Genomic DNA, 53,756 nt, shown 5'->3' with positions numbered 1-53,756 from the left:
ACAATAGTAATTTCACTTAAAAATAACAATCCTGCTGCATACCCCCAGTGGGGGTCGCACCCCCAGTGAGGTGTCGCGCCCCCACTGGCCGAAACTTAAAAAAAAAAAAAAAAAAAGAAAACAGTTTTTTTTTTATCCAATTATGCACTGCCACCTCACTGGGGGTCGACCCCCAGTGGGTGTATGAGCCATTTTCCTAAAAATAAAATTATAATAAAAATAATTTTTATTAAGTATGTGTAAAGAGGGGAATGTGGATGTGCAAATAGAAGCTCCTAGGATTGTGCATCATGGTGAGTGTTTGGGAAGTTAATTTTGTTTTATAATTTTTTTAATTGGAGAATATTATTAAAGAATTTTTTTTTTGTGTTTGGGAAGATAGTTAAATTTTTTTATAATTGAATGTGATATTTATAAAAGAAAAAGTGAAATGATTATGGAGTTTGATTTGATATTTTGTTCAGATTTGTTTTTTTTTTTAATTTTGTAACCAATTTGCGAAAAAAAAAAAAAAAAAAACTATGTTCCCAAACAGCGCCATCCTGGTGTTTCCCTGGATAAAACCATTGGGAGAGGAATAGGAAGTCGGACCCAAACACGCACTGCAGATTGGTGGAAGCGGAGCAGCAATGGGGGAGAATGAGAAGGAGAATGAGGGTGAGAGTGAAATCCAAGTCCGAAGCCTGACAGGCGAATCAACCATCCTCTCCATTTCACCCAACAAAACCATTCAACACCTCAAGCTCCTACTCACACAAACCTTCCCTCCCGCTTCAAACTCTCCCAATTTCCATCTCTTCCTCAAGGCAACTTTCTCTTTCTCTCTCTCTCTCTCTCTCTATATATATATATATAATATATATATGATTTCATGTATTCCATAGATTTCTGCAGTTGCAATTGTTACTCGTGTATAATGCGGCACACCCGTTGTATGCTTGGGTAATAGTTGTTTTGGTTGATATAGATTGTTGGGTTCATTTGATCTCATTTAGTAAATTTGAGTGATTTTTTTTTTTTTTTTTTTTTTTTTTTTTGGGATCGAAATTTAAGTAGAATGTTTGATTTGATATGAACTAGTTCAATCCTTTCATCAAAATATTTTTAATTTGATGAAAAAAATGACTCTCCTTTGATTTGATGAGCATTTGATGAAAGAATTGGAGGTGATTTTTAGATATTTTTAATGAAAGAAAATATGAAGGATTGGAGATGCTCTAACGGGTTAAAATTTTGGGATAATTGGTGACTTAACATGGCATTTAAGGAGGTTCTGGTTCATGTCTCTGTTTGCATTTGGTTTCCACTTGCTCTCTCTATGTATGAATGTTTTCGTTGATACGTGGAAGATGGGTTGCACTGAGGGAGGGTGTTAAATAACTTAATATACATTGTTGGGCTTATTTCCTAATCGTTTAAGATGTTTGGACAATTGGTGACTTAACAAGTTTTAGGTAGGAGTAAAGTTTTTCTTGTTGTTTTGTTTTGTTTGTTTTTTTTTTTTATTTTTTCTAGTCTTAATTGCTGGAGCTTTATGTGTTGATTCTGTTGTCTCATTCTGGTTCTCATTTCCTGCTATTTTTGGTGATAGGGTGTAAAATTAGGTTTGCAGAGTCGGATAAAAAGTCATTCAATTGAGTCGGGAGAATTCATTGTTCTGGTTCCATATATGAAGAAGGATCAGCAACAAACCCAGCAGTATAATGATGCCGGAACACGCTTGAAAGACAAAAATGAATGCTCAACCTCAAAAGCTGCTGATTCAGCATGGTCTGATATGATGCAAGACCTTTCTTTTCTACGTGACATATCTAGAAAGGGGAATCAACCTAATGTTGAGTCAAAGAGCATGAATTCCGGAGATAGCAATGATGTGACTGGGGTATCCCCTGTTAATCGATCTTCAGAAACCAAACTTAAGAGAACGTTCAAACAGGAAGGAAATGTAGATGACATCATAACCGGTGTATTGCATTCTGCTGAAAACAGTCAACTTGATGAACAGAATTGCAAAAGACTTATGCAGCTTTTGGAATCAGTGAATTGTTTGACCAATCCACATTCTGGGCACTGCATGTTAAAGGAATTGTATTTACAAGACAGTGACACGAACCCATATGCAAATGAGAATAATGCGTGCCTATGTCCCTCTTGGTTGAAGACACTAATGAAGGCATTTTATTTCTTAAACATTTATTCTGCATATCTTCAGATGCAACGGGAAAAAATCACCTCAACTTATTTGAAGGAAGCACTGGACCAACTAAGTAAATTTGGACTTCAAGTTGGTATAGCTGATTTAGAGCATCTTTCTGTACTTTGTCCCAAGGTAATTGATTGAATTTCGGAATCATTACTAGAGTTTGCAGCCTTTTTTGTTTGACTGTTGTAATGATCTTATAGTTTGACATTTCTACGGGCCTCCTTATTGTTGGTGTCAAATCTGAGTAACAGTCGTTTCATATGAACATAGTATTGTAGATTTACTCCAGGGGTTTGTATAATTGGGAAGTAATTTTACTGTCTTTTCTCTTATGAAATTTTTGAAATGTCCTTCATTTTGTGGATGCAGTGTCCTCTTAGAGTAGTGTACTTTTCTGTGCGTCGTTTTGTTGCAAGATGTCCTCCACCAGGTGTAACATTCAAAGGATGCAAGTGCTTGTGCCGTCTCATAGTGCCTGCACATCATTTGCTAATTTTAATTGCACAACTGCCACTTCTAAGATTCTTTACTATGCTTTTGCATGTTGAAGTCAGGATTTATTCTCACCTGATTGGTTTAAAATTCTCTCTTGGGTCTATGAAAGGTGACAAGAAATATTTTTGTCATGTTGAATACAATCTACATAATTCGCCTCCTCTCTTTCATTTTTTTTTTCTTCCTCCTTCATCAATTTATATGCATTATTAATAATTCACCAAGACCATCATAATAATTCTTCGACTAAACTTTCTATACTATCAAATCTACATTGTTGTACATGACTAATCATGCTAGATAATGATCTTGTGATATTCATTTTTTTCAAGTCTAGATATGTTTTTTTTCCTCTTATTATGTAGTGATCATTTTGTTCAAGCATGTATAATATGTTCTTTCCTTCACAGGTTGTACGTTTTGTTAATGATGAAATAGGCATTTCAAATTCACTTGGCACCCTTGTTATTATCAATTCCTTAGTGGAACAGAGACATCAAGTTGAAAGTACATCTCATACTGGTATAATTGATGATCATTTTTACTTTCCCTCCCACTTTCCAAGTTGATTATGATTGCTAGGTTTCCAAATAGTTAATGCATTGGTTTCACATCCTGTTCAGTAGCTCGAAAACATGTGCCAACATCAAAGATTGTCAATGCTATAAACAAAAGAGAAGGTTCATTCAAAACAAATCTCTGCAATGCTGTTAAATTGTTAATGGTATGTTCACTATTTCTGAACTCTTGAGTTGTTTGAACATTTAACAGGATACACATTTATTCTTGGCATCCTTGACTCTTGGTTTCTAACGCAATGACCTTGGATAGAGTCGAGTAGAGAAGAATGATTCATGTAGCAGACCCCATTTGATGGGACTTAAGGCTTTGGTTTGGTTATCCTTGACTCTTGGTTTGCCAATGTGCATTACTTTGAAATTCAACCAACAAAGCCCTTAAGTTACAAAACTTGTTGAATAGCTTAGGTAGTAAAGTTCTTGATGATTATGCTAGAGACAGGGATTTAATCGATCCCTTCATAAAAAAACAAAATGAGAAAAAAAGAAAGTGAAAGAAAAAGAAAGAAGTTACAAAATTTACTGTAAATTTTGCAATTGTTGCCATCATCTCTCTCTCTCTCTCTCTCTCTCTCATGCACACACGCGCACACACACACACGACTTTCTGTTGTCTTTCATGTATTAGGCAACCACTTGCCGACAAAGCTGAATGTGTTTGGGAATACACCAAACAATATATATCACATCATGCTTTACAAAGTGTGTATATGCTTTGATAATGTTTATATTTTGCTTTCTATCCCAGAAAGTTATGACTATGTATTGGGATATTGATTGAGAGGTGGTGATGAAGTGACTTGTCATCTATTTATTTCTCATGTAAAAAAGGGCATTTGAAGTTCTGAATCCTTTATGTGTTTCTATTCTCATATAAGACACGTTGTAGAAAAAAAAAGAAGAAGAAATTATACTGAAACATCTTAAATACTCAGGTTGTGTTTTGGCATCTCCTTAAATTTGAATTGTTTGTTACCCTTGAGATAATATTAAGGAAAATTGTCACCTAAAACGGGGCTAGAAAGAAAAATAGGGAACTTGACCATAGATCATGGAATGAGATTATCTCTAGGTTTTTTTGTTGTTGATAAAAAAAAGAAGATTATCTTTAGGTTTCCATAAAATGACCAAGTATAAATCGCTAAAGTCATTGATTAAATGTCTGCCATTGATAAGCTATGTGAAATGTTGATGGACTTGTTCAAATTCAAGAGACATCCAACATGCGCTTAGAAGATGAATATAGAACAATATATAATCATTTCCACCAAAATTCAAACATTTAATGATTCCTTTGCTTGAATTAGAGACTACTCAGTCAGACACATAGTGTAAATTTTTTTTAGTTGTCTTGCATTCTATTTTCTTTTCTTTTGTTTATTTTTTATTTTTCCATTTATGTTGAATAGGCTCCATATATTTTAATAGAGATATTATTGCAAAGCTTACAATTCATGCTGTATTATGCTATTTTCAAGGATTGAGGGATAGATTCAATACTTTTATAGAAGGGAATGAATTATGATCACCTTATAATTTGGAAGTATTATTTTTGGGTTTCTTCTTGCCGTAATTAGATTAGGCTTTCATTTTAATTTGACTAACGAAATGGCCTTTGATAGGGCCGCGTGGAGAAGAAGGATTCATGTAGTCGACCCCATTTGATGGGACTTAAGGCTTGGTTTGGTTTGGTTTGGTTTGGGTTTGAGTTATACGGGAATAACCTTAGGCTCAGTTTGTAATGGATTACATGTCCCTATGATTCCGGTGTTTGTAATGGATTGAAATAAAAAATGATTGTTGATTACCTCCTGAAGTAAAAAATCACTTTTCTAAACTGTAGGAATTTGTTTACCCCGCTCCCCCAATGGGAATCTCACATTCCTGGAGGAATGTTGACCATTTGAGAGTTAGAAAACAAAATAAAATTGGGCCCATAATATTTAAAATATTATCATTTTCCCATAGAGAATTCCTATAGAAACTATGCTTAAATAACATTGACACGCATGAATTTTATTATTAGTAATGAGATTTCTAGTGATGAGATTCTCATTCCCCCTTAGGATTCCTGCCATGGTAAAATGGACTTACTTTATTAGAAAAATGTATTTTTGCCATTGATATTTTGTTTTCTAGATTTACAATTTGTCAATGGTATTTGGCCTATCCAATAATAATGGGATATGCTGTGTAGAATAAAAATGGGAATGAGATGGAAAAGTTCCTTCCCTTGGAGGATCTACTCATGTTTATGAAGGAAAGTGGTACCACTGCAAGAGGAAATGAAGCTAAACGAGCAAGGAGAAGCAGTGCAACTTCGAGTTCTCATTCATTCGAAGCACGATGCCATGTAGGTATTTTTTTTATAATGTTTTTTACATTTCTAGTGAGTCAGATCTATGTAGCATAAATATAGATACAGGAAACTGATAACACATGGCATGAACCTGCCGAAATCTTAAAAAGGGACACTATATGACAAGTAACGACAACATATTGCTATATTTGCATACATACATATATATTCATATGTTAGAAGTTTTCCATTGCATACTTTATGTTGGTCAGTGGCCACACATGATGTGTTCATTTTAGAAATGTTTCAAAAATCATATTTGGAGTGCACTACTTGCATTCTGAAGAATGCCAAACATTGTTACTATTAAGAGATTTTCCACGTAGGTTGCATCCATGAAGTTCAAAGAAGTGTCGTTGAAGTGTTTGCAAAATATTTGGAGTGCACAAGTTGCATTTAGAGGAATGCCAAACATTGTTACTATTAAGAGACTCACCATGTAAGTTGCATCCATGAAGTCTAGAGAAGTGTTGCTGAAGTGTTTGCAAAGTGTTTGAAATTATGAAATTTATTTTTAACTTAAGACACATTTCTAAGGGTGTTCAAGGAGTGTCAGTGTCAACACATGTTCTCCTCCCTATTAGTGCCCATGATTCTTAGATTAGGATGTTTCCTATTTTTTGTTCAATTGGTTTGAACGAAAAATACTTTTTCAAAAATTGTTTTTGGTAGAAAACGTTTTCTTATGTTTGGTTGCAACATTGAAATTAATGTGCTAGTAGTTGTGGTAGTAGTAGTGTTGTGGTGGTAGTGATGATGCCGGTAGTGGGATGGCAGCAACGAGGTGGTGACGGCAGTGGTGGTAGTAGTAGTGACGGCGGTGGTAGTGTTGGTAGGGTTATGGCGCTGGTAAGACTCTAGTCTAGAAAACATTTCGTACCTTTCAAAAGTGGAAAATGTTTTCTGCCTATATAAGTTTATTTTTTGTCGAACCCAGAAACTGTTTTCCATTGACTTTGGTTTCCCATCATACCAAACGCCAAAAAATATGGAAAATGTTTTTTGCCAAAGCAAACAGAGTGTTAATGAAAACATAATCAACGTTAAATTTCTCATACGAGACTAGAATTCTTTAGGTTTCACCCCCCAGGGTTTGGGTTGCAGCACATAGATTCTGGAAGCTTAAAAAGCTTCTATCAAATTCTCAGAACTTAACTCAATTGTACTGATTGTATAATATGTATAGGTCTTTTTGAGCTTTTTGATACATGTGGAGGAGTATAGGTCTTTTTTTTTTTTGTGTAATTTTTTTTCCAGCGGTATATGAATGGCATTCCCGTTTAGCCATCTTTAATGAATTTATTATTACTAATTGAAAAAATTGATTGCGTGAAATTTTACTTCGCTATGTGTTGGGTGTTTATGGAATAATATAATAAATATAACAGAGGTTTGGCTGTAAATAGTCAAATTCTTTTGTTCTTTTTAAAAAGTGAAAAATAAAAAGCATTCTGATGTTTCTCTTTATTTGTTAGGAGCTTTTTAGAGTAGTATAGATTAGCTTGTCATAGACTCATATATACTTGGAGCTGATACTAGATCCTTGAGTAGCCCTTATTTATGCTCATCAGTTGATACTATCAATATCTTTTAGTCTTTAGTCAAAGATAATGTGTCTAAAAGCCATTGTAATAACCATTGACTTCGCAGGATACGAATCCATTGCTACCTGTGAAAATGGTCGAACATCTCAGAAAGGGCATTGGAGCTTGGGGACAGGTTTCTTCTTTTGTCTCTTCCTTTGTAGTTATTTTCTCGTTTTCTTTCATCCTATCTGGGGAGGGGGTTGGGACTGGAGGTTAGGAATAGCTAACTGAAAAACATTAAACTCAGAAGACCTCTTTGGCCTGGGGACCTTCGATGTGGATATAAAAACCACCTTCTATTTAAATCTTATGTGGAATGTTGTGCTGAGCGCTAGACTATTCTGATGCAGATGGTGCATGTTGAAAAAATTAGTGCCAGGGTTGCCTGCCATGTTGAAATCCCAAATGAACTGTCAGAGAAAATGAAATCTGCTCTGAAATGTATTGGAATTACTAGGTTGTATAGCCACCAGGTATGGATGTTATCTTGAACTGCAATCCTTTTCTGAGCCAAAATTTTGAATGAACTTTAATTCTTCTGGTATCTGCAGGCAGAGTCTGTTCGGGCTTCCCTTGCTGGCAAGCATGTAGTTGTGGCAACAATGACATCCAGTGGGAAATCTCTTTGCTACAATCTGCCAGTACTAGAAGTATTGTCCCAGAATTTGTTAGCGTGTGCTCTGTACCTCTTTCCGACAAAGGTTCACAGGAATAGATCTCATGCGTTAATTTTATTGTATTATTCTTGGTGATGTGCCTTGTTTCTACTGAATAAAATTGAATTACAAAATGCATTGTATTTTAATATGGTGGAGAATGGCTTTTTTGTTATCTGTTTTTGGCTTTTTATTCAGTATTTATACTTCAAATTGTTCATTGGTGCAGGCTTTAGCACAAGATCAACTTAGAGCTTTGTTAGCTATGACAAAAGAGTTTGATACTAGCTTAGATATTGGTATCTATGATGGTGACACTTCTCAGGAAGACAGGATTTGGCTGCGTGATAATGCTAGACTGGTATTTTAGTAAGTTTTGGTTGTCTCAGACAGTCAGTTTTCCTTAAGCTGGCTGCCTTATGTTGTCATACTGAAATTTGTTAATTCATGTGCAGTTGATCACAAATCCAGATATGTTACACATGTCCATCTTGCCATTCCATGGGCAGTTCAGGCGGATTTTATCAAATCTTAGGTAATGTTTGTTTTACAGTGATCTCTAGTTTTGCTTTGGAAGTGATTGAGATAATTCCTATATAAGAAATAGATGTATTATTGATTGATATATTTTTTTATTACAATGATTCATGATTCCTATATATAGAAGAGTGTGAGTGTGTAGTAGGTAAGGAGTAGATGAAGTGGAGGTGGTAGTGGTGTAGTGGGTTAGGTTTAGTGGAGTAGGTGAGGTGGTAGTGGTGTAGTGGGTTAGGTTTAGTGGAGTAGGTTTAAGTGGGTGAAGTAGGTGGAGAGTAGGTGGATTTTAACAGCCCCCCGCAAACTCAAGGGGGATAGGAACTAACCAACTTGAGTTTGGAGAGAGTAACAAAACAAAAAAATACATAAAGAGGATAAGAGACACTGTATGGTCGTGTCAGACCATTGGTGAAGACACTGGATGGTGGTGTCATAACGTTGTAGAGGACACTGTATGGGGGTGTCATAACCATGTAGAGGACACTGTATGGTGGTGTCATAACGGTGTAGAGGACACTGGATGGCGGTGTCAGACCGATGTAGAAGACAGCTTATGGGGTCATGTCGGACCGTTGTAGCAGACACTGTGTGGTCGTGTCAGACCGATGTAGAAGACAGTTTATGGGGTCATGTCGGACCGTTGTAGCAGATAATGTTGTGACAGTTGTTGTGACAGTTTACAGAGTCTTGCTGGACCCTTGTAGAAACTAACCGGAATCAATGTCGGGACAGTTTACAGAGTCTTGTCGGACCCATAAAGGAGCTAACCGGAATCAATGTCGGGACAGTTTATAGAGTCTTGTCGGACCCGTGTAGAAACTAACCGGAATCAATGTCGGGACAGTTTACAGAGTCTTGTCGGACCCTTGTAGAAACTAACCGGAATCAATGTCGGGACAGTTTACAGAGTCTTGTCGGACCCCTAAAAAGTCGCACCCTCAAAAGGTGTGCCCAATCTGTCAAAAAAGGCGTGCCATCAAAAGGCGAGCCCAAGTCATAAAAAGGTGTGCCGGACATGATGGCGAGGCACGTGAGTGCCTTGGCTGGCGCGCCCGTTTGTCGTCTGGTGTCAAGTGGTGCGCGAGACGCGTGGCTGCCTCGGCTATTTAACCAAGGTTGATGCTGAGGCTGAGGCAGACAAAAAACTTCTGAAAATCCTCTGGAAAAAACTCTTCCTTTGCTGAGAGAGAAACTCTGTAATACTCTGTAACCAATCCGTCTCTGAAACACTCAGCAACATGGCCTCTTCTTCCCGTCCAGCGACCCAGAACATGGCCTCCTCTTCCCGTGGTCTGCTCATGCTCTTTCCAGAATTGAACGAGTCCACAAGAGAAATAACTGGTGCGGTGGCCAGTGAACCTCAACCAAACACCTCTGGTTTTGCTCCGTTGAACTTTCCGATGCGGTCGGTGGAGCAAAAAATGGCGGTGCAAACTGATATTGAGGCCAATCAGTATACTCTGAAGTCATGTGTGGAAACCATGACTGCGGTCACAAACCTGTCGCACCGGCTGCAGAGCAGGACAAATGAGGTGCAACAGTTAAACTCCTAGCTGGCTCTGCTCCAACGTATGTATAAGGATGCGCGAGCAGAGATAAGTGTGCTAAAGACAGAAAACAAGGAGCTGAAGCGGAAGGCCACCGTGATGTTCCGATTTGGAGGTCCGCCATATTCTGTAGTGGAGGAGCAGGGAGGAGTGATCATGCCCAGTGGAGTGGGAAACACGGAGGCAGCACCGTCAAGGGTCGCCCAGGATGGAGGCAAAAAGAAAAGACCGGCGGCAGAGTAGAGAAGAAGGGAGGTCGATGTGTGGCCGCTGCAGAAAAGAAAACAAAGCTGCTGTTGTTGTTTGTTTTGTTTTTTTTTTTTTTTTTGGTGTAGAAATGTGATGGGGGTTAATTCCCTGTCATGAATAAAACGATGTGCGGTGTGTTTTGGTTTATGATTTGTGTTTTTTTTTTTTTAAATAGATATGTGATAAAATAAATGAAATTATAAAATCAATGGGGAACAGGTTGGCAGAAGAAAAGTTTAAAAGAAATGATGGGAAATATTAAAAGAAATGTGGGAGAAATGATGAGTGTAATGTGATGATGATAAAAGAAAATAAAAATCATGAAGAGACATGCCACGTGAGTTGAAGAATAAAAAATAAAAAAAAGGAAAAGGTTGAAAGATTAAAAAACCAGAGGTGGAGGTAATAAAGTAAAAACATAACATAAATTAAAAATGAAAAGGAGTAAGGGGGAACCGAGTGGGGGTGTGGTGAGAGTGGTGGAATAAATATATATATAAAAAAAGAAAAATGATGGGAACATTGGCATGTGTTTTCAAACTGTCAAAAGGAAGAGAGAGGTTTGGTGTTAAAGGAAAAGGAATCATGGATATAATTAAAAAGGGGTCTAGTGGAGAGAAAGGGACCAAACCACCAACTCTTCTCTGCTGCATAACTGGCAACCACAATTTCAAAAAAAAAATCAAGCCACGTGAGAAAGTTGTTCCTGTCTTCCCCATATATCAACCAGCTAGCAGACTACAGATAGACTTGGGAGAAAAGCTGCACCAATAAAAACTCACCATGCACAACGCAGCTTAACATGCGCTGGCAGTGGAGAGGATGTTGATTTGTAACCAGAGATTCAAAAGTGTCCCTGACCAAACTTTGAACAGTTGAAGAGACTCTTGAATTTTTCTCAGCAGGGACAACAGCAAAGACAACCTTTGTTTTGTTCGATCCATCCAAAGGTTGCAGATCTGTAATCTCTACTTTAATGGTGGGAGCTACTATTTCATCAAGAATGTCACCTGAGCATCCAGATCTAGATCCTGGGCAGAGAGCAACACAGCCACGCCAAGTAACAGTGGAATCAACAGTGGAAGAGACAGACTGGTCTTCGACCTTTCCCATTGGGAATGTGGGTTGCTTTTGCTAGTCTCCATGGCAGCTCTGGATCGATGAATTTGGTGAGAGAAGAGCCATGGCTGTTGTGGGTTGTAGAGAGAGAAATTGGAGTGTGAAAATTTGGGTTTGTCCGGCGGACGGCCAAGGCGAGGCTGCCGCCCGCCGGTGAAGCGGAATCACTAAATTCTTAACCTTGCTCTGATACCATATAAGAAATAGATGTATTATTGATTGATATATTTTTTTATTACAATGATTCATGATTCCTATATATAGAAGAGTGTGAGTGTGTAGTAGGTAAGGAGTAGGTGAAGTGGAGGTGGTAGTGGTGTAGTGGGTTAGGTTTAGTGGAGTAGGTGAGGTGGTAGTGGTGTAGTGGGTTAGGTTTAGTGGAGTAGGTTTAAGTGGGTGAAGTAGGTGGAGAGTAGGTGGATTTTAACATCCTATTTGTAAACTTGTATTTTTCCTCAAAATGCTTTTCATTTATAGAGAATATCATTGTATTATTTCTCGATCACAATGTTACATACTTGTACTTTGTTATTTATTTGGTTTCCTTTCCCCTCTATTCTTATTAAATCAGGTTTGTTGTCATTGATGAAGCCCATACGTATAAAGGAGCATTTGGATGTCATACTGCTCTTATATTGAGGAGACTTCGGCGGCTCTGTTCTCATGGTACTTTTTCCCTATATGGTTTGGAAAATATATGGGTTTTTCCTTCCACTTAATTCTTCCTTTTTTATTTCTTGGAAAGCTCTTATTTTCTCAGCCTGCTTATTTGTGCAGTGTATGGTAGTGATCCTTCTTTTGTCTTTTGTACTGCAACTTCTGCAAACCCCCGTGAACATGCTATGGTAAAATTTTGATTTATTTATTTATTTATTTTTTTTTTTTTGGGGGGGGGGAGGGGGCGATGTCCATAATTTATTGTAGTTATTTGTAGGATGTAAGAAATAATGTATAGAGAAAGAGAGAGAATAAATTGTATGTATTATTATGTATAGAGAAAGAGAGAGAATAAATTGTATGTATTATTATTGATTGATATATTGATATCTATTACAATGATTCATGATTCCTATATATAGAAGAGGGTGAGTGTGTAGTAGGTAAGGAGTAGGTGAAGTGGAGGTGGTAGTGGTGTAGTGAGTTAGGTTTAGTGGAGTAGGTGAGGTGGTAGTGGTGTAGTGGGTTAGGTTTAGTGGAGTAGGTGAGGTGGTAGTGGTGTAGTGGGTTAGGTTTAGTGGAGTAGGTTTAAGTGGGTGAAATAGGTGGAGAGTAGGTGGATTTTAACAGCCCCCCGCAAACTCAAGGGGGGATAGGAACTAACCAACTTGAGTTTGGAGAGAGTAACAAAACAAGAAAATACATAAAAATAAAAGAGGATAAGAGACACTATATGGTCGTGTCAGACCATTGGTGAAGACACTGGATGGTGGTGTCATAACGTTGTAGAGGACACTGTATGGGGGTGTCATAACCATGTAGAGGACACTGTATGGTGGTGTCATAACGGTGTAGAAGACAGTTTATGGGGTCATGTCGGACCGTTGTAGCAGACAATGTTGTGACAGTTGTGGTGACAGTTTACGGAGTCTTGCTGGACCCTTGTAGAAACTAACCGGAATCAATGTCGGGACAGTTTACAGAGTCTTGTCGGACCCTTAAAAAGTCGCACCCTCAAAAGGTGTGCCCAATCTTTCAAAAGGCGTGCCCACTGCATCAAAAGACGAGCCATCAAAAGGCGCGCCAGACACGCGGCGATGCACGTGATCGACAGTGCGCGTGTCGGCCTCTTCGTCATGGTCTTTATAAACCGAAGCGGAGGCTGAGGCAGAAAACCTGCTAAAATCTTCTGAAAAACTATTCCTTGACTGAGAGAGAAACTCTGTAATACTCTATAACCAACCCGTCTCTGAAACACTCAGCAACATGGCCTCTTCTTCCCGTCCAGCTACCCAAAACAGGGCCTCCTCTTCCCGTGGTCTGCTCACGCTCTTTCCAGAACTGAACGAGCCCACAAGAGAAATAACTGGTGCGGTGGCCAGTGAACCTCAACCAAACACCTCTGGTTTTGCTCCGTTGAACTTTCCGATGCGGTCGGTGGAGCAAAAAATGGCGGTGCAGTCGGATGTGGAGGCCAATCAGTATACCTTGAAGTCATGTGTGGAAACCATGACTGCGGTTACAAATTTGTCGAACCGGCTGCAGAGTAGGACAAATGAGGTGCAGCAGTTAAACGCCCAACTGGCTCTGCTCCAACGCATGTATAAGGATGCGCGAGCAGAGATAAGTGTGCTAAAGGCGGAAAACAAGGAGCTGAAGCGGAAGGCCAGTTTTATGTTCCGATTTGGAGGGCCGCCATATGCTGCAGTGGAGGAGCAGGGAGTAGTGATCATGCCCAGTGGAGTGGGAAACACGGAGGCAACACCGGCAAGGGCCGCCCAAGACGGTGGCAAGAAGAAAAGACCGGCGGAATAGGCGAGAAGAAAAATCCCACTGTTCCGATTTGTGTTGGTTGTGTTTTGTTTTGTTTTGTGTTTTTTTATTTTTATTTTATTTTATTTTATTTTTTTTATGGTGTAAAATGCTGATCGGGGTTGATCCCCGGCATGAAGAAATGACAAGTTTGTAAAATGTTGTTTTTTTTTTTTTTTTTTGTTTTTTTTTTTGGGAGTGTTTTGTTGAAAAAATAAAAATAAAATGAAAGAAAACAAGGGAGAAAGAAAATAGATAAAAAATATTTATAGATGGATTATATGAAAAACATCAGTGCGATTGTTTCAAAATAAAGTGGGGTATTTAAAAAAGAGGAAAAGTGACTTGGAAAAAATAAATAAAAATAAGTGATTTTTGAAATCAAATGGAGGAGAGAGAGGGACAAACCCATGTGATAAAGTGGAGAGAGAGTCGGTGAGTGGGGTGCAAAAGGTGAAGGAGAAATGATGGATTGAAAATGGTTTGGGTCAAAAGTGGACACTGTTAGTGGGGAACATGAGTGCATTGATTATTTGATATAATAATAATAGTAATAAAAATAAAAAGTTAGAACAGTTGGAGAGAATGAGTGGAGTATGGTAAGGGTTTCATCCAAAGCCAAAAATCCTGCAGCGAATCACTTCGCAAATCCTAGCATGAGCTTTTTCTCTTTCCAGGCTTATTCATGAATTTCCTGGTGATTTCAAGAGCCTCTGGTGGCATTGTGGCAGAGAACACCCCAACCTGGATTTTGGGTGGCAGCAACTGAGAACACCCCAACCTGGATTTTGGGTGGCAGCAACTGGAAAATATCATAGATCTGATTTTTAAAAACCTCGTGACAGCATTTCATCAGCTTCATCCAAGACAAACATTTTGATGTAAACAGGGCGAAGTGATTGTCTCCGCAACATGTCAAACACACGACCAGGAGTACCAACAACAACATGAACCCCACTGGAGAGAATGCGCTGATCTTCGCGCACACTAGTCCCTCCAACACAAGCATGAACCTTCACACTTTGCTGGGCAAGTTCAAGAGTGGGTGGAAGAACCAAAGCTTGGCACTCAACCAAGCTATAATCTAGCTGCTGCAGAATTCCAGAGCAGAATGTTGCAGTGTTTCCAGTTCCAGACTGTCTCGTCATATGAGGTGAAGAATTCTTCTCCATCAGCCTCACACATGACTACAGTTGCACAAATCTTTGTTGATTTTATCAGCGGAATAGGTTGAGGTCCGGCGGGCGGCTAAGGTGAGGTTGCCGCCCGCCGGGGAAGCGAAAATACTAGGTTTTAAACCAGCTCTGATACCATGTAAGAAATAATGTATAGAGAAAGAGAGAGAATAAATTGTATGTATTATTATTGATTGATATATTGATATCTATTACAATGATTCATGATTCCTATATATAGAAGAGGGTGAGTGTGTAGTAGGTAAGGAGTAGGTGAAGTGGAGGTGGTAGTGGTGTAGTGAGTTAGGTTTAGTGGAGTAGGTGAGGTGGTAGTGGTGTAGTGGGTTAGGTTTAGTGGAGTAGGTGAGGTGGTAGTGGTGTAGTGGGTTAGGTTTAGTGGAGTAGGTTTAAGTGGGTGAAATAGGTGGAGAGTAGGTGGATTTTAACATAGGATATCTTTTTTATGTGGTCATGGTCAACTTCAATGCCCATTCATGAATCCTGGTCTTTTGAGTAATTATTTACCATTTCTGCTTTCATTCTACAATTCATGTTCAAATTCTCATGGTGCTACCAATGTAATATTGGTTTCTACATGAAACACTTCAATAGTTGTATACATTATCTTTCTAACATTCAAATATGAGGTTTATGATGATTTCTTAGGAACCATTTTCAATTGCTTTAATCTGCGTGTGTGTGTGCGCTTATTAACTGTAATATTTTATCACATGCATTAACATCATATTGTTCATCTGAAACATATCTTTTTCCTATGGTTTAGGAACTTGCTAATCTACCAACAATGGAGTTGATTCAGAATGATGGTAGCCCTTCTGGTCAAAAGCTCTTTGTCCTCTGGAATCCTCCTTTATGTCCAAAAACTGTATATTTTTTTTGCCACTATTCTGGTGCTCTATTTTTCGGAGTAGCTATTGTTCCAAGGGATGTTGCTTTATCTACTTGTGTGCACTTCTGGATTGTAGGTCTCGAAGAGAACTACAAATGTCATTGATAAAAAGGAATCTTTAGATAAAGATATCATTTTTAGACGCTCAAGGTAAGAAATCCTTATGTTTATTGTCATAGAAAATTATTGCACACACTGTCTTTCACAAAGTTATTTCTCGTCCTTCAGATGTTTGTAAACTAGAATTGTTTCTGGAGCTTACTGTAAGCAATTTTTTCTGATTTTCATGTCATTTACTAAAACAAAGTTGTCATTCCTAGAGACTTGTGGTTTGAGCTACTTATGCTTTGAATATAATTTTGGGTAGCCTTGGGGTGAGTATGAAAGTAGTCAGGTAGTTAGGATGCTGTTTAATTGCTATGTTTTGGTTATAGTGATGTAACACACATTTGGCTGAAATTCTTGAAGACTTGTGTTCGAAGTTTGACCGTTTTCAATATTTTTTTGATTGAAAAAGTGGTTAACTAGAAAAATCTATAAAAGCATGTATACTGCATAACAGACTAGTAATATTTCATACAATACTTTCAAGTAATTACAATTCCTTGATAAGTCATATCCACAGGCATGTCTGTTATGCATTTGCCATTCCTCTGATCCCAAGTATTTTCCAATATTTGCCTTCACGACCACACAATATATGTTAATTGCATATAATAATACCATATGATATATGTATCATGCATAAACATCAAGGAAAAGACTTACCATATATTGAAGTATTTTGACTCAAGATATGAATGTTTGAATTTTTCTATTTGCAGCCCGATTTTGGAGGTTTCATGTCTTTTTGCTGAAATTGTTCAACATGGGCTTCGTTGCATTGTATTCTGCAAAACACGCAAACTTTGTGAACTTGTTTTATGCTATACGTATGTAACATTAACCCATTTTATTTATTAAGTCTTTAACTTTGATGTTCATTTAATTTTTGGATTATGGAGATGCTGTAATCTGATATCTGTAATTGTGATAAGGCGTGAGATTCTTCAGGAGACAGCACCCCATCTGGTTAACTCCATATGTGCTTATCGTGCTGGCTATATTGCTCAGGTCAGTATTTTTGTTCTTCATTTTCTGCGAACAATGATGATGGGTGATGTTGATGAATTATACAAGAAATGAAAAAACCCTTTGATTGGATAGAAGTTTTGGTGCTTGTGTTACTATCGTCTGATGTGTGGCAGAAAAGTAATGCATTTCTTTGCTTCATTTTTCACGGTAGAATTTCAACATCACCATGCTCTTAAATAACTTGATGCTCTAGATATGGGAATGGACCATGGCTAAGGTGAACTTGTCCTTTTGTGGTCTTTATGTAAATAATTGGAGAAAATAATAAATAGTTTTGATTAAGGTACTTTTAACCTCTTAATTATTTTGTGAATCATGGTTTCATTCTCTGAAGTTTACTTTTTACCTCCTTGAGGCTCTTTAGTTATATTTATTATTCCCTCTCTTGCACGTATGTTTTTATTATTCTTTCTAGGTTTTGTTATGCTTTGAGCCTTAGATAAAAAATTAAAGTCCTTTGTAGAGGTCTGATTTTCTTCCTTGTCCTCTTACATATCTCATTTTTTTATGTCAAAAGCCTAGTTTGGCTGATAGCCTAGTTTGTCATTCAAAAGTAAAAAAAACTGATGTTGATGTTTAATTCTGTGGACACATAAAACAATTTCCAGTATTACTGTGATTGACATCTTTTGCTGTTTAGTATTGTGTATATACATTTAAAATATCTTTGTTATATTTTAATTTTTATGTATATTTCATATTTGGGTTGTTTTGCTCCTCTGCTGATGTCTGCATTATCACCAACAGCTGTGGTTCTTTTTAATTTGCCTAATAATGCGCCTTGACATTACATGATTGATGGAGCAGGATAGGAGAAGAATTGAGAGTGAATTTTTTAGCGGGAATCTTTGTGGTGTTGCTGCAACTAATGCCTTAGAGTTGGGTATTGATGTTGGGCATATTGATGTAACCCTGCATCTAGGCTTTCCTGGTAGTATCGCTAGGTATAGAACTAATGTAATTTGGTTTGTGTTATTAGTAAGGTAATCTTTTCTTTCAACTGTTCTTATATTTTTCTGTTTATTTAATGTTAGTCTGTGGCAGCAAGCTGGAAGGTCTGGGAGAAGGGAAAAGCCCTCACTTGCTGTATATGTTGCATTTGAAGGGCCTCTTGATCAGTATTTTATGAAGTTTCCCCAGAAACTCTTCAGGAGTTCCATCGAATGTTGTCATGTTGATCCTAAAAATCAACAGGTATTTTTATTTCCAAAAGAAGTTAACACATAATTCAAAGTTACCCCGGAAGTGAAATTTCCCCAAAAATGAATGAGTTGGAGTAAATGTAATGGCATCAACGGTTTTTGCAAATATCTAAAATACGGCAGTGTGTTGGTTGTAGATCTTTCTTCCCCTTAGGAGCAAGCCACCTTCCATCTCTTCTAGTGGGTTTTTTTGCAAATAGTGGTGGTGGTGGTTTGGGTGTTTTGGGTAGAGATTAAAATAATGAGAGAAAACGAAATAAAAGCAAAAAATAATTATGGATGGTGAAGTGGTGGTGCATGGCGGTAGTGGTGCTGTTGCATTGGGGGCTATGATGGCTGCTGCGGTTTTGGTAAGGTGGTGGAGATGTGGAAGAACAGATGGTAAGAATGGAAGAAAAGGAAAGAAAAAAGGACGTTAGAGTAATTCTGCCAATTTTGCACATGCCTAACAATGGGATATTCTGTTTGCACACTGTTAGAATTTACCATCACCTACCACCAATTTACCATCACCTACCACCACCTACTCCTCACCTACTACACTCACCCTCTCCTATATAATGAGCCACTCACCATTTGTAATATATATCAATCAATACAACAATCAATAATACATAAATTATTACATGGTATCAGAGCAAGGTTAAGAATTTAGTGATTCCGCTTCACCGGCGGGCGGCAGCCTCGCCTTGGCCGTCCGCCGGACAAACCCAAATTTTCTAATTCTCTCTCTCCTTCCTCAACAAACTGATTCATCACTCAACCCGTGAAGCAACGGTCCAGATTCACCCAAACCATCAAGATTACTCCTACGACTCTTCGCAAGGTTGAACCAAGGGTCCTTGGTTGGTAAACCCGTACTCTTCCTCGGACAGTAAGGGGAGTTCAGCAACCGCATGCACTACAGTGTCTTCAGCCAAAGAAACTGACGAGGATTCCTCTATGGATCTTGACTTGGACTTTTCTCTTCATCTTGGGAATGAGAAGATTTCCATCCCAAAGAAGCATGTAAGCTCTAATCTGAGGGCACCTGATATGCAGCCCGAGGTTGACTTGCACCTGAGTCTCTCCACTGGGCCTACTGAATCTGATATCACTAGTGTCCATTTAAGCTCCACTCCATCTCAAAGTGTGGCAGATATGCCACTGGTCACTGGTGGAGCCTTGCATATGGATGAAGGATTATCTTCGTTACGTTGGAAATCTGGAAATTCTTTCCATCCATTGCCTCTCACTCCATCCACTGGTGTTCTCTCTCCTGGTACTTCAAGCCCAGATACTGGTACTTCAAGAATCACTGCACCTTCAAGAATCACTGCTGCTAAAGCAATTGCCCCACATGGGCATGTCCCTCCGCCATCTGCTAAAGCACTTGCCCCACATGGGCCTGACCCTCACGCCACCCACTTTCTCTCTCTCTAACCATACTTTTCCATCTCACCCCAACTTTCTTTATTTTATATATATATATATATATATATATCTTTTTATTGCTTGATATTCCCCAACCACTCCACGTTCACACCACGCCAAACACCTCTCTTTTTTTTTATCATATATCCTATCACTATACCAGCCCACATCTTCACATCCCCCTCATCATATCTTCATATTTGTTTAATCTATCACTACCCCCTTTAGGTATAATGGCTGACACCATCATGTGTTGGTTTGCACAACAACGTGGGTTCCATTACCCCTTTATTTATTTTATTTTCTCTTCATTTTTTCATTCTAAAAAAAAATAAAAATAAATAAAAAAATAAAAAATAACAAATAAAAAAAATAAAAAATAAATAAATAAATAAAATTATTCCAGTTGATTTTTCTGCATTACCACACCTACCATTCGAGTTTGCACAACACACTTGCTTTATTCATCTCCGGGGCTCAACCCCGATCACAATTTTACACAAAAAAAAAAAAAAAAAAAACAACACAACAACGGCTTTGTTTTCTTTTCTGCAGCCGGCCACCAACCGACCTCACTTCTTCGCCTATTCCGCCGGTCTTTTCCTCTTGCCTCCGTCCTGAGCGACCCTTGACGGTGTTGCCTCCGTGTTTCCCACTCCACTGGGCACGATCACTACTCCTTGCTCCTCCACTGCAGCATATGGCGGCCCTCCAAATCGGAACATCACGGTGGCCTTCCGTTTCAGCTCCTTGTTTTCCGCCTTTAGCACACTTATCTCTGCTCGCGCATCCTTATACATGCGTTGGAGCAGAGCCAGTTGGGCGTTTAACTGCTGCACCTCATTTGTCCTACTCTGCAGCCGGTTCGACAAATTTGTAACCGCAGTCATGGTTTCCACACATGACTTCAATGTATACTGATTGGCCTCCACATCCGACTGCACTGCCATTCTTTGCTCCACCGACCGCATAGGAAAGTTCAACGGAACAAACTCCGGGGCGCTTGGTTGAGGTTCCAGTGCCACCGCACCAGTTATCTCTCTTGTTGACTCGTTGAGGTCGGGAAAGAGAGTGAGCAGACCACGGGAAGATGAGGCCCTGTTCTGGGTAGCTGAACGGGAAGAAGAGGCCATGTTTTTTGGGTTGCTGAGTGTTTCCGAGAAGGGTTGGATACCGAGTATTTACAGATTGTTACAGAATGGCAACAGAGTGTTCCAGAATCTCTTTCTCCGAAACGGAAGAGTTTTTTCAAAGGATTTTCGGCGGTTTCAGACTGGTTTGCACAGCCTCCGCCTCAACCTTGGTTAAATAGCCGAGGCCGGCACGCCGCTCTGTTGCTCACGTGCCTCGCCGCGTCTCCGACTCACCTTTTGATGGCTCGACGCTTTCTGTCAGGCACGCCTTTTGATGAAGTGGGCGCGCCTTTTAAGGGCGCGACTTTTGAGGGCTCACTATATATCTCCATATATATATATATTTGGGCAGCTTATATACACCATCATACAGTGTATTTTTTAAGGGTCCGACAAGACTCTGTAAACTGTCCCGACATTGATTCCGGTTAGCTCCTTCAAGGGTCCGACAAGACTCTGTAAACTGTCCCGACATTGATTCCGGTTAGTTTCTACAAGGGTCCGACAAGACTCTGTAAACTGTCCCGACATTGATTCCGGTTAGCTCCTTCATGGGTCCGACAAGACTTTGTAAACTGTCCCGACATTGATTCCGGTTAGTTTCTACAAGGGTCCGACAAGACTCTGTAAACTGTCCCGACATTGATTCCGGTTAGTTTCTACAAGGGTACGACATGACCCCATAAACTGTCTTCTACAACGGTCCGACATGACCCCATAAACTGTCTTCTACATCGGTCTGACACCACCATACAGTGTCCTCTACCACGTTATGACACCCCCATACAGTGTCATCTACAACGTTATGACACCACCATACAGTGTCCTCTACAACGTTATGACACCCCCATACAGTGTCTTCACCAATGGTCTGACACGACCATCCAGTGTCTCCTATCCTCTTTTCTTTTATGTATTCGTCTATTTTCTGTTTTGTTACTCTCTCCAAACTCAAGTTGGTTAGTTTCTATCCTCCTTGAGTTTGCGGGGGGCTGTTAGAATTTACCATCACCTACCACCAATTTACCATCACCTACCACCACCTACTCCTCACCTACTCCTCACCTACTACACTCACCCTCTCCTATATAATGAGCCACTCACCATTTGTAATATATATCAATCAATACAACAATCAATAATACATAAATTATTACACACACCATGGTTTGTCTCAGTACATGCCATTTGTGTTGTTTAGATATAAACTTCGGAACAAAATTCAAATGTTCAGGACAAACTTTTGAACAAAAATGAATTGTTAAGATATCATTCTGTTTGGATATAAACTTGTGAACTGTTTTTTGTTCAGAAGTTTACGTCCAAACATTTGACTTTCGTTCGGAAGTTTATATCCGAAAAGTATAAATGAAGTGTACTAGGATTTTCTGTGGCGTGCAAATAGATAGTTGTTTTTTTTTTCCTTCTGTTAAATTATTGTCTATTATGGGTTCCTAGGTAGCAGGGGAACCTTTCCTAATTTTTTGCCTTCTTGTAGGTGCTTGAACAACACCTGGTTTGTGCTGCTGTTGAACACTCACTGAGCTTTCTTCACGATGAGATTTATTTTGGTCCTGGCATAAAGAATGCCATAATGGCACTTAAAAGTAAAGGATACTTGATTGCTGATCCCTCAAAAGATTCTCCTAACAGAATTTGGAGTTACATTGGGCATGAGGTATATTATTTGTATGTATAGTATAGGTCTGATCTCTCTGTTCTTATAGTTAATGAAATATCTGATCATGTATGAAATTCTTTAGCAGCTGTAAGTCACTAATTTCCCATCTTCCTTTTCTGTATTCTTGTTTGTAGAAAATGCCTTCTCGTAATGTTAGTATACGAGCAATTGAAACTGAGAAGTACAAAGTAATTGACAAGCAAAAGAATGAAGTCCTTGAAGAGATTGAGGAAAGCAAGGCTTTCTTTCAGGTAAAATGATTATGAGTTTTGATGGGGATTATTATATTGATATATGGCACTTCATATTTATGCATGGTAAAGCATCGACTTTTGCTGTTGTAGATCTTTGGAGTGTTTTTTGTCCATGGGTGACTTCTAGTCTAATTATTTTCGGATTCTTTACACTTTTTGCAAATTTATTTATTTATTTTTATTTTGCTGAGCCAACTACATTTCATGCCTTTTTTTCTCCAATTGCTTCTCAATCTTTCATGGTATTTTTGCCCAAGGATGTGATCTGCCTATTTCTTTTAAATAATAATCGTACTTCATACTTGGTTCTTCAGATTATTTTCTATTATACTAAAAAATAAAAATTTAGTAGGTCTATGCAGTTACAATGGTAACCTAGTAATATTTTTTGATCTTTCAGGTTTATGATGGTGCTGTGTATATGCATCAAGGCAAAACCTATCTGGTGAAAGAATTAGATATATCAAGTAAAATTGCTTTATGCCAAGCGGCTGACTTGAAGTACTACACAAAAACTCGTGATTACACAGATGTTCATGTCATTGGTGGTAAAATTGTATGTGGGCTCTTAATTCTTTGTGCTAACAGTGCCTATTAGTTGCATGAGTTATGAGTCTTGAGACATGAACAACAGTATTCTGCATACTTCTGTGAAACCTTCATATGATAACTTGAAATGGTATATATGATATTGTATCTAGTTTTCTCAAAGTTAAGTTTCATTAGATTAAAGCAAAGGGAATCATAGTGAGAAACCTTTAACTGCAAAATCTCATTTTTTATCATAGTGTTTGATGTTATTATCATAGTGAGAAATGACAAGATTTGTCACTTTACAAAGGCATAAAGCGTAAGCCCTCTGATGGCACTTCCAGCTTCATATAATTAGATTTCTAACAACATAAAATTGATAAATAAATTTAACTCAGCTCAACTCAGCAAGCCCTTAATTTCAATTACTTGAGATCCTTCATGTAGATTCATCTTCTTAATTTCAACCCAGCTAACTCTTCCTATTTGTATGGAGAATTTGTGGAATTTGGATCTCAGAGGCAAGATAAACTGAAATGAAGTGGGTCAAGTAAGCTGCCTTCTTGAATAGAGAAGTCCACATGTAGCCACCAGATGACCGTTCTGGCTATCTTGAAGAGAATTTAATCATATCTTTGTTGTGTTTGCTTGTATTTTAGCCATGTAGTTTACAAGCTTAATTCCATTTGCATGAGGGTATTTGCAAATAGTACTACACAAGTATTGTGAACCCTTTCGACACTGGAATAAGTATTGATAACCACGTGCATATGCTACTGTTGCGTAGGCGTATCCAGCGAGGATTTCCAATATCCAATTATCTAGAACAACTTCCCAAGTAAATACTTGCAAAGTAACAACTACTTGGTTTGGTTTCTATCGTATATGGCGAGGAAGCAACCAAATTTTTGATGCAGTTGATCTTTTGCTTCCTACGTATTCATATGAATCACAGGTGTGTATTGGTTCACTTCTGCATTATTATGGATTTCTACTTTCGGCTGTTTCTCATTTAGCATTGTTGTGTCCAATTAACCATTTCTTTTGACTTCTTGTTTTTACCTTTACATGTAAACAGGCTGTTTGGATTCGAGTCCCACAATCTATAAAAGCAGCCGTTGAGATTAAAAACTTGTCCTTCCGTGCAGGCTTACATGCTGCGGATCATGCTCTTCTTAATGTGATACCTCTGTAAGTTGTCAACATTTATAGTAAAAGGAAACCAAAACTAATAAAATCTGTATTGTTGTCTAAACATTGCTGAAATAATAGATAATTTTGAGGTTACAGCCTTCTTAACAATTGTTGTCAATTTATTTATTTATTTTCTTTCAAATTTTAAACGTGAAATATGTAGCTGCATTAGGGAAGTCAAGTTGGTTAGCTATAACCCAACTTGTCATATTTATATGTTGTTGATCTGACTGCATCATGATTCGCTGGCATGTAGATATATAATTTGCAACTCATCAGATTTGGCTTCAGAGTGTGTAAACCCTCATGATAGTCGCTATGTTCCTGAAAGAATTCTGCTATATGATCAGCATCCTGGAGGGACTGGCATTTCGGCACAAGTGAGTTGCAGTTGATTTTTTTGGTTTTCTTATTTATTTATTTATATGAGTTGAAATTGAAAGAACAACTTATTTTAATGAGTAAAGATTTGTTTGTCAAGTAAGTTTTTGGTTTTGGACTGCCCCTTTTGGACTGCCCCAGCTGACTAAGTTAAATTATTTTTTAGACTAATCCCATATAATTTATCCAAATATTGTTTTGTTCTGATCTAAGAAGCACAGACACAAATACGGGAATGTAGTGATTTTCAAAACGCTAGGGAAATTAGGACATAGACATGCTAGGGATTGACTAAATATATAATTTCATTTTCTGTGTATATGAATATAAATTTATGATACATAGATCCGAGAGACATCAATGTATATTTGAGTTCATATATCTACTTTTTTTTCTACTCATTTCCTCTATATTTCCTTATATTTTACTTTGACCCCAAACACTAGACACGTGTGCCCATGAAGTGTCCCCATGTCTTACAAAAAAAAAAAAAAAATTACACCCTGCATAGCGTGTCAGACATGTGGACACGCGTGTTCCAGCTATGTCAGACAGGGATATGACACTCATCTTGGAGTGTAAGTGCTTCTTAGGTTCTGATTATGTCCTTGACTTTTTGAAATTGAATATTGTGTGTTGCAAGGATGAAACTGCATAGGATATTTTAGGAGTTCTGAGCTACCATTTGTGAATTATTATATATGATGCACAAGAATTTAATGTTAACTCTGCAATTTGAAAACATCTGAATGTATGCAGGTTCAGCCTATTTTCACTGAACTGTTAATGGCTGCTTTGGAACTTCTCACATCATGCTGTTGCTCAGCAGATACTGGTTGCCCGAACTGCGTTCAAGTCGGTATTAAATTCTCATTTTATTTTTGATATTTAAATTTATCCCATTAAATGCGTTATAGTAGGTTTTGGCATATGTTGCAGAATCTAGCGTGTCATGAGTATAATGAAGTTTTGCACAAGGATGCAGCTATTATTATCATTAAGGTCCTGACTCGAAAAACAGTTCAATATCATCACCGCAGTTGCAATATGGGCTTGTAGTAGTTACTAAATTGTCTTGTTCATGCAGGGTGTTCTTGATGCTGAGAAATCTCACTTCGATGAGCTTTCCTGACTAACACAACCTCTCGGGCGCCAAATTACCAATTTACCATAGCTTAGCAACAAATAGGTAACACGCACCCTTATGTTTTAGAGGATGGGGTTAAAATTTTGTTCACTTTTATGTGAGACTAGTGGGATGATAACTAGGGTTGGCTCTGACTTTTTTAACGCCTAGACGCCTAAGGCGATCTTTCAGCAGGGACATTTTATACCCTTTTTTTTAAAAAAAAAAAAAATTATTGGTGTGTTTAGTTTGTGTTTGTAGAGTAGTTTTTGAGATAAAAAGTATGAAAACTTGTTCGGTTTGCCTTTTTCAGAAATGGTTTTGGAAAATTGTTGTGGGAAGAGAGTTTTAAAAAAAGTGATTGATTTGATGTGTATGAGAAAGATAGAGTGATTTTAGAAAGTAGGTAACCAAATAAAATTTTGAGATTTTTTTTGAAAAAATTTGTTTGGTTTGATTACTCTTGAAAATTTATTTGTAGAGAATTTTTTTCAAATTTTTTTTTGATATGTGTTTAATTTTTATTTTTTGATATTTGGCAATACTCGTGAAAAGGTTACTTCTTGTGTATATCTATTAAAATTTAGGATAAATTACATTTCGCCTCTCTAAAATTTCACTCATTTCTCACTTTGGCTCTTTAAATTTGATTTTTTTTCACTTTGCCCTTCATGTTTGCAATCATTCCCTCTTTGGCCCTTTAAGTTTGATTTTTCTGACTTTGGCCTTTCAAGTTTGCAATCCTTTCTACTTTGACATTTCATGTTTGCAATCTTTCCCGCTTTACTTGTAAACTAACTTCCATTTAAAAACTAATCAGTGTGTTTAGTTTCAGTTTGCTGAATTAAGTTTTTTGAAAATTGAGTTTTTTATTTTGTGTGTTTTTTTTTGAATTTTTAGTGAAAATTTTAAAATTTTTAAGCATTTTTTTTTACTTTTTTAAAAAGTAAAATATTTGTGAAAAAATATTTTTAAAAATTAATAAATATACAAAAATATATTGATTTTTCATTTTTTTTGGTATTTAATGAATTTTTTAAAGTTTTTTTTTTCACAAAATTATATTTTTTAAGTGTATTTATGTTAGTTGTGTCTAATTTTTTTTAAAAAAATGTATAAAATATTAAAAAAATTCAGTAAAAATAAAAAAGTACGGAAAATAAAAAAGTATAATTTTTTGAAAAGTGTTTCAAAAAACTAAAACCAAGCATAGTGAATAAAATCTGTCACAACACCAACACATTAACTCTACGTGTGATGTAAAAAATTCGCTAATGATGCAAAAAATGAAAAATAGAAAACAAAAAAAATTAATTTTTTTTAATCTTTAGTGAAGTTTTTTTTCAAATTTATCCATAAACATTATTACATTATAGATGTATCTAGTTTAGATGCACCTAAAAAAATAAATACAAATTTAACTAAAAAAATAAAAAAAAAAGTTCACTAAAGATAAAAAAAATGATAGTAAACTTTTCATTTCAGAATTGACAATACAAGTATTTGAGTTTCGTCTTTAATAATTTTTTTTCTTTATTTAGGTGCATCTAATCTAGATGCATCTATAATGAATAATATTTATGAATAAATTTGAAAAAAAAGTTCATTAAAGACTAAAATTTTTTTTTTCTATTTTTTTGTTTTCTATTTTTCATTTTTTTGGCATTTTTAGTGAATTTTTTACATCTCACATGGAGTTAATGTGTTGGCAATGTGGCATATTCTGTTAGTTTTTTGAATGGAAGCTAGTCTAACAATAAAGTGTGAAGAATTGTAAATATGTAGGGTCAAAGTGGGAAAAATCAAACTTAAAGGCCAAAGTGGGAAATTGGTGAAATTTTAAGGGGGGCAAAGTGTAATTTATCCTAAAATTTACTTAAGTATACATTAAAATTTACAATTAAAAAATGGCCAAAATAATCTAAAGTGAAGTATCAAATAAAAAGTAAATAAATTGTAACAAAAATCACTTAAACATCATTTTTTTTCGCATTTTTAACTGTAACATTATTGATCTAGTTTGCATAATCTAAATTATAAGCTAAATCATTTTTTATAGATAAAATTGCTAATTTATTTAATATTTCATTTGATATAGATGAGCAAAGGAAATATGTAATGAACTTTAATTTGAAAAGAGCAATTGTAAGTAGTATAGTCAATCGTATTCTATATATTTAGAAAATAACCATTCAATAATTTCAAACAATTCACCACATTAACGAGTTTTTTGGTTTCTTTCAGTTAAAAACAACTATTTATTAGTTTCAATAATTATCACATCAACCATCTATTAGTTTTAAATCATAATTGGATTTTAGAGAGGTCCTTTAAATTCCTGTAGGATATTTTTATAGGCTAATATAATAGTTAGCAAAATTTTAGAACCTTTTTTTAGTCAATGTTTCGAGACCCAAAACGATAGCATTGTCGGCTTATGCCCAAAACAGGCACGGATGATAACTAAACTTAATGCATATCTAAGGTGGTATTTGATAAAACTGAAAATTAAAGACTAAAAATTAAATATTAAAAATTAAATGCTGAATTTTTTTAAATTGACAAGTTTGATAAAAATTTAAGTGTTGAACTAAAAATAAATGGTTTAATATATATAAGTTTAAATATAAAATTTATTATTTGTAAATTGTATATCTTAATTTTTATATTGTGATGGTGGTGGTAGCGGTGGCGGTGGCGGTAGTGGTAGCATTGATGGTGATAGCGACAGTGGTGACATGGTGGTGATGGCAGTAGCGATAGTAGTGGTAGTAAAACAATGGTGGTGTTTATGGTAACAATGACAATGGTGATGAAAATGGTGGTTATAGGAGTAGTGGTGATATGATGGTGGTCGTGGTAATAGTGGTGGTAGTGGCATGATAGTGGTAGCGGTGATAGTGATGGTCGTGGTGGATGTTGCATGGTGGTGGTGTAGTAGCGATAGCAATGGTGGTAGTAGTGGCTATGACATGGCGGTGGCGGTGGCGGTGGCGGTGGTAACAGTAGTGGTGGCAGTGACATGATGGTTGTGTTGTGGTGATAGTGATAATGGTGAGTTTATAATAGTGTATATCGATACTTATGTATAATAGTTATAAATTCAGTCAGAATTAAGTAAATTTCTTATGACTTAATTTTTTTTTTAAGTTTTAGTCTTCATTTTAAGAGGCACTTAAATTTTTAAGTAATATCAATTGTAGTTATCAAACGAATTTAATTGATTATCATTTAATACATTTAGTTTTAAGTATTGAATGAGATTATCAAACATTTCCTAACTTATAGTATGATAATGGATTATTATTATTATTATTATTATTATTATTTATAGAATCCTGATGCTTGACCTTACCTACACAAAGATAATCTAAATACTTACTAAACGACTTTATATCTGCTAGTGTAGTGGAAGAAGACTAAAACGGACCAACTCTTTTGCATAGTACGTCTACTAAAAGTTGTGAGTCTGTCCATATACATAATTTATGCAAATTTTGTTCTTTTGCCCACTGGATCGCCCTTCGACAAACTATCACTTTTGCTACAAAACCTGATGTAAGTTGAAGTTGGAAAGCTCTTTGTGCTATAGGTTTACCATCGCCATGGTAACAAATCCACGCTATTCCAACGCTGCCATTTGCTTGTCGCCATATTCCATCCACGAGCACTATAGTGTTTATAGTTTATTATTTTTAATTTACAGAAAACATTAATGTTTATGTTTATTATTGTTTTTAATATACAGAAAACATTAATGTTTATGTTTATTTTGGATAAAAATGAAAATAAAAAATGTGTTTGGTACACATATTTTAAAATTTTGTTTTCAAAACAAGTTAAAAGGGGTGGTTGTAAGAGGTGGTTATCAATGGTTAGCGATGACAACCAAAGTTGGTTGTCCGTTGGGGGAGATAGTGACCGAAGCTAGTTGCTATTGGTGAAAGGTGGTTGGCAGTAGCCAGAGATAGTCTGATATGGTGGTTGGTAAGCCATCTAAGGTGGTAGTTGAAGGCGATTTTCAACAAAAGGTGGTGGCGAAGGTAGTTACCACTGGTGGGAGGTTGTTGGTATTGATGGCAGGTCGTTTGCGATTGAGGGACATGGTGACCGAAGGTGAGTGGTGGTCGAAAAGGATGGGAGAAAGAAGAAATGAAAAAAAAAAAAATTTTAAAAAGTGAAAGTAATTTTTTGTGTTTACAAAATTTAATAATTTTGAAAACTATTTGTAACTTTTTGAAAATGAAAATAGAAACAAAATGAGTTTTTATTTATAATTTTAAACTTTTTTGTAAATATAAATAGAAAATTATAAATATAAATGTTACTAAACATATTATAATTTACTGGATTAAATACGTTACATTATAACTTTACTCGCAAGGACAAAAAAACAAAAAATAAATAAGAAGGAAAATTAGCTATGAAGATAGTAGAAAAATGTTGTTGTTTTTAAGAATAGATTATTTTAGTAACTTTTTTGACTAAGGTATGAAATGAAAAAAATTAATATGTTTAAGGCGATTTTTTAATTTTTTATTAAAAAACATGCCAAAAAAAGAGAAGAAAGAGAATCTTAATTTTTTTTGTGTAGTTTTTGACATTTTAATAACTTTTTAACGATTATTTCAACTTCCTAAACTTGCCCGGGCTCTCCTCTCTCTCACACCTACACAATGATTTCCAAACTTATCAATGTATAGTGTAAATTTTTTCGGTCTAGCATTTTTGTTGTAAAAATAAAAAATCCCTCTAAAACAAAGAAATTTACCACGGGCACAAGACGCATAATATTGTGAAAATGTGAAAATTACACATCAGTGTAAAAAAAATAATAACAAACAAATGATGCAAAGAAATCGTGGTACAAATTGTACATCTTGTTTTTGATAAATAATTTCTTTCACTATCCGCTGTTTTATAATTTTCCTATAATATTTCCAATGAATAAAGGATAAGGAAGTGGTCAACTAAATGGTGAATACCCATCATGGGTATGTGATTTAAGAACAAAAAGTAGGTAATTGTGGGAAAAAAAGGGAAAAAATAGATGCACTGTAACAAATCACGAGTGGCTGATTTCTAGTTAATTAACCTTTTTTTATTTTCCCCCTAGTTTAGTTATGCTATATTGTCCTTGTAAATTGAAAGTGAAAACTATACTAAATAATTTGACATAAAATTTTAAAATAAAAAAATTATAAACAATTTGAATAAGTTGGTCATGAATACTTTGATTACGTAGTTATGAATATCTAATTAACTTTATTTTTTCTATGAATACTCTACTCAATGAACCTTATAATGTGAATGATTTAGATTATTGAAAAGTTCACTACTGATTCTTATGAAATTTCACAACAAACTACTATGCCTAAAAGTTTGAGGGAATTGCAACCTACTGGTCCTTTGCAAAAATATTTATAAATATATGAACAAATTAAAAATTTTAATTATTAATATTTATAAAATTTATCACTGATGTAATTTTTTTTTTTTTTAATTTTTACGCTAAATTACTATTTTCCCTAAAAGTTGGTACTATGCCTTCAGCTTGTTTGTTTGTTTGGTTTTTTCGTGTGAAAAAAAAAAAAAAAAGCATCGCCAAATCTTCTTTATTATGACATTTATTATTCTCGGAATCTGTCCTCCGAATCTGATGCCATTATTGGATACAACAATTGTCGCATGTTTTAGTATTTGTAATTTAAAAATGTACTAGAACTCTGATCTACACTTTTGCGCTGTGTTTGGTTAAGAGATTTGGAGAGAAATTTAGGAAGAGAAAGAAAAAAAATGTGTAAAATTATGTGAAATGTAGGCATATTTTTTTTCACATTTCACTTACCTTTTCCATTTCTCTTTCCATATCCCTCCTTAAATCTCTCAACCAAACACAGTATTAATGGAAAGTGATCCCATTTTGATGTGATATTTTGATCTTATTTTGTATTTTGTATTTTTTTTTTTAATTTTTCACTTCACTAGAGTTCAATTAGAGCTTTAGTTGTAGAGGGATGAATCATAACTCCTTTTTTTAGTAGGTTATTTTAATTTTTAATTATTTTAATGGTTAAAATTTTTATATTTAGGAAGATAGTTAAATTTTTTTATTGTTGGATGTAATATTTGTGAGGAAAAAAAGTAAAATGATTATGGATTTAATGTGACATTTTGTCTTATTAATTATTTTAGCCTATTTTAATATTTTTTTATTATGAATTTTAACTTAAATAGCCAAAAAAAATAGCATTTGCTAAATAAGGCCATAAAGTACTTTCTCGTCATGTTTATTGCATTAAAATGACTATAATTTTAAGAGCTCAATTTAGTTAGGATGAAAACGATAGAAAGTAAAAGAAATAAAATAAAATAAAAATTCCAAGTTTATTTAATATGAGTGATGAAAAAATTTTCTTGTACAACTTATAATAACATAGTAACTAAGTTTTTTTATAAAAAAATAAGAAAGTACAAGAAAATTTAAATTTGTTATTTATGAGATTCTCCTATCTTTTCATGAGAATCTAGAGACTTTCTATAAGAATGTTAGTATTTAAGAGTAAAAAAATTAATAATTGGGCTCCCAATATCTAAATTTTTAATATTTCTCCTTTGAACATTTATAACAAAACCAAACACTTGAATAATATTGACACATGAATTTTATTACCATTAATTTCATTATTTTTAATGCCATTTCCATTCCCCTTTAAGATTTTTGTTATTCAAACATATCATGTCAAATAAAAAAAGTCTCATTAACCACGAGGAGATGCATGAATTTTTGTTGGGGGCTAAAAATATTCATTCAAAATTGTGCTGATTAGGTGGTTTTGGTCACGATGAAAGTGTCTCAAAATGTGTTAATTATAACCTAATATAGTTATGATCAATAACTCAAATTTAATTTTTAATCTAACAACAGACAGTGAACGTTCATATGTACACCCTTTTTTCCCCCCAAGAAATATGTATAATGGAGTTTCTTTTAAGTTTTTAGTGATATAAAATAATTATGGGGTTTTACTTAGGTCTTGTTTGGAAACAGACTATTTTTGTAACTTTTTTATGTTTTAGTTAAAATATGAGGTAAAAAAAACTAGTATGTTTGGGATAACTTTTTAATTTTTTACAAAAAGATGTGCAAAAAGTAGAGAGAAAAAAGAATTTTTGACTTTTTGATATAGACTATTGGATTTTTAATTTTTTTAATAATTTTTTTACTCTTAGATTAAAAAGTGATGTTACCAAACAAGACCTTAATTTTCTAAGAATTTTTTTTGTAGAAGTGATGCTCAGAACTAATGCTCTAAGAATTTACATGGGAGCCACCCCTTCACAATTTGGAGAACTAATGCTTAAATTAGCCTTCGTTTGGCTAATTTAATTGGGTTAAAAAAATACAAAAGATAAAATAGGTTAAATAAGTTAATAAGATAAAATGTTACATCAAAATCATAATCATTTTACTTTTTCTCTCACAAAAGTCAAAAAAAGTCAAACCTATAGCGATTTCAATTTTGACTCGACCCATCTTGTACTCTGGACTCGGGCTTTATGATTTCAGAATGTTGTTAATGCCTTTTCCCTCTTATTCTTGCTTGAGTTTGGCTTTTGGGTTGTCATGGTTGTGTTTGGAATTGGTTGGTTACTTGGTTTCTTTGTTGCCTAGATTTTTGGTCCTCCGCTCGAGTGTCACTTTGTACACTCGAGCGGGTTTTGCAAACTCTCAGTATTTTTTTTGCAGACTTGCAAAATACTGAAAAAGTTTATTCCATGTTCGAGTGGCGTTTCTTACACTCGAGCTGGTGGACGTTCAAGCGGCCAATCTTGAGCTCGAGCGGTGTCCTTTGTCTGCAAAACTTCTGAAAGTGTGTATTCTATGCTCGAGCGTCACTTTTTGCGCTCGAGCGGAACAATGTGTCTGATGCTCGAGCGTCACTTTTCACGCTCAAGCGGACTGCGTGTATATCAGTCCATGAAGATGACTTTTTGGTTCACTTTTTCATTTCTCTTTCTCTCTATAACTCTCCAAAACCCTAGATCTTGAGTTTCTCTCTCTAAAACTCATATTCCCTCTACTATTTCACCTAGATCCATTGAGATCTTCGTCCTAGTTCCTTTGAGGAAAAGGTAGAGCGCCTCAAGAGCTCCGTTTTGATCCGAGTAGAAGTTGGTTTCGACGTCTTTGAAGTTTCTCCTTTGTTACTTTGGTCTTCTAAGCTTGAGGTAGGAATTTTCTACACTTTCATATGGTTTTTAGCTTAGTTATTTATTGTTGTGTAACAATGGTGGGATTTAGGAGTATTATGGACAAACCTAGGGTTTGGATTTAAAAATCAAAAGAGGGGTTTATAAGCAAATGAGTTATAAATGGGTATGGGGTTGAATATGTGGTCATAGTTTGACTAAATGATTGATTTTGGCCTTTGGGTTGATATTTAATCAAAAAAGGGGAGTTTGCCCTAAAATGGTTTAAGTATTTATTTTGTATAAATAAATGAAATTGGTGTTGTAAAAATGAAATTGGATGAATATTGAAATGAGCGGCATAATTGGAATATATATATCATCTCACACCCATGGAAATTTGAATAAATTATCTGTCTTGAGATTGAATATCTATATTGGGCTATCGGTGGAGGATAGTTATGATGGTTGTAGAAATTACATGAGGATTAAGTGAATTGAAACTAATCTCTTGTTGATTGTCATTGAATATAATTATGTTTTAAATACATTATATATGTATGATGTTTGAAAAGAGAAAGGGGATACACTACATGTTTTGGGAAGATATAGGGGATAGACTCCATTGAAACTAAGTTGGCTAGAGTATCTAGGGTGAAAGTCTCGAAAACCGCGCGTATACTTGGGTACCGATCCCGCGGACGAAATTTTCATAAAATGCAAATGGAAGTGTTGTATGATGGTTGTGTTATTTTGGGAACCACTGAGTTGTAGTCTCAGATAGGTTTTCTGGACGATAATGAAATTGACTCATAAACTAAGATGAAATGAATTAACTTGAATTGACTAGAAAGACAAGGGTTGAGATATGAACTTTGGTACTTTATGACTATAGAGAATTTGAAAGTTTTACTACTGGCATTGTACATGCACATCATGCTTATATCTTCGTTAAATCTCATATACTGTGTTAGATTGTTCATACTGGGCTTTGGCTCACTTTATTTGGGAAAAACCATTTTTAGGTGTTGGTGACATGCCTCCGCTAAGGCAATAGCTGGGAGGGACTTTTGGGAGCAAAAGTTTCTTTCTTTTGTTGTATTATTTTTGTATTTCCAAGGGCTTTAATTATATTGAGTTAGGTTCACTTTTGTTGTAACCAAGCAATGACTTGGAAAGATGTAAGCCTATAGGGCATATGATTATCTACTTAGTTTTCAGTTCAATTACAACACATGCTGTAGATTCAGAATGAACGGTTTGTGAATGTATATCGCATGTGTTATCTTTTGTATACGGACTTTGATGAATGGAAGTGTATTATTTCAATTATCTTTCGCTCATGGAATGAATTCATTGTTTTATTTTGGGGGCGTTATAACTTGGTATCAGAACGTACCGGGTTTGAATATTTTGGGTACGTAGGAAGTGGCTAGTACCACAATGGGTTTGTCTCGCTTTACAGAGATGTTTGTGTGCTAGTAATGTTATGTGATAACATGTTTATGTGATTATATGGGTATGAGATTTAATTTCCAGGATGCTGATCGAGTCCACGGGTTTCTGGGAGTCTTGTTGGAAAGGTACTTGATCACTGCCGTTTTTAACTAAAACTCTAGTAATGCCGCGAGACGGTCATTATCCGGAAATGAAATTCGTATGTGTTTATGTGAATACGTGCTTACGTGGAGTGAATTACTGTTGTCCAATGCATTAGGACACGAGTGAGTTAGCCTCGGCACATTTGTAAATGTGCTAATACCTTTTGTTATCTTTATTAGGATGTTAGGACGTGGACGTGGACGTGGTGGTGGTAGGCGTGGTAGGCCTAGAAGGCATAAGATGCCTATACCGGACGATATTCCAGCACAAGAGGAAGGGGTTGGTCAGGCTAATGTGGTCGAACCAGTAGGTCAGTAGGCCATGAGTGTCTTACCCCGCAAAATGGTCAGGGCATTGCGGGAATTTATGGACATTCTCAGGGCTGAAAATCAAGTCTAGACCCAAGAAACTAAAGCAGAGCTATCTTTCTTGAAGAGAGAGTTTTTCCAGGTTGAATCCGGATGAGTTTTTGGGCGATCCCAAGGAGCCATTAAAGGCAGATGAGTGGTTGGAGCAGATAGTGAAGACGTTCGAGATGCTTGGCATCAAGGACGACCAATTGAGGGTGACCTTGGCGTCTTTCCAACTAAAAGGGGATGCGGGTCAGTGGTGGAAGTAGGTGCGTGGGCACATTGGGGTGACTTGGGAGGCATTCGTCAATGCCTTTCAGGATAAGTTTTTGCTTCCTACTATTAGGGCATTCTCTGAGTTGGTGCAATTGAATACACCAGTGGCCGAGTTTGAGGCCATCTTCACTAGCTTGTTTAGTTTGCACCCGAGCTTGTGACAACTGAGGAGCGCCGTTGTTTGGAGTTTGAGAAGAGATTGAGGACCGGACTCTTGTTTAGGGTGGCCAGGTCTATGATTAGAGATTATAGACGCCTTGTGGAGGTATCAGCTCATCTAGAGATCATGATGCAGTCAGAGGAGGAGAGGATGAGAGGCTCCAGGAAGAGTCAGGATAATCAGGGGGACAGTAAGAGGCAAAGGGGTTCTAACCCCCAGTCATCCCAAGGATCTCAGTCGAGGTCCACTTTTCCAGTATCGAGTTCGGGTTCTGGGAGAAATGGTTAGGGAGATTTTACTTGTTTTAAATGTGGTCAGTTAGGCCGCAAGTCTCCAACTTGCCCACAGAGAAGAGGAGGGCAACGACTTGTTTTGTCTTCAGCTCGTTCACAGGACCAGAGTCAGAGAAGAGGGCAGCTGCTCACACGTTATCAATGTGGGTAGATAGGGCATTTGAAGAGATTTTACCCTCAGTTGGGTAGCACACCTAGTGCGTCTGGTTTGAGACAGACACAGAGCCACCAACAGGCACAGTTAGCACAAGCCTCAAGGGCCAATCAAGGAGCCTCTTCGACTCAGTCAGTGTAGCAGGCTTATGCTTCGAGGGGTGAACAGGTACATCAGAAGCCTATAGGGCGTGTGTATGCTGTTACCATGCCAGATCTTGTACCAGAGCCTTCGGTGGTGAGAGGTACCTTCTTGTTTTGCAATTCAGTTGCTCATGTGTTGATTGATACAAATGCATCCTATTCATTTATTTCATCTGTATTTGCATCGGTTTTGGGGTTGGAGTTGGCTTGATTAGCATCTCCTATCTGTGTAGAGTCACTTATTGGTGGTGAGATGATTTTAAAACAGGGGTGTCGAGGTTGCGATATAAAGGTCTCTGGTCGCCGTCTTCCTTTTTCATTTGTATTGATTGACATGTCTAGCTTTGATGTTATTTTGGATATTGACTGGTTGTCGTCATACCGGGTTGTTATAGATTGCTACCACCATAGGGTTACTGTATGTACCTTGAGCGGTGATTGTTTTCATTTCTTAGGGGATCGGGTGGATAGGTTCTTATCACTGGTGTATGACCCGCATGAGCGGAGTGAACTTAGCTGTCTTTTGGAAAATTTCTTGAGTGGTGAGTGTGATGAAGTCCAAGTTGAGTTGCCAAGGGTGGTTTGTGAATACCCAGGCGTTTTTTCAGAGGACCTTACTAGTTTGCCACCTCATCGAGAGATCGAGTTCTCTATTGATCTAGTGCTTAGTACGGCACCGATTTCTATGGCATCGTATTGGTTTGCACCTGCCGAGTTGAGTGAGTTGAAGAGTCAACTCTAGAAGTTACTAAATAAGGGTTTTATTCGCCCTAGTACTTTATCTTGGGGAGCACTGGCTCTTCTTGCTAAAAAGAAAGATGGAGCGTTGTGACTTTGTATTGATTATTGGATTTGAACCGGTAACTGTTAAGAACAAGTACCCAATGCCTCGTATAGATGATTTGTTTGATCAGTTGAAGGGGTCTTGTTGCTTCTCTAAGATACACCCGAGATCGGGTTATCAACAGTTGAGAGTAAGGGAGGAGGATATCCTGAAGACGACATTCCATACGCGGTATGGCCATTATGAGTTTCTTGTGATGCCTTTTGGGCTAACCAATGCTCCAGCTGTATTTATGGATTCGATGAACCGGATCTTTCGTGAGTTCCTAGATCGTTTTGTGGTCGTCTTTGTGGACAACATTTTGATTTACTCACCCTCTGAGGAGGAGCACGAAGAACACTTGCGAGTGGTGCTTGAATTGCTTAGAGTCCACCAATTGTATGCTAAGTTTGGGAAGTGTGAGTTTTGGCTGAGGAAAGTTAAGTTCTTAGGCCATGTGGTACTAGGGAAGGGGTGAGTGTAGATTCATCCAAGATAGAGGCAGTGCAAGATTAGGCACAACCTAAGAATACTTTCGAGATTTGTAATTTCTTGGGGTTGGTCAGGTATTACCGTCAGTTTGTAAAAGATTTCTCTATATTAGCTTCACTGTTAACTAGACCAACGAGGAAGGGAGTTAAGTTTGTATGGAGTGAGACTTGTGAGAAGTTGTTCCAGGAGCTTAAGGTTAGACTTACTACCACTCCAGTATTGATTATTCTGGAGAGGGGTTTGGGCTATTTGGTGTATTGTGATGCCTCATGGGAAGGCTTGGGTTGCATCTTGATGCAAGGGGGGAAGGTAGTAGCTTATGGCTCACGACAGTTGAAAACTCATGAGAGGAACTATCCTGCTCATGACTTCGAGTTAGCGGCGGTGATCTTTGCCCTGAAGATTTGGAGGCATTATCTATATGGTGAGAAGTTTGAAGTGTTTTCTGACATTATGATTCATGACAATTGATATTTTTTTGGATTTGAGATATAGGGATAAAGGATTTCTCTCCGATATTTTATATCCTCCAATGATACATTTTCTTTCTTAATACTGTTGAATATAATAATGTTAAGGTAGTTTACTAGACATACATATATTGTAGTAGGTTATGAAGGAATACTTACACTACTGTTGATGGAGTGTTGTCCGTCTCCTAGGCCCAGAAATTCCAAGGTCCTTTGCACATTCTCTACTGTAGTCACTGCATTACAATCATAACCATGTTCTATATCAAAGTCAAACAAAGCTATTAAAATCCACAACAACTAAACACTGAAATGTAACCAGAGAATTGACTTAGCATGGATCAAAATTAATAGAAAACTAAAATTGAAGAGTTAAAGGTGAGTGATTGAGTCCACTAGTTCCTCATATAAAGTTATTTATGAATTGAAAGATATATTGCAATAGAGGAAGATTTCAGCATGTTTGGTTCTAGAAAATTAAGTCAATATTTTGTTTTTCGTGTTTTTTTTTAGTAAAATTTTAAAATATTTTATACAATTTTTTTTTTTAATTTTTTATAAAGATATACCTAATCAAAATACACTTAACATATATAATATTTGTGAAATTTGTTTAAAAAATTCACCAAATATAAAAAAACATAAAAAAAAAAGAAAATTTAATACATTTTTATATTTTATTTTATTCAATGAATTTTTTTAAATTTTTTTATACAAATTGTTTTACTTTTTAAGTATATTAGGATTAAGTAAATCTAATTTTTTTTAAAAAAAAATTAATTAAAATATTTTAAAAGTCATTACAAATATAAAAATATGAATTGAAAATTTAAAAAATTATTTCCAAAAACTGAAAATTGAAGACCAGACCTTTTGAAGCTTTTGGCATGTGAGGTTGGAGCTATTTTAGTCATAGAAAGACAAAATAAGTTAGAAAGTTAATAAGACAAAATGTCATATCCAAACCATAATCATTTTCTTTTTTTTCTTAAAAAAAATTTAAAAGTCAAAAAAATTCATCCCAAACGAGAATTTTCATTAAAGTAACTAAAAAATTAAAAATTCAAAAAACCAACTCATTAAAATAAATAAAAAATTAAAAAGTCAAAAAGCCAACTCATCACTTGAACGAAGGGTCAGTAAGCAAATCCTTTTTTATTTCTCTAGAGTTATAGGCTTGAGCCCAGTTTGATCTATTGGGTTTGAAGGACAATTACTATTGATAATGATAGAAAACTTTGGGGAACATAAATTAAATACCATTAAAGATTCAATTCTATACATAAAAACTATATGAATTTCAACTACACAAAATAAGTGTATACATACCTTGATCCATGATAGTATGAAAATCTCTTTTGAAAAAGAGAAACCTTGAATAGCAGACTTTGATCTTCAAATTCTTTATTTGTCTAAGATCTTCAAACCACTTCTCTCTCTCTAGGCGATGTGATCCTTCTTGTGGTGACAACTTGAGTTTTGTGATGGAGAGTGTGGTTTGGGACCTTACACTATTTCTACTAGTATTCTTCTCATCAAAGAATCCATTCATTCAATGAACTTCATTAAATAGATTAATGTATCTTTTACATTCATGATACATAATGCATCTTCTATATTAACGAACTCATTAGATAGATTAATGTATCTTCTACATTCATAATAGATGCATAATGCATCTCTAAGATTAATTCATAACGAATCTATCACATTCAATGCATTGACACTATCTCCATTAGTCTTCTATACATTATGTATATATAGGTGCATTCATCAATGATTAGTCAACATCTAATTGATGTACATATATCGTGCTTAATGAGATGAATCTAGTATAATTATGTATAAGCTATATTTAGGAAAAATTCTTACAATCTCCCACTTGGCTTGGATGATTATATTATGTCACTAGATTATCATAATATGGCCAACGTTCTCCCACTAGAAAATTGCACCATCACCATTAGATTCTGTTCAATGAAATTATTAGAACCAAATCATTGTAGTAAGTGATTTACACAGTGATCAAGACTGTACAATGGTTATAGTGTTAATATTTTCCATCAACATGAATAAGTGAATCTTAGATCAGAGAGATGACATTAGCAACTGTGACAACCCTCACTTCTGATTAGTGTTAACTTGTGATCAAGCATGATAAGTAATTGATTAAGATGAAATCCTAAATTGTTTGTGTGAGTGTGTTGTTTAGAATGCATTTCTATATGTTCGTTACTGAATGATCTGTTCATGTTTTAATTTCGAACTGCGAATTGAAAGCCTTATCGCCGACCGATTCAGAAATTGATTAGTGTTATGTGCCAATTAGGATTTATAGAATTTTATGGTAGGTTTAATTAAAATTTGATTTGGGATGATTAAATTAGAATAAATAATGCTAGATTAATTGAATATAGGTTATTTACATAATTGCCCTTGAGTGGGCTCCCTTAAAAAACTATTGTTTTAGTCTTAATTCACACATTGGATACATCATCTTTTCCATTCTCAAGACCAAACCGTGAGAGAGAGAGAGAGAGTTGGAAGATAGATTGATTCAACAAGAGATTGGCTTGAAACTTAGAGGAAATTGAAGAAGATTTGAGAAATTAGGCTTCTACACTTGGAATTCAAGACTTAAGGTAGGAAATTCATTCTCTTAATTATGAATTTAAGTTGTTACATGCATGGTTCATGGGAAATTTGATGTTTGGAGTCAAGAGTTAGCTTAAAGTGTTGTATTGAGTAGCAATGTTTGCATGCATGTCCATATCATTGAATCTTGAGATCATTCTCATGTGAATTTCCACATGCATGTCCATATTATGGTTATATTCTAGAAATTCACCATGTTTTTTAGCTCAATCTTGTATTTGATCATACCTTGGAGCATTAAAGTTCTTAAGAACTCATGCATGTTATGTTCTTGCATTGTTCTTCAAGCTTACATTACAAATTGTGTTAAATTGTCACACCTTTGGGCTTGATTTTATAAAATGATCTTCAAAACATGTTGTATTATGAGTTTCTAAGTGTTTTCCAGAAAATTGGCCCAAAAGGATGAGTTTTGGTATGTTTAGTTCTTGGTTTGAGCTTTGGAAGCAAATCTGGAATACCCAGATTTTGGCTTCTACGCTCGAGCGACCACCTGTGTTCAGAGATCCGCTCGAGCGATAGAATGCTGGCTCGAGCGTAGATTGTAAGCTCTCAGGTTTTTGCGTGTGCAGACGTACGCTCTAGTGACGAGACTTACGCTCGAGCGAAGAACTGTGTCTCATGCTGGAGCGATCATTGAGCAAGCATCGAGCGAAGAATTTCAGCAACCAGAACTTTTTGCATTTTTACAGACCGCTTGAGCTAGGGAGTCTACGCTCGAGCGATCCCTCTGTTTTTGTAAGCTCGCTCGAACGGAGAAAGCCACGCTCGAGTAAGACCCCTGTTTTCAGCAAATTTTGAAAAGTGTTTTAAAGTACATTTTTGCATCCTCATCCCATCCTAGGCATTCCTAGGCCATGTTTAAGGCACCTTAATGAGGATAATATTATAGAACCACACCAAGTCAAGTTAAGGGGCTAAGTTATTAATCCCAAGTGTGTAACTTAGTGTGTGTTCGTTCTGCAACTGTGTAGGGTTGGCACCCGAGGACGCTGATTAGCTTGTCTATAGCCCTGTAATCTGTGAGTAGCAATGTTATAAAGATATGTTCAATTAAAATTATTTTTTGAATGATCGACTGTACTGCTTTCTGAAAGGACATTGTTTACTGAATGAATGTTTGTCCTATCTTATAAACTGTACTCGTGGCATCCATAGCAACTTACTGTTACTGTTATTGTTACTTCTACTGTACTGTTACTGTTACTGCTACTATCACAGAGATCTCTATTAGTTCCAATGTTTGGAACCAATACTGTATACTGTTTCGATGGCCATCAACTGACTGTTCGGTCTGTTAAGACCTACTATACTGTTTTGCTATTGGATATACCACATATGATTGTTATGATTTCTAATTGACTGATATGGCATGAAATATGAGCCACTGATTGAATAACTGATCTACTGATGCAAATGACTGTTTTAATTACTGAAATGACATTCATTCTTAACCCCTTTACGCATTCGTTATTCACTGGGCTTTAGCTCACAGTTTATATATGTATGTAGGTGGTCAGGCACCGGACCGAAGCTAGAAGCGTCAAGTTAAGCTCATGTTTTGTCAAGCCAACCATTGTGCCCCACTTCGAGGCTCCGAGTCTTCTCAAGTCAAGGCTATTTTTGGGGTGTTTCAGATTCACCCTTTTGTCTCTGTTATGTATGAATGTTTATGACTTGACTATACAGTTATGGTGTAGGGATTGGATCCCTAACCTGCATGTTATGTGTATTTGATATGTATATATGTTTATGGTTATGAATGTGGACTAGTCCATAAAAGTCTTTTTCTATCCAGATTCTCACAGCTCATTGGACAACTTTTATTTACTGTATGGCTTCCGCTAGCCCCTTACTATGTACTATTGTTATTACCATTAAGCAGGCCTTTGGTAATCATGGATTACTGGCCGGTTACGATGCTAAACCCTTAGGGGCGGGTTTGGGTCGTGACAACAACATAATGGTGATTAATGCTAATTCATTTATAATGGTCCCGTTGTTTATATCTTCTTCTAAATTGTGCACAAGTATGAAGAATGAAAACAACAAACATAATCATTACTAACATAAGATGATTATAACATAACATTTATCACAAACATAATACACCCATTTCAAGTCTAAACATGATAAACTTTTTACTAAGCCCATGCGCGCAACATGTTCTTGAAAGTGCTTAGGTGTGAGACCTTTAGTTAAAGGATTTGCTAACATGAGTATAATGCCAATATGAGAGATGGAAATAGTCTGATTCAGAACCCTTTCTTTAACAACTAGATACTTGATATCAATATACTTTGATACTCCTGAAGTTTTGTTATTATTGGAGAACTGAACAGCAGCATCATTATCACAGTAAATTTGTAAGGGCCTCGAAATTTAATAGACAGGTTGTAATCCAGATATGAAATTCTTTAGCCATAACATGCTATGAACTCTGCCACCATAGTAAAAGAGGCTGTCAAAGACTATTTATGACTCTTCCATGAAATGGATCCATTAGCAAGCATAAAAATGTACCCAGAAGTGGACTTTCAAGTGTCTTTATATCCAGCATAATCAGCATCTGAATAACCAATTACTTCTAGGCAGTTTATTCTTTGATAAGTGAGCATGTAATCCTTAGTGCCTTGTAAATATCGCAACACTTTCTTAACTACTTTCCAATGATCAAGTCCGGGATTTCTTTGGTGTCGACCAAACACACCTACTACAAATGCTATGTCAGGATGTGTACAAACTTGAGCATACATAAGGCTCCCAACTGCAGAGGCATAAGGAATTTCTTTCATTTGTTCCCTTTCTAAATTATTTCTAGGAACTGAAATTCACTAAATTTATCACCCTTAACTATAGGGGAAACACTACTTGAACAGTTCTGCATGTTGAACCTTTTAAGAACCTTTTTGATATAGGCTCTTTGGGACAATCCTAAAATACCACGAGACCTATCTCAATGAATTTCTATCCCAATGACAAAAGAGGCTTCACCAAGATCTTTCATTTCTAAATTCCTCATAAAGATTTGCTTTGTCTCATGTATCATTCCCAAATTATTGCTAGCAAGCAATATGCCAACAACATACAAAACTATAATGCAGATATTGCTCCCACTGATTTTAAGGTAGATACATTGATCAACCACATTATCCTTAAAATCAAATTTGGTGAGAACTTCATGAAATTTTAGATACCATTGTCGAGATGCCTGCTTTAGACCATATATGGATTTCTTAAGCCTACAAATCATATTTTCCTTGCTTTCATCCTGAAAACCTTCAGGTTGGTCCATGTAGACCACTTCATGCAAGTCACCATTTAAAAAGACTGTTTTAACGTCCATTTGATGTAACTCTAAATCATAATGAGCTACTAAGGCCATGACTATTCTCAAGGAATCCTTATTAGAAACATGAGAATAAGTTTCCTTAATTAAAAAAGGGTGCAAAGGGTTAAATTTTTTTGCTTCTGCAGGACAACCCCATACATGTAAATAATTCAAATTAGGTTTCCTACCAACCCACAACTCATAAGGAGTTACAGGCACAACCTTACTAGGAACCCTATTAAGAACATGTACAACAATTTTTAAAGCTTCACCCCACAAGTAATCTGGTAAAGAAGAGTTACTCATCATGCTTCTCATCATGTCCAAAAGAGTACGGTTTCGTTGCTCAGCTACACCATTTTGCTTAGGTGTATCGGACATTGTGTAGTTAGCAATAATACCCTTCTCAGCTAAAAATAAAGCAAAAACACTTGGATTTTGACCCGACTCAGTGAATCTACCATAATATTCACCGCCTTTATCAGATCTTACACTTTTAATCCGTCTACCAAGTTGATTGTCAACTTCAGCTTTATAGAGTTTGAACATACCCAGTGCTTCTGATTTTTCACGAATAAGATACACATAAGTATACCTAGAAAAGTCATCAATAAAATTAATAAAATATTTATGTCCAGAAATAGTTGGAACAGTAAAGGGACTGCATATATCAGTATGAATTGTGTCTAATAATTCAGTAGTCCTAGTAGCACCCTTTTTCTTTGTCTTTGTGTATTTTCCTTTAATGCAATTCACACAAGTACTAAAATCAGAAAAATCAAGCGAACTTAAAATTCCGTCTTTAATAAGACATTCCATCCTTTCTCTTGATATGTGGCCCAAGCACTTATGCCACAACATAGATGAATTTTTATTCACTCGCTTTCTCTTTTTATTTACCAAGTCGTTTACATGAAAGGATAAAAAAGATTGTGCATAAGTGGAATCTAAATTCAATGAATAAAGATTACCATACAAAGTACTTGAACCAATCATATGAGAATTATGGAATAAAGAGACTCTATTATTTCCAAACTTAAATTCATAACCATAGGAATCAAGTTGTGAAATAGAAATTAGGTTTCTAGTAAAAACAAGAACATAAATTGTGTTTACTAAATCTAAAATGAAACCAGAGTCTAAAATTAGATGGAGGGTGCCAATAGCCTCAGCGTCCACTTCTATTCCATTCCCAACCGTAGTGGTTCATTCTCCTTTATTTAGTTTCGGACTTGTAAGGTATCCCTGCATGGAATTTGTTATGTGAATACTTGTACCAGTGTCAATCCACCAAGAATTTGGTGGAACATCTACCAAAAAGGATTCATAAGACATAAAGCATTGAGTGTTAACTTTCTTGTCCAACCAACTTTTAAAACCTGGACAGTCTTTTCTTATGTGACCTTTCTTTCGACAGAAATGACATCGAATCTTATTTTCTTCATTAGCCTTGTGAGTTTCATCATTTGTATTCTTTTTCTTCTTACTTTTGCCTTTCTTGAAAATCTTTTTGGTTGGACCCAAGGTGGTAAGGTGAGCTATATCAGGCTTTTTAGCTTTAAGCCTATCTTCTTCTTGAACACACATGGCAATTAACTCGCTCATTTTCCACTTATCTTTCAGCGTATTATAATTGATCTTAAAAGGACCAAATTGCGCAGGAAGAGAAGTCATAATGAATTGAACAAGAATACCTTTAGAAATTTCCATGTCCATTCCCTTTAATTGAGAGGCCATGTCATTCATCTATAAGATATGTTCACGAACACCACTCAAACCATTATATTTCATTGTCATCATTTTAATCATGAGAGTAGTAGCAAGGGATTTGGAAGTTCCAATGAATTGTTCTTCTATAGATTTCATACAGCTCACTGCATTTTCAGAAATAGAGAGTGCTCATTGAATTGCAAGCGTAATTGAGCCTTTCATAATCATTAGACTTAAGCGATTAGAGTGTTCCCATTTTTCATATAAATCCATGTGTTCCTTAGAACTTGTATCATTAGGCTTTGTAGGTGCTGGCTCTATTAATGCATAGTCTAAATCCATAATTCCCAAAACAATTCCAATTTGTTCCTTGCATTTCTTAAAATTGGTTCCACTCAAAGCTTCAATACCCGACAAGTAACTATTAATTGCAGTAGGATTCAATGCTGCAAACACATAATATGCATCACATAATATAATCAAGAAAACTACTTTTCACATGAATAAAAATAACACCACAAGTTAAATATATCTAACTAGAAAACATAATTAGTAAGATACGAAATCAAGTTATCCTTCCATTGGGCCGAATAACTATATATTTTAGCAATTCATAAAAGTAAATGAGATGACTAATAAAAATAAACAACATAAAATAAAATAAAATAATCATTAAGACCGTAACGAGTTTATCACTGTTGGGCAGAAAAACTCAATGTCTCTTATTTTATTTTATTAACTCAAGCACGTGAGAAGTTTATCACTGTTGGGCAAAAAAACTTATTGCTATATTTATTATACTAATCATCTCAGTTGTTCAAACATACATAGTGTTGAACCTTCGTTGGGCTGATCAACAATGTTTCAACTCATAAGGTGTGTAACAAAACATTATAAGTGCATAAGACATTATCTTAATTACCACTTGTTCAATAGTTTTCAATTTTTGATTTAATATCAATAGAATAAAAGATTGGCCAAAAATAAAAATAAAATTGGACAAGTGTAAATCAAGGCTATGCACTTGTTACACAAAACATCATCATAAAATGAAATTCATACTTATACGTTTCATGCATCAGAATTGAGAACAAAGGCTCTGATACCAATTGATAGAAAACTTTGCGGAACATAAACTAAAAACCAGTAAGGATTCAGTTCTATACATGAAAACTATATGAATCTGAACTATACAAAATAAGTGTATACATATCTTGATTCATGGTAGATTAATGTATCTTTTAATGAACTTCAATGAATCCATTCATGATACATAATGCATCTTCTATATTCATGAGACATAATGCATCTTTTAATGAACGTTCCCATCAAAGAATCCATTCATTCAATGAATTTCATTAAATAGATTAATGTATCTTTTACATTCATGATACATAATGCATCTTTTACATTCATGATACATAATGCATCTTCTATATTAATGAACTCATTAGATAGATTAATGTATCTTCTACATTCATAATAGATACATAATGCATCTCTAAGATTCATTCATAATAAATCTATCACATTCAATGCGTTGTCACTATCTCCATTAGCCTTCTATACATTATATATACATAGGTGCATTCATCAATGATTAGTCACCATCTAATTGATGTACATGTATCTTGCCTAATGAGATGAGTCTAGTATAATCATGTATAAGCCACATTAAGCCATATTTAGAAAAAATTCTTGCAGATAGGCCTTAGCCCTCGTTTTTTTTTTGGGGGAGTTAATTTAGTCAAAAATAAATAAATAAATTAAAAAAAATTAATAAGATAAAAAATCTTATCCAAATATAATCATTTCACTTTTTTTATTTTTTATTTTTTTTATTTTATTAAAAGTCAAAAAAATTAAAAAAATCCAATCCAAATGAACTTTTTAGCACCAAACTAAAAATAGCCACAAAGTCAAACCACTTTCCAAACAAAAAAGACCATCCCATTATAAAACAGATAAAATAGAAGCTATCAAATTTTATTTCTTTTATGATTAAAATTGGATCAATCATTAAAAAAAAAATAAAAAGAAAAAAGAAAAAAAATGAGCCAAAAAAAAAAAAAAACAATCACAAGTGAAAAAAGAAAACCTGTGCATCTAGAGTTGGTAAGAAGCCTTTCAATGAGCTTTCTATCAACCAAATTGTCATCAACAGCCAAAACATGTGGCCTCTCCTTTTTCTCCATAATAACCTTACTTGATGATGAACAAGCCATTTTTCTTTGCTTTCTCTAGAACCAAACACAAACCTTGGAAAAGAAAAACAATACAAAAACTGCTCCAAAGAAAACAACACACAAAAAGAGCAAAAGAAACGTCTTGTAGACGTCCCCGAACGCCCCGGGAGGAACGAGCTCCCGTTCTGTTCATATTGGGGTCACTACAGCTCAGGACTCTCAAATTTGTCACGGTTCTAAGTCTGAACCAAAGAGTCCAAATCCAGCAAATCGTTTTGAGAAAACAGATTTTTGAAAGAAGTGCCAAACATGGACTGCTTTGCCAGATACAGAGTCGCCATCTAAATGTTTTTTTAATGGGAAATTTAGGAAACCCTGACTCGTTGCCTAAGGCCACGTGTCCGTCATCACCAAAGTTGCCTCGGCTTGGGAACTTGGGTACGATTGGGGAAGGTCACTTCGTGAGCACCCCTGCTCGCCCGGTCAGAGACCGGCCTCTACTAACCATGATATCTATTTTTGAAAACTTTGTGTGTTCTTATTCCGGTTATTAGCCTAGGTTACTATGTGATGCACACAGCATATAAATATAGACTGGGTCGCCCGAATTGGAACAAAACATTTCATGCTTGTTTATTTGAAAGATGGTTTGCTACTCGCAAGTAGGCTTAAAATGCAGATTTTGCCACCTTCAGGTGGGCTTAGAAAAGATGGTTTTGCCACTATCTAGTGGGCTTAAAACAAACATTTGATGAATTATTCCAATCTAAGTAACCCAACCTTCACCCACAGGCACTCAGACAGTTATATCACATAAGCAATTAGCCTCATGATAAGCATGCTATTCATGGCAGTCACTCATACGCATGCAAGGATGCTAAAGCATAGAACTTACCGAGTACTCCAAGCCAAAATAGAAACTACATTAGAAATCATGCATGATCCTAAGTATACAAAAATGCCTAATGCAACACATGCAAAATACAACTATAGCAGGCTCGGCTATTCTAAGATGGCATATGGAATGCTACAGCTAACATGTATTCAGTTTGGAATTGAAAGTACAATGCAGTTAGTATGATGCGCCGAGCCCGGTGCATGCAATACAGATGAATGATGCAAACATGCTGTCATACTGTATGCTAATTTAAACATGCCCTAATCTAACCATCATAAGCAGGTAAATAAAAGGGAGAAAGACGTGGGGTTGGAAGACATACAACACACACACGCACACTTATTACAGTTGTGCCCTCGCGCAGAGGGTCCAAATAAATAATACAGTCCCGAATAAAAGAATATTACAGTCCAAATATTACAGTTCAAATAATATACAAATTCCTAATTAATTAACAAATTAACTAAGAAAATAAATAAAAATGGCATGCAAGCTAGGGACTGCCTTGCTTCTGATGGATGATGCATGTCCAGGTTGTCTTGCGCGGAAATCCACCAGGATGCCCCAATCAGCCTCTGTTTACACCTGTTCTTGAAAAGCGTGCCAAGCCCCGAAAAGTTGTTGATTCTTCATTTTGCTGCAACAGAGAGCAGGAAAGGGGCATAGCAATGTATTTTCACAGATATATGCATGCCTCGATCCTCGTGCCACCAATCACGCATATCGATGCATGAGGCAGAGGGGTCGAAATGTGCAACTCAATATAGAATGAATGCACGTGTAAACACAACAAGAACCCTGACTCCATCATGGGTAATCTGGAGTGTCGGTGACTGGGGAATTGAGACACGTTCCGTCACTCGGAGTACGAAACGTACCTCGTTTCCCGTGCCGGGGCTAACTCCTATCCCGGACACGATGCAATATGCATAATATGCATGAATGCAACTAAGATACAACCTAGCATACACAATGCTATGAAAATGAGATGTCTCGAAATACGTGCACACAGGCACGCAAATCGAGGAAAATGACTGAATGCGATCTAAGATACAACCTAGTATGCACTATGCTGTAAAAATGAGATGCCTCAAAATGCGTGCACACAGGCACGCAAATCGAGAAAATGACAGAATACGATGTAAATGACATGGAAATATGATATGGGCTTACACTAACATGAGAGAGCCTCAGCCACACTCACATAAGAGGCCGATGGATGAAAATAAAGTGCCTCGAAATGCGTGCACACGGGCACACAAACCGAGGCAATGACATATGCAATGCAATATGGCAAAAATGGCATATAGAATGCAACATGGACTTATACTAACATGAGAGAGCCTCAGCCACACTCACATAAGAAGCCGATGGATGAGAATGAAGTGCCTCGAAATGCGTACACACGGGCACGCAAACCGAGGCAATGGCATACGCAATGCAATATGGCAAAAATGGCATATAGAATGCAACATGGACTTATACTAACATGAGAGAGCCTCAGCCACACTCACATAAGAAGCCGATGGATGAGAATGAAGTGCCTCAAAATGCGTGCACACGGGCACGCAAACCGAGGCAATGGCATACACAATGCAAATGACATGAAAACATGATATGGGCTTATACCAACATGAGAGAGCCTCAGCCACACTCACATAAGAGGTCGATGGATGAGAATGAAGTGCCTCGAAATGCGTGCACACGGGCACGCAAACCGAGGCAATGGCATATGCAATGCAAATGCATGGAAAATGATATGCAAACATGTTAATGGATTTTCAGCAATGAAATGTGGGGGAAAACAGCCCCGAAATGAGGCGAAAACACACCCGATGCATGGAATCTCTCCCGAAATGCAAATTAGGCGCATAGAATGAACTACAGCTATATAAAGCATGCATAATTGGTACACGAGGTGAAAAGAAAGAAGCAAGGCAGCCTTAAAATAAGCATTTTTACATTACAAATCATGGCCAAACAGCAAGCAAAGATAGGGCAACAATGGCATGCAAAAATGGCCCTAAACATGAGATTATGAAGCAACTCACAGCTGCTAACTCCAAATAGGTTAGGGCCCTTCAACAACATTGAAGAGGGGCCAAAAATAAGCCACTTTACAGAACTGTAAAAACCCTAAAAACAAACATAGATATGGCTAAGCTCTTATGCAAGAAAAAGGGCCAAAAGGTGGCCAAAGAGGCAAGTGGTATATGCAAAGCCCAAACTGAAAAATTCCCTTCTACAACATTGAAGAGGGACCAAAAATATGCATATTTACAGAACTGTAAAAACTCCAAAACAGTATACAAACATGCTAGAAATGCAATGCAAAATGAGGCTCAAAAGTGGCTATAACACAAAGTCTACAAAATATTCATCAAAAAGCCAAAGACCCTTGATGAAACATGAAGAATGGGCCAAAATAAGACTATTTTTAGTTCTGTAAAAAGGCCAAAAACCGAAGCACAATAGGCTACCAAAACATGCAAGAAATGGGGACCAAAGAGGGATATAAAGGCAAGTATAGTATGGAGGTCCCAAACAGTGTTGAGCCCTTCTTCAATGTTGAAGAGGGGCTCAAAATAAGCCTATTTTTAGTTCTGTAAAACGCCAAAAAATGGAAGCGTAATGGGCTGCCAAAGCATGCAAGAAAATGGCATTCAAGGGAGATATTGAAGCAAGTGCAAGATGGGGGGCTTAAACAGGGTTGAGCCCTTAATGAAACAAGAAAATGAGCTCAAAAGAAGGCCACTTTCAGTTAGGGCCGGAGCTCAAAACAATAAGCATGTATGGCTAAGAAATGTTGCAAAATTAAGCTCAAAAGAGGGGAAATAGGACTTACCTTTGAAGACAAGTCTTGGATGCTCCTTGGCTTGAGTTTGCAGCACCCTTAGGCCTTGGAGAGCACCTTCAAACTTCTGGAATGGAGGATGGAAGGGTGGGGGTTGGTGGTGTAGAAGAAATGGTGGTGTTGGACTTGGAGGTTTTCAAGGAAATGAGAGAGATGGAGGAGGATTTGTGTATCAAGGCTTGAAGACTAATTTTTCTAACCCCTAAAACCAATGCTTGCAGCTGGTTATAAGGACCAAAAGGAGAGGGAGTATGGACGGAAAGGGTGGGGGAAAAAGGACCAAGGCTTTCCCCCACAAAATATCCCCCGGATTGAGATATTTTCTGGGGGAAACAGCTATACAGCTGTAAAGTCCCTTTCGAGAGGATCATGACCGGCCACCTTTTGGGCTTGCAGGTGGCCGGCCAGCCACCCCCCCTAGCCGGCCGGCTAGGGGTCAAAAGGGTCAACTTGCTTTAGTGGCCGGCCACCACAAAAAGGTGGCCTCCCAGGTCTCCTCTTCACAACCCTGTGGTTCGAATTTGGAAACTCTAAAACAGGAGAGAGAACAAGCCATTTTGAGGAGGGGTTCAAAAGGTTCAAATGGAATTAATGGCCGGACATAAACTTTTAGGGTCCTCCCATGTGTGTACAACACAAATATGTAGTTTGGGGTTGAAGAAAGTGGCCCCAAGGTGTTCAACATTGACTCGGAAGTGAGAAAAACGGGCGCCGGAGGGCGAAAATGGAATATAACTGGTTGCTAAGATAATTGCTGGCCTCCCACCCTTCTACAGCCTTCCTGGTGATGAAACAGAGGCACCTGCCAAAAATGAACGAAAATCGATGCAAAACGAATGCTCGGGGGCCAAAACACGCAGTTCGGGGTCCCGAAAATGGGCTGTTAAGCACCGAAAGTGGCATTCGACCACGAAGTGGGTTTCTCAGACCCCAGTGTCCCTCAAAAAGGGAGAAAATAAGCTGTATGCCAAAAATCAGAGCGAATGGAGATGGTTAGGCGGTCCCGAACCGAGGCACACGGCCAACGGTCCCGAAAAACCGAAAACCGAACTCCGAACTCCGAAATGGGCAAAATGGCCTACGGCCACAAAATGTAGCCCACGGCCACTGAGAGATGGTCTACGGGACCTCTCCCTTCCCTCAGGAAAAGAAACAGAGAAAACCGAGTCTGGTTCGCAAACCGAGGCAAGGCACAGAAGAGGGTTCGGAAGTCCGGAGGCAGGGCTCACGGCCG

At 36.5% G+C, this 53,756-nt stretch overlaps 1 protein-coding gene across 5 annotated transcripts; it reads left to right on the top strand.

The window, feature by feature from the left end:
- Positions 1-548: 548 nt before the first annotated feature.
- On the top strand, positions 549-26,375 carry LOC114320592 (uncharacterized). 5 transcript variants are annotated; one of them, XM_082910165.1, is made up of 27 exons: positions 549-806; positions 1,592-2,329; positions 3,109-3,220; positions 3,325-3,422; positions 5,474-5,629; positions 7,286-7,354; positions 7,572-7,694; positions 7,773-7,922; positions 8,107-8,238; positions 8,333-8,412; positions 11,901-11,995; positions 12,107-12,174; positions 15,758-15,859; positions 15,960-16,033; positions 16,708-16,815; positions 16,921-16,996; positions 17,825-17,961; positions 18,052-18,211; positions 22,264-22,443; positions 22,581-22,697; positions 23,101-23,256; positions 24,019-24,186; positions 24,310-24,422; positions 24,682-24,805; positions 25,566-25,661; positions 25,746-25,808; positions 25,894-26,375. In XM_082910165.1, exons 1-27 carry the CDS (start codon positions 630-632, stop codon positions 25,936-25,938), a joined length of 3,717 nt encoding a protein of 1,238 aa, XP_082766291.1. In that variant the 5' UTR covers positions 549-629; the 3' UTR covers positions 25,939-26,375. The 5 variants fall into 5 exon arrangements, with proteins under 5 accessions (XP_082766291.1, XP_082766293.1, XP_082766292.1 ...); XM_082910163.1 differs by having other exon boundaries at positions 550-806; positions 3,322-3,422; XM_082910167.1 differs by lacking the exon at positions 23,101-23,256.
- The last annotated feature ends 27,381 nt before the right edge of the window (positions 26,376-53,756 follow it).

The sequence above is a fragment of the Camellia sinensis genome, chromosome 15 (genome assembly GCF_055761805.1).
Source record: "Camellia sinensis isolate YWXY chromosome 15, ASM5576180v1, whole genome shotgun sequence".
Taxonomy (NCBI): Eukaryota; Viridiplantae; Streptophyta; class Magnoliopsida; order Ericales; family Theaceae; genus Camellia; species Camellia sinensis.
The sequence above is the reverse complement of the archived record's forward strand: the minus strand, read 5'-3'. Positions and strand labels throughout refer to the sequence as shown.

What these genes read in the sequence shown, in the direction of transcription:
- LOC114320592 (XM_082910163.1), top strand. Translation starts at nt 630, where the DNA reads ATGGGGGAGAATGAGAAGGAGAATGAGGGTGAGAGTGAAATCCAAGTC. An exon ending in GGACTGGCATTTCGGCACAA is followed by an intron (nt 24,806 to 25,565) that starts GTGAGTTGCAGT and finishes GAATGTATGCAG; the next exon opens with GTTCAGCCTATTTTCACTGA. An exon ending in CAGCTATTATTATCATTAAG is followed by an intron (nt 25,809 to 25,893) that starts GTCCTGACTCGA and finishes TTGTTCATGCAG; the next exon opens with GGTGTTCTTGATGCTGAGAA.